The 72,089-nt window shown below is 41.0% G+C and overlaps 1 gene segment (V, D, J or C); it reads right to left on the reverse strand.

The window, feature by feature from the left end:
• Nucleotides 1–4,521: 4,521 nt before the first annotated feature.
• LOC132651439 (immunoglobulin kappa variable 4-1-like) lies at nt 4,522–5,375 on the reverse strand. The segment is given in 2 exon segments: nt 4,522–4,970; nt 5,348–5,375. Coding segments are annotated over 2 exon segments (474 nt in total).
• Nucleotides 5,376–72,089: the final 66,714 nt, after the last annotated feature.

Raw genomic sequence — 72,089 nt, forward strand, 5'->3', positions numbered from 1 at the left:
CTTTTTTTTCAATGTTGATATTACTCTATCTATCAAAATTCTGGCATGGTGTGAAAGAGGCCTTTACTGCCATCTTTCCCTGGGTATTTACACTGAAAGTCAATATGTGATTTAAGCTATAGTAGCATTTATTTTACAAAGTTGGGTGGCTTCGTGTTTGAGGCATATAATTTAAAAATTGGAATGATATTTTAGTGGGTTTGTACATTATTAAGTATGTAGTATAGTATACTTCCCATCTCTAATGATTAGACTTGGTTTGAAGTCTAATTTGTTAGATATTAAAAAATATCTACTATCTAGAAATACACACATGCGCACACACACACACACACATATTGTGTAGAGTCTGGGCTCATGTGAGAGTGTGTATATCCTGTATTTTCAAGGGTATAGTTAGTATCCACAGGTTGTAGTTTTCCATTACAAACATTCTGCAGGGTTAGATTTGTATGTAGATATTATTTAATTTGTCTTCATCATGGACTGTCTTATTTTCTCAATCTATGGTGATTAAAAGTTTTGCTGTGTATAGTGGTCTGGCCTGGCATCTCTTGTCTCTTAGATTCTGTAGCATATATGCCTAGTTTTTAATATCCTTTCCTCATTCCGTATGCTTAATGTGTTCATTATGACGTGCAGAGGGAACTTTTTTTCTTGGTCAAGTGAATTTGATGTTCTGTATGCTTCTTGTCCCTTCATAGCATCTCCATCTTCGGAATACAAAAATTTTCTTCTACGACATTGTTGAAAACATTTACTCCACCTTTGAGGTGAGTTTCTTCTCTTTCCTCTATAACTATTATTCTTAGGTTTGATCTTTTCAAAGTGACCTGGATTTCATAGATATTTCATGTTAGTAATCTTATATATTTAACATTTTTCTTTACCACTGTATCTATTTCTTCTCTCATATTTTCAACTCCTAAGATTCTGTCTTTGATCTCTTATATTTTGCTCATGAAGCAAAACAAGAGTGAGGAGTAGGAGAGGATGGCTTGTGGTCTCTATAGGAGTATTGGCAAGGGAAGAGGAGGCTCGAGCTGGTATTATATTTCAGCACTGGGAACATTATTTAGAAATAGTTTCCATATTTAATTCCTAAATTTTTCATTTCCAGCATTCCAGCTATTCGGGGTTTTGTTGATTCTATTTCTAATTTCAGGTCTGGAACTGTATTATTCATTTCCTTAAAAATGTTTGTGTCTTCCTCGATTTTTTGACAAATGTATCCTGATACTTCTTAAGGAATTTTATTATATGTATAAAAAGCTCATTTAAGGTTTTTATGTTATGTTTCAGCTATGATGGGATATTCAGGGCCTGCTCTGGCAGGATAGCTGAGCTATAGTGGAGACATAGTGCTCTGGCTGTCATGGATTATGTTTTTACACTGTCATCTTGGTGTCTGCAAGTGGGGTGATTAAAAGACTAGGTGCTGATTTCTGGACTTGTCTTTGTTGAAATGGTATTTTGTTGTTTGGTTTCTGTTTCATATCTGGATTTTCAAAGAGTATCTTGGCAGTGTGCTACCTGTGCTCCTGACCTGTTCCAATGGTATGTTCACAGGGAATGCCTATGGGTGTTGGAGGCTGTGTAACTTGGATTATTTGGAAGTTTGGAGAAAAGGGGTTTGCAATTCTTGGGGATCAGATCAAAGGGTCAACCATGTCCTCAGCTTCAGACTTGGGGGCGAAACTTCGGGGATGGAATGACAGGAGCAGTAGGAGAAGTGTGGGTCTGCCTTCATCCTACTTAATGATCTGGAAGGAGTAGCTCTTGGGTTAGCAGGGGTGGTGCCTAATAGAGTTGGGGTTTAACACTAAGCAATAGTGAGGATTGGGAAAGAATACTTTGTGGACCCTATAGGAGTAGTGACAGGGGAAGGGGAGGCTTTAGCTGGTATTATGTTGCAGTAATGGGAATAGTATTTGGAATATGGTATGGGTAAACAGAGAAGAGAAGGTCACCTGGCAGCCCACCCCAATTTCTAGCAGATCAGCTTTTATATATAAATCCTTTTGATTAAATAATTTTAATCTACTTCCCCTCTGCCCCAATCTGCCCCTCTTCTGTTTCCTTCAGTAAATTGCTGGCTTCCCAGGAATACCAACAAAATACTGCATAACAAATTACATAAGTCTACGCACAAACTGCTATATCAAGACTGGAGAAAGCAACCCAGTATAAGTTTCCTAAGAGCAGACAAAAGAATCACAGATATGGGGTCAAGAGCTCAATAGAGAATTCCCAAGAGAGGAATATCAAAATGGCAAGAAGCACTTAAAAATGTTCAATGTCCTTAGTCCTCAGGGAAATGCAAGTCAAAATGACTCTGAGTTTTTATATTATACCCACCAGAATGGCTAAGATCAAAAAACACAAGTGACAGCACATGCTTGTGAGGATATGGAGAAAGGGGAACACTCCACCATTGCTGGTGGGTGTTTAAAATTGTTCAACTACTTTGGAAATCAATCTGGAACTTTCTCAAAAAAACTGAGAATAGCTGTACTTCAAGACCCAATTGTGCCACTGGGCATATACTGAAATTATGCAAGGAGGGTCCTAAAGAAGATGCTTTAATCTCATTAAGAAGGAGAAATAGAATAGGTAGCAGACATGGCTGGCGAGAGGGAACAGGGTAAAAAAGGGAGCAAGGAGAGTAATGAGGGTTGGGATCAGATGTGGGGAGGGCAGAAGCAGGAGGAATAGAAGGCTTGCAGAGAGAACAGAAACCTTCAGCAGAGGCATCTCTGTGATAAGCTGGAGACCTATGACAGGTTAGGCTCCTGGGATGATATGAGGGTGACTCCTGCTAAAATTCCTAGTAATAGGGGTCATGGAGACTGAAGAAGCCACCTTCTAACTAGAGAAGACTCCTAGCTGTGAGTGGGAAAGACCAACCCAGTACAAAACTTCTACGAAAAATTGACCCTGCATACAAGATATGTAGGGGGAAAAAAAGCAGAGATGGCATTATGTTCAAACAACAACTGCCCCTATCTGAGATTTACCCCACAGGAGACAGCCAACCCCTGACACTATTAAAGAAATGCTGTTGACAGAAGCCTAGCATAGCTATCCTCTGAGTTGCTCCACCCAGCACCTGTAAACATTGGGTGGAGTGCAGGGAGTCTTGTGGAAGAGTGCATTAAGAAAAGAAGGACCAAAAGGGGAAAGGAACTCCACAAGAAGACAAAGAGATCCAACTAACCAGGTACCAAGATGGCCTCTGCAGAATGAAGCACCAACCAAGGGCCTTGCATGGTCTGGAATTTGGTCCCCTGAATAGATGAAGTCAAAAGAGGCTTAGTCCTCATATGGGTTCCCTAGTGAGGGAAATATGGGATGACTCGACATGGCCTCTGTTGCCATTTTCCCATGTCAGGGCTAGCTCTCTGGTACAAAAGTGAAGAGGATATGCTCAGTCCAGATGCAACTTGATATGCTGGGGCTAGTGGATAGGAGATGCTCCTCTTCTCTAAGGAGTAAGGGAAGGGAGATAGGGGAAAGAGGGAGGAAGGATGGGATAAGCTGGAGAGCAGGGAAGGGGCTTTGGCTGGGATGTAAACTGAATAAATAAAAATGAATTAAATTTAAAATTATAAGAGACCATGGCTGCAGAGGACATAAGGCCTAAGGCATAACCTACCATTGCTGTTTTTCGAATGGGCATGGCATCAAAATGCTCTGTAATCCTTATATGTATCTTCAAAGAAGGGTGCTATTATTAGCATTCATTCTAGAAGCATATTTAGTCTGTAGACATTGGGTAAAGCAGAGTTTCACAACTGGTCAAACTACTGAGAATAATAAATGTGGGATGCTCATACCTAAATGGGATGTTTCCCTCCCAACAAATCGAGGACTTCATAGAAGAAGAGGCAGAATGAACATAAGGACCAGAATTGTGAAGGAGTGCTGTGAGACGGGAATGACAAGACCCTTGCACTCATGAACAAATTGCCAGGGTGGATACTTGCACAAGACTTGAGCCATCAAGACCTTCTCATGCAAGGGGAAGCTGCAGATGTGAGCTTCATCCTTTACTGAGTTTCCTCACTCAGGATGATCTTGTCTAGTTCCATTCATTTGCCTGCAAAATTCATGATTTCCTTGTTTTTAATTGCTGAGTAGTATTCCAATATGTAAATGTACCATTTCTGTATCCATTCCTCAGTTGATGTACACCTCGGTCTTTTCTAGATTCTGGCTATTACAGATAAACCTGCTATGAACATAGTTGAGCAAATATCCTTGCTGTATTATTGAGCATATTTTGGATATATGCCCAGGAGTAGTATAGCTAGATCTTGAGGTAACACTATTCTTAATTTTCTGAGAAAGCACTAGACTGATTTACAGAGAGGTTTTACATGTTGCCATTCCTACCAGCAATGAAGGAAGGTTCCCCTTTCTCAGACTCTGTTCCAGCAGGTGTTGCATTTTCATATAAAGCTTTTTCATGCAAAAAAATATGAGGCATTGAACCCATATTTTTTTACTATGCTCTGCAAATTATTTTATTGCTTTTTTAAGGCTACCCACTTTCAGGCAGAAGGGGGAAGTATTCAGGGTCAGGTCAGTGTGTGTGCTGCAGACAGCTGAAGAGACCCTGAAGGAGGTTTTTATTGGAGGCTGAAGCACTGTGGGAGGGTAGCTGTAACCCTGCCGACAGTAATAAACTGCCAGGTCTTCAGCCTGCACACTGCTGATGGTTAGAGTGAAATCTGTCCCAGATCCACTGCCTGAGAAGCGATCTGGGACCTCAGTGTGCCTGGTGGATGCATAGTAGATCAGCAGGTTAGGGGATTGCCCTGGTTTCTGCTGGTACCAGGACAAGTAGTTCTTTTGGTTTCCAGTGTTTAAAAGACTCTGACTGGACTTGCAACTGATGGTGACCTTCTCTCCCACTGACACAGCCAGGGAGGATGGAGACTGGGTCATCATGATATCTCCACTGGTACCTGCAATAATGAGGAGATATTGAAAATGAATACAAACAATCACAGATTATGAAATGACAATTGAAATTTGTTATTTAATACAGAACTCAGGATTCAAAGTCAGGAAGTTGTCTGTGAGTTTGAGGCCAGCCTAGTCAACAAAGTGAATCAAGGACAGCCAGGGGTCAATTACAAGGAGAAACCCTGTGTAAAAAATAAAAAAAGAGAAAGAGAGAAAGAAAAATTAAAAAGAGAGAAATTTAAGAAATTTGTATTTAAATGTCCTTAGCATATTCTAAAGAAATTATTATGTAAGAAATGCTACACTCTGGTACCCATTCTAAATTTCTTTCATACAGATATGTGACTCTGAAATGATAATAAATTAAATTTCTCACCAGACACCCAGAACAGCAGCAACATGAGGACTCTGTGACTCCATCTTGCTCCCCCTGCCTATATGATGCTACTCAGTTCACATGGAAAAGGGCTGGTTTATAAATTCTGAGCAGCTGTGTTGTGCTGGAGAAGCCCATGCAAAGCAGTCAGAAAATACAAAAGCATATGTCTGGGCAGTGTGGGTGCATATGTGTGAAAGTGGGTGGAGAAAATCAAGAGCTAAAAATACTATCACAGAGAGCCTGAGCATCACAGAAAGTGAGCAGTTAGCAGCTCTCAAGCAGAAATGTACAAGGTGTTTGAAAAGCACCTTTGGGTTAAAATCCCAAACAGCAGTTGACTTTTGCAGAAACTTTAGGAGAGTTATCTCAGATTGACAGTCCTAGGGAGATGATGTGTTCAAGAAATCACCACCACAAATAAAGAAACATGCAATAAAAGAAAGTAAGGGCAGAGGAAAGAATTGCAAAAGAGGAAACTGGGGCTAAATTTGTTCATTGCCTCCCCTCCACAAAGCCACTCATACTGAGGACAATGAACACGTCACAGATATGTGGGATTCTGTTTCCAGGCTACACATGGGGCACAGATAAAGAGAAGCCCAGAAATTCTGTTGAAATTCTAAGAGATATCAATTTAATCCTGTCAACAGACAAGCTTTAATCTCACAACAAAAGTAAACCTAGCAAAAACTAAGTATTTCCCAAACAACTTTGTGGAATTAAAAAAAGAGCTCTAAAGTGAGAGAATGGAAGGAGAATTAAACAGTCCAGATTTCCTCATAAAAATCATCCCTGTAGACCAACCTTGGCTAGAGTGTTTAATCCCAGAAATTCATCTTCTAGGGTAACTTAGAAATTAGCAATATGTAAACCGGGTTGTGATGGTCTTGCCTGCACAGTAACTAGATTTAAAAGCACATCTCTCAGTTTGTTAATATGGTGGATAACATTGATGGACTTCTGTATATTGAACCACCCCTGCATACCTGGGATGAAGCCTACTTGGTCATAGTGGATGATATCTTTGATGTGCCCCTCAACTGTAAATGGATACAGAAATTGTGGTACATCTACACAATGGAATATTACTTAGCAATGAAAAATAAAGAAATGAAATTTGCAGGTTAATGGTGAGATCTGGAAAGGATCATCCTGAGTGAGCTGTCCCAGAAGCAGAAGGACACACACGGGATATACTCACTCATATAGACATATAATATAGGATAAACCTACTAAAATCTATACACCTAAAGAAACTAATAAAGAGGGAGGACTCTGACTAAAATGCTCAATCCCCATCCCAATAGGCAAAGAGGATGGGCATCAGAAGAAGAAGAAAACAGGAAACAAGTTAGGAACCTGCCACTGAAGGCCTCTGAAAGGCTCTGCCCTGCAGACTATCAAAGCAGATGCTGAGACTTATGGCCAACTGTTGGGCAGAGTGCATGGACTCTTATGAAAGAAGTGGGAAATAGTAAGATCTGGAGAGGACAGGAACTCCACAAGAAGGGCAACAGAACCAGAAAATTTGAACACAGGAGTCTTTCCAGAGACTCATACTATAACCAAATACCATGCATGGAGATAACCTAGAACCCCTGCACAGATGTAGCCCATGGCAGTTCAGTGTCCAACTGTCTTCCATAGTAATGGAAAGAGGGATTGCCTCTGACACCAACTGATTGGCCTGCTCTTTGATCACCTCCCCCTGAGGGTGGAGCAGCAAAACCAGACCACAGAAGATGACAATGCAGCCACTCCTGATGAGATTTGATAGACTAAGATCAGAAGGAAGGAGAGGGGGACCTCTCCTATCAGTGGACTTTGGGAGGAGAGTGGGTGAAGAAGGGGTAGGGAAGGTGGGATTAGGAGGGGAGGAGGGAGGAGTTTATGGGGGGATACAAAGTGAATAAAGTGTAACTAATAAAAGTTAAACACACACACACACACACACACACACACACACACACACACACGTCTCTCCAGAAGGGGTAGCACAGCATTTTTTTAATTATTATTTTAAAAGTTTTTTAAGATTTATTTATTTATTTTATGTATATGAACACTCTGTTTTCATGCACACCAGAAGAGGAAATCAGATCCCATTGCAGATGGTTGTGAGCCATCATGTGGTTGCTGGGAATTGAACTCAGGACCTCTGATAGAGCAGTCAGTGCTCTTAACCTCTGAGCCAGCCGCAAGTTTCATTTGTTTTATTTTGTTTTTACCTGGAGTTGGCTTACAGTTTCAGAGGTTTAATCCACTGTCATGATGGTAGGGAGCATGGGGCTATGCAGCAGACATGGTAAAGAGAAGTAGCTGGGAGTTCTACATCCTGATCCTCGGGCAGCAGGAAGACAGAAACACTAGGCTTAGCTGGGCTTTTAAAATCTCAAAGCCCACCCCCAATGACACACTTCTCCCAACAAGGCCACATTTTCTAATCCTTCTAAAGTAGGGCCACTCTCTGATGATCAAGCATTTAAATATGGGAGTCTATGGGGTCCATTCTTATTCAAACCACCACAGTTCCCATCCTGATCCCCTCTGAAAGGTTCTGCCATGCAGACTATCAAAGCAGAAGTTGAGACTCATGACCAAACTTTGGGCAGAATACAGGGAATCTTATGATAGAAGTGGGAAATAGTAAGATTTGGAGAGGACAGGAGGTCCACAAGGAGGGCAACAAAACCAAAATATTTGAACACAGGGGTCTTTCCTGAGGCTCATACTCCAACCAAGTACCATGCATGGAGATAACCTAGAACCCCTGCATAGATGTAGCCCATGGTAGTTCAGTTTCCAAGTGGGTTCTATAGTAATGGGAACAGGGACTGCTTCTGACATGAACTGATTGGCCTGCTCTTTGATCACCTCCCCCTGAGGGGTGAGCAGCCTTACCAGGCCATAGAGGAAGACAATGCAGCCACTCCTGATGAGACCTAACAGACTAGGATCAGAAGGAAGAAAAAGAAACTCTGCCCTACCAGTGGACATGGGGAGGGGCATGCATGGAGAAAAAGGGAGGAAGGGAGGGATTAGGAGGGGAGGAGGAAGGGAAGTAGAGGGGGGATACAAAGTAAAGAAAGTGTAATTAAAAATACAAATTAAAACAAAACAAAAAACAAACAATGCTTTGCAAGGAAAAAAAAAACCCACTAATCAAAGTGGACTTTGAGCTTAAATTGGATCTCTTCACCGAAAGACCAATTATGACTTATGTCTTATTTAGATACATGCCTGCAAGTATGCCGAACTCACTGAATTTGGAAACATTTTTTTCCTCATTAAATGTAAATTATTTGTGAGTAAAGACCAAGAGAATATGTCCTAAGCCTAAAACCATTATGTATCTCAGTACAGGGGTCAACACATGAACGAGCCATCTTCCTACTACATCCGAACACAAATGGTTTGCATGGGAGTGAGTGCAGAAGAACAGCCTAGTCCAGGGAGAAGAGGGACGGCATTTTTATTTTTTGCAGGATAATTATTGAGGCAGTGCTCTCGGGAGAACAAAGAAAGGGTAGGAATTTTATTCTGGGAAGCTATATGTACTCATGCAGGAAGGCATGTGGAACACAGCACTTTTAAAATGAAGAAATAATCATTAGATCTTTATAAAAATTTATTCACAATTTATTAATTACATATTCAGATTGAAGCCCCTTTGTAAACTCTGCCATTCCCACTGTCTTCCCTTAACACCCTTCCCTTAGTCCCCTGAAAGGGGGAGTTCTCCTCTGTTTCCTTCTGCCCATAGCGTGTCAAGTCTCATCAGGACTGCTTGGATACTCTTCCTCTGTAGCTTGGCAAGGCTGCATCATTAGAAGTAAGTGATCAGAGAGCAGACAACTGAATTTATGATAGAGGCATACCCTGCTCCCCTCACTCAGAGATCCACATGGACTTGTATGAAAAAAATGTCAAGTGTCTGAATAAGCAAATAGAAGATACCAGAAAACAGAAAAATATCCTATGCTCATGGCTTGGCAGGATTAACATAGTAAAATGACATCTTACCAAAATACCAACAAAGTTCTTCACAGACCTTGAAAAAAAATTCTCAGCTTCATATGGAAGAACAAGGAACCCAGAATAGCTAAAACAATCCTGTACAATAAAAGATCTCCTGAAGGTATCTACATACCTGATCTCAAGCTGTACTAAAAGCAACAGTAATAAAAATTACATGATACTGGCATAAAAACAGACTGGTGTATCAATGGAATCGAACAGAAGACCCATAAATAAACCCACACACCTATCTACACATGCTTTTTAACAAAGATGCCAAAACCATACAATGGAAAAAAGATAGCTTCTTCAGCAAATGGTGCTGGTCTAACTGGAAATCCACATGTAGACAAATGCAAATAGACCCATATATATTGCTCTGAACAAAATTAAAGTTCAAGTGGCTGAAAGATCTCAACATAAAACCAGGCACACTAAATCTTTTGGGGGAAAAACATTGAACTCATTGGCACTGGAGACAATTCCTGAAACAGAACAGCAAGGAATATTTTTAAATAATTTTTTAAAAAATTTTAATATTAATTACTATTTTAATATTAATTAATATTAATCTGTATCCCAGCTGTAGCCTCCTCCTTCATTCCCTCTCAATCCCACCTTCCATCCCTCATCTCCTTGCATTCCCCTCTTCAAGTCCACTGATAGGGAAGGTCCTCTTCTTCTTTCATCTGAACCTAGTATATCATGTCTCATCAGGACTGGCTGTATTCTGTTCCTCTATGACCTGGTAAGGCTGCTCTGCCCTCAGGATGAGGTGATTAAAGAACCAGCCACCAAATTCATGCCAGAGACATTCCCTGTTCCCCTTAACAGGGAACCAACTCAAACAATATTTTTTTAAAGACCAATAGACCATAGCATCAGAGAATGTTATGATCCAAAGAGAAAGTCCTTGAGCATGAATAAAAATGTAAACAAAAACAAAAATAAAGGACATTGAAAGTTTCATATTAGTGAATTATGAAAAAGATGTATAAGAAATAAATTCTAGACTCAGTATTATGTACAAAGTACAAGAAAAAGCAAATAAATAGAAATGTGATGGGCAAAGAGCAGTGTTTGTGTATTCTGGAAGTCTAAGGATAGAAAGGTTTCTATACATCTGGGATGCAGATGGCTGAAGCAGAAAAGAGAATGCTTTATTCTTGAAGAATTGTTTATGGATCGGAGGTCAGTGGCAGACCAGAAGTAACATGGTATAGGGAATATATCAGGAGTATGTAGTGACCTGCGATGGAGGGGGCTGGCTGAGAGTGCAGAGATGGGGAGTGGAGATGGGCAAGTTTCTCTTAAAGTGAGGTGTCTATGGATGGTATGAGAGAAAATAAGAGATGGGTGACTTGGGGAGAGGAGTGTTGTGCTTTGGAAGGTGAGAGCCTGTAACCTCTGGAAAAGAGAAAATTGAGGAGTGAGATCACACTGAATATTAGAGAGAGAAGGACTGTAAAGAATGAGGTTATCTATATACTGAAGCAGGTGGGAGGAAAAGGGAGAAGGAAGGCCAAGTCCACAGTAATGCTTGGCCAAAAGATTGGGGACTGTCTCTGAATCCCTGTGGAAGGATAGGTGAGGTATCTGATCACAGGGGTCTTTTTCTGATACTCCAACCAAGGACCATTTGTGGCTATAATCTAGAAGCCCTGCTCAGATGTAGCCAATGGCAGCTCAGTATCCAAGTGGGTTCCAGGTAAGGGAAACAAGAACTGTCTCTGACGTGAACTCAGTGGCTGGCTCTTTGACCACCTCCTCCTGAGTGGGTAACAGCCTTGCCAGGACACAGAGGAGGACAGTACAGCCAGTCCCAATGAGATCTCATAAGCTAGGGTTAGATAAAAGAGGAGAGGAACCTCTCCTATCAGTAGACTTGGAGAGAGGAATGGGAGGAGATGAGGGAAGAAAACTGTGATTGGTAGGGAATCAGGGAGAGGGCTATAGCTGGGAAACAAAGGGAATAAACTGTAATTAATAAAAAAGGAAAAAAAGGAAAAGAAGAAAAACTAAAAACAAATTAATACTGAAAAGTGAGTGGTGTGGTCAGCAGTGATAGAGGATAGCCTAAGGATGTAAAGAGACAGCAGTTAATGAAGCAAAGATCTTGGACTAGGTGTAAGGTTCTGTTAAGTTTTGTGTTTGATTTATTTTTTTTTTACTGTTAATATGTGAACATTGTAGGGTAAGGAGGTAGAACATAGAAAGTATGGGTTTGAGAACTACACGAGGGTAGTTAAGGGTAGGGAGTATTGAATTTGGAGATGTATGCAGAAGGGTGTGTGAGTATAATAGAGAAAGGTTTATGATGCTCAACAGGGGAAGGAGAGGTGGCATCCCATACAGTGGGATTGACTAAAGAAGTGTGCAGAGGATGAGAAGGGCTTGGAGGTTGAGAGACTGGAAGTGTACAGAGTCTGAGGAAGGAAGAGCAGGGACTCAGGAGTATCCTGGGAGCTGTTATCAGGGACAGAAAGGCAAATATATGTCAATTCCAGGGAAGACATCTTTTCCTAGTAAGGGAAAAGGACATTATGAAATGAGGAGAAAATATCCCTGAGAGGAGAAATTTAAGGAAGAATTCTGGAGGGACCTGGAGGACTGGTTGTATATTCTGACTATGAGTGAGGGAGAGGAGTGAGTGGAGCCCCAATAGTAGCATAGAAAGAAGGAACAAAATCTGAAACAACTCTTTTACACTTTAAGTTACTCTCCCAGATGTATGAATCACTTTCTCAGGCTTTCATATCTTCAGACCTTAACACATTTTCTTGTCCTAACTTCAGACCTATATGTCTTAGACCTGCATAACTTGTATTCTTTCTTTTTTCTTGACATATATAACTTACTTGCCTTTGTCGCATTACATTTAGAAACTCACATCTTTCTTAGTGAGAAGCTTGTCAGCAAGGTAAACTGTATTTATGAGGTAGACTGACCAAACAGCTGGATGTTTGCTGCTGTTAGAGGTACCATCAAGGTCATCTGAAATCTAAGGAGGATCAATTTGAGTAGAAAGTAAAATTTAAATGATTTTTGTCTCACTTAAAATGACAGAGATTTACTTAGACAGTCGGTTGAAGCATATCAAGTCTCATCAGGAGTCTTCCTGTCTGGCCTGACAAGGCCACATAATCAGGGGAACGTGATCAAAGAGCATGCAACCAAATTCATGACAGAGGCAGCCCCAGTTTTTCTTACTCAGGAAACCACATGGAGACTGAGCTGCATGTTGGCTACATCTGAGCAGGAGTGGACTCTGACAATAGAACAAAACAACAGTTTACAGACAGGGAAGTTCTTCACCAACCCAATATCTAACTGAAGGCTAATACCCAGAATGTATAAAGAACTCAATAATTTAAACACCAATAAACTATATAATCCAATTAAAAATGAGATACAGAGCTAAACAGAGAATTCCCAACAAATGGATATGGAATGGTGAGGAAACAAACAAACAAAAAATGTTCAGCGTTCTTATTCATCAGGAAAATGCAAATCTAAAAGACCAGGAGATTCTACCTCATGCCTAAAAATATGACTAAGATCAAAAGATCAAGTGTAAACACATGATGGGGAGCATGTAAAGAAAGGAGAACCCTCTGCCATTGCTTGTGAGATGCAAACTTGTACATCCACTTTGGAAATCAACCTGGTGCTTTTTTGGAAATTTGGGAATAGTGCTTCTTCAAGATCCAGCTATACACCTCCTGAGCATAAACCCACAAGATGCTCTACCATATGTTGGAAGCCGCGTGGTCGTCCTGCCAGCAGAAACGCACGCAAACACAAGGATCCTTCCGAAACAAGCCTTTATTACAGTTAAGCGATGAAAGGAGGAGAGGAGAGGGAGAGCCCCGATGTGGCGCTGTTTATATAAGCCCTGGTCACCCCTAAGTGACGTGTCAATACCCTGATTGGCTGCTCACTCTTTACCCCGTCTGATGACTCGGGCTTGGCGTGCTTAGCCTGCTTACACAATTTGCACATGCGTACTGGAGGTTGTTTACAGTTTTGAGGGCGGAATGTCAGTGCCATCTGGTGGCATCTGAGTCTCAGCTCTCCACATCCCCCTTTTGTTTTAATAAATGAAAACTGCCTTAAAGCCTTGTGAATGCGGCACAAGAGAGCCCTAAGCTCAATCAAGTGAACTCCTTCTTTGCGGAGTAAGCGATCAAGAGCTTTAGATTACTCCCTTACCCCACCAGGTGCAATGGAGACAGGTCCTCTGGGTGCAGGGGCTAAGGGAGAAGATTAAAGAAGGAGGTGACACCCATTCCCGTGCAATGGAATAAAATTCCAGGGAGTGCAAGGGCTGTCATTCTCCTATTTAGGTACCATAGCCGCTTAGGCAAAGGCAAACATTGAGACTTGGATCACTCATCGACTCAGTGCAATGGGTAAAACCCCTGAGGTACATCGACTGAGTGTCACAGTCTGTTTTAATTTTTTAACATGGATAACCAAATTTTTGGGAGATGATCCTTGTTCCAAGACCACAAGTGTTTGTGTGATCACGACCTAGTCACGTTTGTGTTGGGTATTGAGTTTGCAGAACAACCAGAGTAAAAACAGTAAGCCACAACATAGTGCTGCACCAAACATTCCAACCCCCACCCAATCTTAAAGTAAGAAAAGGCAGAAGAAACCCAGGATGATGAGCCATCTGTGAGCGATGAATCCACTCAAGTAGAATTAGTGGTCATCCTTGCCGCCCTTGACTCTTCAAGTAGTAGCAGGTGTATCTGTTGAAAGATCATCTTCAGCTGTCACGAGCTTTCGTGTGAGGCGCTCCGGTACCCAGAATGGATTGTTTTCTTCCTGTGGGAAAACACAGACAGCTCCCCTGGATCTTATTAAAATAGGATCCGGGCCTTTTCACTGACCAGTTAAGACATCCTTCCATTTGATCATTTCCTTGGGCCTATCAGGCCCTAAGCAGTGGCGATCAGCCACCGAATGGCCTTGACTGTCTAAATTTAAAAAATTGAGTGTGAAGAGTGCCAAGGAAATGGTCACTCGTGGCACTGAGGGCAGAGTCTCCTCGACTCCTCCCTTTTGTTTTATTAAGTAAGATTTTAGGGTGCGATGAGCACGTTCAATAATACCCTGACTTTGAGGGTTATATGGGAGACCCGTTAGATGGGTCACTTTCATTTGATGACAAAACTGTCCAATTTTTTGAGAAGTATAGGCCGGCCCATTGTCAGTTTTTAGAATTTTGGGCTTTCCCCAGGCACTCCATGCCTCTAGGCAATGTTGAATAACATGGGCTGCCTTTTCTCCAGTCAGGGGAGAAGCAAACATAACTCCAGAGCAAGTATCAACAGAAACATGCAAATATTGAAGTTTACCAAAAAATGAAATGTGGGTAACATCCATCTGCCACACTTGTAGTGGACAGATTCCTCTGGGATTAATCCCAACATGAGGCATAGGTAAGAACTAATAGCAATTTTGACATTGGGTAACAATATCTCTAGCTTTTTTTTTTAGTAATGTCTAATCGATGATGCAATGTCTCAGCTGTAACATGAAAATTTTTATGAAACTCCTTAGCCAATTCTAAATTTGAAAGGAGGGCAAATGCAATCATCTTTGTGGCTCGATCTGCCAGGTCATTTCCATGGGACATGGGCCCCAGTAGACCAGAATGAGCCCTAATATGTGTAATAAAAACAGGGGATCTTCTGGTAATTAAGGCAAACTGAATCCTTTGAAAAATTTTTGCAAGCTTGCTAGACGCTTTAATTAATCCAGCAGCCTCTAAGATTTTGGTTGTATTTACCACATAACTAGAATCAGAAACAATATTTAAAGGACCTGGAAATTTTTTCAAAACTTCTAGCACTACTAAACATTCCACAATTTGAGGCGAGGTCTCATGATATTGCTTAGAAATAACTTTATTATTAACCACATAAGCTCCTACTCCTGTTTTTGACCCATCTGTATAAACTACCAATCCATCCCGAAGTGGTTTTTGGGACGTTACATGCGTGAAGACTACCTCCTGAGTTAAAGCAAATTGCAAAATAGGATGTCTTGGGTAATGATTATCAATTGAACCACTAAAGGAGGTAACTAGCACCACCCAAGTATCAGAGGTAGCAGTTAATATCTGAACTTGGTGAGCCGTATAAGGCACTATTAAAGACTTTGGCTCCTTCCCAAAGTATGTAATGGCTGTTTTTAACCCACGAAGTGCGTTAAAAACTCATGGGGGGTACAGCCTTTCCAATCTCCAGAGCAAGATGATGCAGCCAGCCTTGATAATGGTCAGATAGAAGGGGAAGATTTCCTCCCCTATCAGGGCGAGAAAAGGGAGGTTGGGTGGGACTGGGAGGATGCAAGGGAGAGGACTGCAGAGGAGATACAAAGTGAAAAAAATGTATTATATAAGTATATAAAATAAAATTATATTCTTTAAAAAAAAAAAGAACTTAAAGAGAATCGGGTCACTGAGAGTTTGTCCATGCTTCAGTGAATATATAGAAAACATAAATTGAACTTGATATTAATTTCTTTTTCTTTTTTAATTTTAATTTTTAAGTTTGGGAGAAATAGGTTGCAATGATTGGAGACAGGAAGGACTGGAAAAATAAGTGTGGTGGGAAACATAACATGGAATTGCCATAGATTCAATAGAAATATAATGTTGAAAATTTGTAGCATTTAATCATTGCCATTTTAACAGCTTCTCAGAGTGCAGCTCATGGCTGCTGTCCTATATTCCAAATAGGAATGTAGTCTACTGGGATGCTTACAGTAAATATGTGACTACAATGTGTGTTTTTCATTTTAGGTTCCACTGGTGGCATTTTGCTGAGCCAGTCTTTAGCCACATTGGCTTCTTTCTCTAGGGCAGAGATACACTTTCACTGCAGTGCCACTGAACGTGTGAATTCATTTAACTGCAGTTTTATGCAGCGCTATCAACAGAAACCAGGAAATCCCTCGAACCTCTTCATGTATGCAGCATCTAACCTCGCATCTGAGATCCCCGCCAGGTTCAGTGGCAGTGAGTCTTGGACAGACTTCAGCCTCACCAACTATCCTGTGGAGGCTGATGATGCTGCAACCTATTACTATCAACAGAGTAGAGAGTTTCCTTCCACAATGCTCCAGGACTAAAGAGAAACCTCCTTAGGCTGTTACTCACTGAAGCTCAGTCCTTGAACTTTCTCTTACATCTTTACTGTGGAAAGTTAGGAGTTGTGTTTTCAAAGAGGGTGAAGGTATGGGACAGATATTTCTTAAAATATCATGTACTTTTCTCATTATGTATGCTTTATAATTTTTCAATTTTCCTACTTAATAAAGATCTCCATGATACAATTTTCTTTTTTTTTTCAATGCAGTTTATTCAGGAACCTTGAACAATCCTCGGACCCTGGGGAAAGCCAGCCCACAGCTTAAATAGCCTCTGGGTAGCCAACCCCAGTATGCCACGTGGGCAATGCAGATAGGTCCACATACATGGAAGAAAGCCAGACCCTCAGCCTTAGGCAAATGTGGAGTTGTTCGTGACAGAGAGCACTCACCATTGGGAAGGTGACTGAGACTTTTATGCACTCATAAGAACACATATTCCACAACTCCACACACAGGTCTGGATGCTTCTCTCCCCACCCTCTATTCAACACACACCAGTGAGTCAAGATTTGACACACGTTTTCCCACTGCTCTCTCAAACACCATTGGCAGCAAAAGGCCCTGCTTGAATTCCCCTCCCTTGACCACCTGCTCAAATGCAAATGCACATGCTCATGTTAGAACTGGCTGAACACATCCCCACAAAGCACCATTTACCTTCCTCTATGTCAGGCTTTGCTGTTTACCAACCATGCAACTCTACATATATTGGGCACCAGCTGTTTTTAGAGCAACTTGGCAACTCCACATACTGAGCCTCTAGTCAGGCCCTACTGGACACGAAGGCCCTCTTATTCCCACCCAAACCACACTGCTAAGCTAAGGACCATACTAGACAATCCCCTGCCACAGTCTTGCAGTGCATGTTGGGTGGAAGCAGAGCAAATGTAATGAACTATTTGATGCCAAGCAGTGTCTATGGATGGAAGTTGAGGTCGAGGATAGAAGAAAGAGAAAATTTTCAGGAGAAAATGGCCTGAGAAACACCCATTGTAAGTGTCAGTGCATGTGTGGATGTGGCAGCCAGGACAGGGACATTAAGCAGGCCGATGACTACTCGTGTATATTGGTGTTATCAAGGGTGTGTGCATCAGGGCCTGATATCAGAAGTTTAGAAGGGGCAAAAGCCAGGGATGTGTTCAGCATATTCTGGAAATTACTGTGTATTTTGGGGGGATGTGGAGGAGTTGGGCCATGTAACAGAGAATTACAGCAGGTACAACACTTGAGTTGAAACTGAGGAGCATAGAATGGCTGGTGCATAATATGTGTGTGGTTTTAAGTGTCCCACAGGGCCAGGTACGTAGCAGTGCATGTAGCAGCAGAAACAGGAGGAGGAGGAACATTCTTGGCCTGATATGTAGAAGTGTGAGTTTATATGTTGTGGGTGGTGTGTTGGGGAGATGTTTTGCAGGGCCTGATGACTTCCATTTTATCTGCAGCATCAAGTGGTCTAACTGGGCATGATGAAGAGCAGTGTATATTGTGTGGCTGTGGGGTGGGAGGCTGTTGGTTTGATGTATGGTGTGATGAGCATGATATCTACCACATTATATGGATTGGAGAGAGGATGTTCACTTGCATCTGATGATAACACTATAACGTCTTGGACAGTGGGGTGGGGTGAGCAGCATAGCCTGATCCCTACAAACTTCCATGTGATAGACATAACCCTCCCCGTTAATACCTTCCATACATTAAAATCTAAAGCTAGGAAGATCACCCCTTCCCCACACAATAGAACTCTCTGGAGATCAGGCCAGGAACAACACCTATTTAACACCTCTTCTGCAATCCCACCACCAAGGTAAGGTTCCAGACTCTGCTAGACATCCCTCCAACCACAATATCAACTGAGATACAATGGTCGGCATCAGACCCTGTTGGACACTCTACTTCCTGTCAATGACACACATTTTCTGTTTGGTTCAAACACTCCTGGAATCCTCCTGCTCTGACATACAACACTAGGTATAATCCAGTGCTGGACACCACACCCATATCACCTTACTTCCATTGGCAGCTCTTGTGGTCTGCTGAACAACACACATGCACTCATACACGTGTGTGGGAACACAGGCTCACACATGTACTCACAAAATTACACAAACACACACCTCAAATTCATATCTAAGTGTCGTACCAATCTTGTCTCCCCTTCAAAACACACATGGACTCCTAGGTATCAGGCCTTACTGTACAAACCCTCACACATTCCTCATATTTATCTCAAGCTATTGGATCATGAATATCCCCCACCTAACCCCAAATCAACTACTATTTAGCAGCTTATGCAAGATAGTCTCTTACAACTGAACCCAAAATACATGCCTAGCTATTGGGCCCTGCTTGACTTTCACACTACTGAAGATGCACACACACTGCTGGTTGTAGGTTGCAGCACAATGTTCTACTGTGTGAGTATCAGGGCCTGCTGGATACCGCATCAAATCAACAAATATAAACTTGAGGATGTCAGACATGCTGGGCATTCTGACACTCAACAACCATTTCTACAGTGCCAGGTGGAGGCTCTGAGGCAACCATGGCACCCTGTAGCTTCCTCTCTTACACAGCTGAGTCTCAGGCTCTGGTGACATCCCCAATGCTTACACCCTCTGAAGTCTCAGGCAATCCTGGACATCACAACCCCCTCTTACCAGACCTTGAAGGACACCAATTCATCCATAAGCTGATATAATCCTAGCAGGTATTGGGTGCAGCTGGACATCCTCTTCTTCCCTATTCCTCTCTGACATACAGTGTTATTCAACAATGCCGTTGAACACACCACCACACCTGTGATCACAAATCCATTTCTAGGTATGTGGTTCTATTTGATCTCCAACCCCTCATAAATCACTAGCTATCAGACCATGCTGGGAGCTTCTCCTCCTGCCATGCATCTCAAAATTTTAAGAGTATTGCTGGATCTGCTTCTACTGATGACACACCTACACTGCTCAGCACCAGGTCCTGCTGGAATTCTCTCCTAATGCCACCTAATATGCTGTGTATCAGGCCCCACTGCTATTTACCAGGCCACACTGAACACTATGCCATTCCTAAACTGCAGTGACATGTAAATGCTGTGTATCAGGTTCACTTGAACACCACTCTTCCAGCCCACACGACATGGTAAGGTATTGTACAAGCTTGACAACCACTTGCCCCAATATACACTACTGGCCAACAACACTGCAATATTTAAGGCTCTGCTAGATACCCCTGTCCCTGACACATGCAAACTCCTAGGCATCAGGCACTCACTGCCCCTCTGTGCACATTGCACTCATGCACACAATACTAGGCTTCAAGCCTTAACACCCACCATTCTGCTGCCATAGAAAATAGCAGGGGGTGTTAGTGTGGCTGAAAATTAGCATCCCTTCCGGACAGGTATAGGAAGAGAAGCTTGTTAGACAAGGCCTGTTGTCAGGAATTGTGTACAGTTTAGAACTGGGATTCCTGAAGGAGCTGATACATAGTAGTGCATAAGGGCTCAGGATTTGTCCAGCAAGGCCAGAAACCAAACAGTGCATTTCAGGCTCTGGTGGCAGGGGAAGGAGTGTCCAAGGGACCTCATGACTGGCATTGCAGGGGAGTGTTGGCAGCATGGTGGGGTATCTAGTAAGGCCTCTAGGGGCGCAGGTCTTCACACTGAGATGACTCTGTCTGGGGGCAGCTGGGAAATGCCCTGGAATATCATGAACACAGCAGGTTATGATAGGTGGCAGAGGTCAGGAGATTTCTAGGTCAAGAAGACTCAACACCCATCAAGTTTCTGTAGGGTACCAGGTGTCCAGCCCTTCATGTGAAGCAGTGGTGTTGCTGTTTTAAAGAGCTCTATGTGTTTGTGTGTGTGCACATGTGTATGTTTATGTATGTGTGTGTGCACGTGTGTATGTAGTGAAGGCTTAGAGAGTGTGCTTCACTGCTGTTACCTAGCAATGAATGTGAGGATGAGGTGAGGTGCACTTGGATATAAATGAAGTTTGAAAGCAGCAGTCAATGTGGGGTAGTTGGTTAAGGTGTCTTTAGGGTCTGACATCAGCAGTAAATCTAGGTTTCAGATCCAGGGAAGGGAATGCATCAAGGCTTGATATAGAGCAGAGTGTTGCGAAAATATGGGCCCGCAGGGCATACCATGAGGTTCATGAGTGCTGTCTGCTCCTTCAAAAGCCCCACGGAGAACTCTAGGTGTGTCCCAGGTGATTGCAGCTCCTACCCTGCAATGCCACATACACTAATAAGTCCCTGTTGTACACCACTCTGCTACCCATCACACAGTGCTCAGTCCAAGTGCACAGTTCTCACTCCTGGCACCCATGTGCACACACTGCTGGCTCTGTTGGACACACAGCCTAAACATCACTGCAGCTCCACATACAATGGTTTATATTAAGACTCTGGTGTATCTCCCATTTAGTGCTGGGTGAAAGAAAGGGGGACAATACTGGTTGGAACAGTAGGCCCCTTCCAAGATCTCTTGATGACAGTTCCTGCTAGTGTGCCCTCACTTACAGCCACAGCCCCACAATCACATATACAGTGAGGTGTCAGGTGCCCCACCACACATCCAAAGACTCAGCACACAGGTATCAGGTACTGTTAGGTTTCCAGCCCGTTTTCAGCCAAAGTTTCAAGTCAGGTCCTCCTAGGTATAACCCTACAGCTAATGCCCCATATACACAGCCAAGTGTCAGGTCCTTTCCCTACCTACAGTCAAACACACACACACACACACACACACACACACACACATACAGTCAGGGCCTGCTAGTTATAACACCCCAATAAAATTCCCATGAAAACACATGGATGTACACACACACACAAACACACACACACATACTACCACAACCACCACCACCAACAACATACTAACATATTCATGAACAGGATTATATGTCCCCTATCAAAAACCATGAAAACACATACAGTTGTGCACTCATGCACAGGACTATATTTCAGGTCCTGACATCTTCCCCTCACAGGAAAAGCCTCAACTCATGTATGGCTAGGAACCAGGTTCTCTAAATACCTACATCCCTACATTAAATTCCACAAGCAGCTGGATGTCAGGTCCTGCAAGTTTCTTCCTCCCAGGTAGGCAAATACAACACACAGAGCAATGTGTCAGGGCCTTCTGAGTTCCTGATTCTGAATAGCAAAATTGCATAACATAAAAAAGGAGTGTGGTTGATGGGAGTAGAAAGAGAGTACCTTCAGGTAGAGTAGGTATCATAACCATAGTTAAGGCTGTCATCTACACACACACACACACACACAGAGGCATACACACGCTACTAGGTATCAAGTCCTGAATATTATCCCCTCACAGACAAAGCTAATGTTCACATATGTGTGGAGGTTACAAGTCCTTCTAGATATCCATAACCTACACTTAATGACACACATATGGCTAGGTATCCATTCCTGATAAGTTCACTCAAATACACAGCCAAATCCAGGAAATATAACCCTGAATATGCACACAGTGATAGGGGTTAGGGCCTCCTTGATTCTCTCTTCCCTATAGCAAAGCCCTAAACATAGAAACTCTCATAAACTCTCTTTCTCTCAATCCCTCTCTGCCTCTCTCTCTGTCTTTCCATCTATTCCTCTCTCTTCCTCCTCTCTACCCCTCACACACAAAACACTAGATATCATCACCATAACCTAAACACACACAGACAGATACATACACACACTACTAGACATCAGGTACTGTGTGTTCTCCCTCACAGTCAAAGCTTACATACACATATAGAGGTAGGTGGCAAGTCCTTCTCTATATCACAAATCTACAATGAAAGCCATGCATATGGCCATGTATCAGATCCTGGTATGTTTCCTCAAATACACAGCCAAATCTAGGGTATATAGACTGAATACTTTCATGGGGTTCGATGTCAGGGGCTCCTTGATTCTCCCTTCCCTTCAGCAAATCCCAATATATATGCATTAACTAACTCTCTGTCTCTGTCTCTCTGTCTCTCTCTGTCTCTCTCTGGCCATCCCTTCCTCCCTCCATGTTTCTACCCCTCAACCCTCTTCTCTCCCTTTTCTCCCCCTCACACAGAGCACTTCTCACCTGCAAGGAACTGCCTCTCCTCCAGACAGAGCCCCCAACCTTAATTAGATATCAAGACCAGCTAGGTAATGCCTGAAAGTTTTACACAGGAACAGCTATACAGGCTTGAATTTGCTTGGTTCCCTTTCTCCTGAAGGAAAAACCAAACTTATACATACAAGTCTACCTGTCATGTCCTGGTACACAATCCTTCTCCATCTAGCTAAGCCATATATATAAGTATCCAGCTAGGAGTTCCATCCTGCTACTTCTCCCCTCCATTACAACAGAACCCGCATATTCATACAAGACACTTATCAGGTTCTGCTTTTTATCTCTTCTGTTTCAGCCATGATCCATAGATACACACATTACTAGGTGACAGGTCTTACTAGAAAAGTTTTTTCCATACTGCCATAGCCTAACATATGATAGGCTGGGTATCATCTCCTGCTGTGCATCTTCTAGCCTTCAGCCACAAGTCACCACACACAGTTATGTTTCAGGTCCTGCTGATTACAAACATTCTTAAAGGAAGAAGCCCATACAGACATAAACATAAACAAACACGCACACACACACACACACACACACACACATACACACACACACACAGAGAGAGAAAGAGAAAGAGAGAGAGAGACCTAGGTACCAGGTTATATTACGTATCCCCTCTTCTAAAGCTGAAGCCCCATAGGAAGGCCTAACTTTTAAACCCTGTGAGGCATCCTAATTCTTTGGAACAGTCCATACACAGAGGACTAGGTTTCAGATCCTGCTAGTGTATATGCAGATATCCTGGCTAATGGGATCAGAGGATGTGTACCTTTCTGAACCTGCCCACAGTGTAAATCCTGGAGTATGGTTTCTGAGATCAGAATGGATATCCCTCACATTCTTTAGCATCACCTCATTTATCCCACCTAAAAATAAGCACCATTTTTCTCTGCAAAACTGAGATGTAGGCACCACACACCAAAGAAGATCTAAGAACATCCAAGCAAGAATCACAAAGCACAAACCAAAGCACTCAATACAATTGTGTCAGAAAGAATTAACAAATTAAATCCGGATGAGCAAGCCCAATACAAAATCAGAAGTAATAACAAAAATACAGGAGAACCCAGCCCCTCCACTACATGATTAATTCCTAAGTAATGCCCAACTGCAAGTGTCACTTAAAAACTTCAAGACAAAGTATTGAATGACTTTATCATGTCATTCTTTTTTTTCTAGAGAAGTCAAAGCTGATTGTTCTTTATAGAATTAATAACACAAAGTGTTAAGTGAAACATATGAAAGGCGAATGTAACAAAAAGACATAAGTACTAGAGGAAAGCAATGCTGGAAATAAAAACTATCCCAGAAAGACATGCATGGTGTGTGCTCACTTTCAAGTGGACATTAGCCATACAGTACAGATAAGCATGCTACAATCCACAGATACAAAGAAGCTTATAGTTAACAAAGAGGACAAATGGAGGCTGTTTGAATCTCACACAGAAGAGGAAATAAAACAGATATCTGAAGTACATGGAGGAAGAGAGAGAATGAGGATGGAGATCAGATGTGTTTTCTGCAGACTGGGAGAGAGAAAGGAAATAGGTGAGGGGGAATCTCTTGGGTGGGGGGCCTCCCAGCAGTGCACAGTTGGAGTATTCTATGATGCCTCATGTCTTCTCCTGAAGGCTGAATTCCAGAGCAGGCTGGACTTAGAATGAACAGTCATCAGTCACAAAGGCAGTGGGTCCCATGTGGGGAAGGAGAATAGGCTTTTATATAGCTGCCATTTCTATGCTTCTATTGAAGTGGCAGTGGATAGAAAGAAAAGCTGAGTAAGTGGTACCTCTGAAGAACTCAGAGTGTGATGGGTATTCTTGGCTGTCAATATACTGTATTGGAATTAAGTGCTATCAAATCAACTAGGCATACTTGTGAGGGATTTTTTTTCATATGTAATGGAAAGACCCACTCTAATCCTGATCTTTGAAGAGGGCAGATATGCCTCTATTCCAGATCTTTTGAGGTCAGAAATGAGACATTTAATCTGGTCATTGGCATGAGAAACATGGAAGAAGGAATGTTGCTTATTCTGCCTGTTTGCTCTCACTCAAGCTGTGTTATTTCCTTGCTGAACCCTGCTGTTCGAAAACAGTAAGGACTTATTGGGGAAAATGAGGTATGTGGGACCATGGATTTTCCTGATGCTACAAGCCTGTCAATTACAGGAGCAAGATTCCACTGAGAGTTTTCCAGCCACTTTGCCACGCCTTTCCCCAAAGACGTTCAGCAGGATGTCCTCAGTCAGAGGTGACTAAATGATTCACCTCTCTTTAAACACTTGGACCACAAACAATCATATATACTTATTTGGATATTCGTCTTGTTTCTATTGATCAATATGAGACTTTGTAATTAACAAAGTAAGCCATCTATGGTCCCAAGTTTAACTGTCTGTGTAGTTAAGCTTTCATAAATTGTTGTAGAATTTCTCTTCCAAAATGAAACTGTATAAATATTTACAAACTGAGGTGGAAGAATCTCCTGTAGAGTTTCTGAAATGTGTGCTGTTCTTTGCAAGGGTTTCTTTCTTCTTAGAGTAATAAATTAACTCATAAATTTTTCTTTAATCTGTGGATATTTTTTTACCATTCAGACACTGACTTCATCAGGAATTCATCTTCATGGACTGCTGCAGAAATGGTGTGGCTCCATTTTATTTAAATATTAGCCATTTGTGAAGTGCCATGCATTTCAGTCTTGATGTAAAGAAATGCTTTGATTTGCTACTTGCTTGTACACAACAAATATGTAAGGAAGGGTGCATGTTTGTTTATGTTTATACAGACTTGTCAGCTTATGTGTACCTGTGGCTGCAAGAGATATAAGCCTTGAGTGTGCCAGCCTCTTGACTATTATGTAATTAAAATCACACACACACACACACACACACATATACACACACACAAACACACATAGCAGAATATATGTTTTCTGCTCTATGCCTGTGGGGGTCATAAAATAATTAGTGAGAGTCAGTTCCCAGTTTCAACCTTGTGAGTTCCTGGGGATTTAACTAAGACCAACTGGCTGGAGTCCAGACTCCTTTACCTGTTAAGCCATATCACTTGCCATGTTTAGCCTGGGATTGTTTTATGTAGAACAGGATGATCTAATTCCCACAGAGATTCACCTGCCTCTGCCTTCTGAGTGCTGGGTTATAGGTGTGCAATAAATTACCTGGCTTCAGGTAACATATAGGATCACTGGTAAATCCTTCTAAAAATTTAGAAAAGAAATTACCTCAGTCCTCCAACCCCTTTCCCTTTGCAGTTTTGGGGACTGACATCCACCAGTGTGCTACAGCTCCTGCTCTCCAGGTCCTATCTAGAAAAAGGTGATGGTATATTTTCTATCCCATTCTTTGTAGCTAGCTTTTCATAAATACCCAAACCCAGAAAAGAGCAGAACCAACAACGTTTATTTGTTATGACCACAAATGAAAAGCACAGAACAATCAGTTCATTGTCCAGGTGTGGCTCAGGCAAGTCTGTCATGCCAGGATTTAAGGGGCAGAGGAAGAAGGATCAAGAGCTGAAGAACTTTTAATAGCAGCCTTTAGGATCTCTCAAACAAACAAACAAAAAACAACCACTAAAGCACACAATCAAAATGAACCACACACCTGTGACTCCATGTTTGCACAAGAATTAAGCTATAGCCATGTTTCCCTGCCCTTCTCCTCTCTCTACCAGGCACAAGGATGCCATTGGGCTTCTGATGCCTGGATGGGCATGCCATGAGAAGACGAGGTTGGAACATGAAAGAGGAGAGATTATACTGTCCTGATAAAGAATCTGGTGTTGCCAGGTAGATTGAGGGAAGAGATCAACTGGACTTTCATCTGCATGAACTCAATAACTTGGGGGATATACTCACATATAGAAAATTAAATATATATATGCATTCTAATTGACAAGTGTATGCCTCACTTGGAAACTGTCTCAAAAATCATTTTGGCACAATATTAAAGTAACATAAAGAGGGCATATTTCACCATGAAATTTCGGCATTTTACTAATTCTTGCATATGTTAGGTGCTGCCTATACCATGCATATTTATCTAAAGGTTACAATTCCATAGCAGATAATAATAATCCTAAAATGATATTGCTATAAACATAGTTAAACAACACTGTTGTTTTAAAAAGACTAACCATTCTACAACACACTTAGCATTGGTCCATCAGTCTGGCCCTGTGATCATCCCCAGGTCACTGCCCTCAGTGTCCCTGTCAACTCTCCTTGCATGTTCGGGCTTCTGGGATGCATAACAGGCATGGGGACAGGTGGAAGTAGAGACTTTGTCTTCCTAGGCTTTACTGCATCTGAAACCCACTGTGAGAAGGGCCCATGACTCAGGCACACTGGTCCATGACATCAGGAGGGGCCAGAGTCCTGGAAAGTCAGCTTCATTTCACCTTAGCCTCCAGCTGCAGGTTAGAGTAGTCCTTCAGAGTTGTTCTGGAGTACAGCTTGATATCAGGGATGGGGATACCTTCAGATAATCTGTTATTGTACAGAGTTGTTTTAGCAATTCTGGGTGTTTTTGTTTTACATATGAAATTGAAAATTGTTCTTTCAAATTCTGTGAAGAATTGTGTTGGTATGTTGATGATGATCGCACTGAATCTGTAGATTGCTTTTGGCAAGATGGCCATTGTTACTGATCCATGAGCATAGGAGATCTTTCCATCTTCTGATATCTTCTTTAGTTTCTGTCTTCAGAGACTTAAAGATTTTCAAACAGGTCTTTCACTTGCTTCGTTAGAGTCACTCCAAGGTAGTTTATGTTATTAGTGGCTATTGTGCAGGGTGTTGTTTCACTAATTTCTTTCTCAACCCTTCTGCCTTTCATGTACGGCAGGGTTTCTGATTTTATTTATTTATTTATTTATTTTTAGTTAATTTTGCATCCATCCACTTGGCTGAAGGTGTTTATCAGCTGAAAGAGTTCTCTGGTTAAACTTTTGTGGTCACTCATGTATCCTTGAAGCTTTATATTTTTTCCTTTCTGATTTATATCCCCTTTATCCCTTTTAGTTATCTCATTGCTCTAGCTAGGACTTCAAGTTCTATGTTGAACTGATACAGAGAAAGTGGGCAACCATGGCTTATCCCTGATTTCAGTGAGATTGATTTAAATTTCTCTTCGTTTATTCTAATGTTGGCTACAGGCTTGCTGTATATTACCTTTACTATGTTTAGATATGTGCTGTATCCCTAATCTCTCTAAGACCTCAAACATGAATGGGTGTTGGAGTTTTCAAATGCTTTTTTTTTGACATCTAAAGAGATGATCATGTGTTCTTTCTCCTTCAGTTTGTTTATATAGTGGATTAAATTGATGTATTTCTGTATACTGAACCATCTCTGCATGCCTTGGATGAAGCCTAATTGGTCTTGGTGGATCAAAGCAGTGTCTGAAACTCATAGCCAAAACTTGGTCAGGGTGCAGAGAATCATATGAAAAAAGGGGGAGTTAGTATGATCTGGAGAGGACAGGAGCTCCACAAGGACCAAATATATCTGGGCACAGTGGACTTTTCTGAGACTGTTTCTCCAACCAAGGACCATGCATGTATACAACTTATAACCCCTGCTTGGATGTAGCCCCTTATCGAAGTGGGTTCCCTAATTATTGGATTAGGGACTATCTCTAACATGAACTCAACAGCTGGTCTTTGACTGCCCCACCTCTGAGGGAGGAGCAGTCTTGCTAGGCCACAATGGAGGACATTGCAGCCAGTCCTGAAGAGACCTGATAAGCTAGGATCAGATGGAAGGGGAAGAGGACATCCCCCATCAGTAAACTTAGTGAGGGCCAGGAAGGAGTAGAGCAAGGGAGAGTGTTTGGGGGAGGTAATGAGGGAGGAGGCTACACCTGGGATACAAAGTGAATAAACTGTAACATAATGTAAAAAATACATATTTAATTAAAAGATGCAGGTGCTCTTCTGTTTGAGGCATACATGTTCAGCATTGTAATGTCCACCTGGTGGATTTTTTTTCTTTGATGAGAATGAAGTGATCTTCTGCATCCTTTTTTATTAATTTTGGTTGAAAAACTAAAATTGATTAAATTAGCTGTTAGGATAGTTACCCCAGCTTGTTTTCTGGGTCTGTTTGCTTGAAAAACATTTTTCCAGCCCTTTACTCTGAGGTAGTTTTTAATCTTTGTTGCAAAGCTGTGTTTCATGGATGAAACAGAAATTTGTATCCTATTTCCACAGCCATTCTGTTAGTCTTTGTCTTCTTATTGGAGAGTTAAGTCTGTTGATGTTGATAGAAAATAATGACCAATGAATGTTAGTTCCTTTTATTGTGGAGTTGATGTTTTTATTGTGTTTTTGTGCTTGTTTTCTTTTAATTTTTTTGTTGTGAAGTTATCCATATTTTGTGTTTTCTTGGGCATAGTTGATTTTGTTAGATTGGAGTTTTCCTTCTAATATCTTCTGTAGGGCTGGGTTGCTGGGTAGATATTGTTTAAGTTTAGTTTGTCATGGAATATTGTGCTTTCTCCATCTATGTTGATTGAGAGCTTTGCTGAGTTTAGTAGTCTGGGTTGGTATCTGTGGTCTTATAGAGTCTGCATGGCATCTACCCAGGCCCTCCTGGCTTCCACGGTTTCTGTTGAGAAGTCTAGTGTGATTCTGAGGTCTACCTTTAAATGTTACTTGGACATTTTCCCTTGCTTTTTTAATATTTTTTCTTCTTTCTATAGATTTAGCATTTTTTTACTATTCTGTTATATGAAGAATGTCTCTTGAGGTCTAGTTTATTTGGTGTTCTGTAGGCCTTTTGTATGTTTATGGAAATATCTTTCTTTAAGTTAGGGAAATTTTTTTCTATGATTTTCTTGAAAATATATTCTGGGATTTCACGTGGAATCTTCTTTTTCATCTATTCCTATCATTTTTAGATTTTATTTTTTCATGGTGTCCTTGATTTCTTGGGTTTGGGTCTTTTCTGATTTTGCTTTTTCTTTGAGAGATGTAGCAATTTCTGTAACTTTATCTTCAGCACCTGAGATTCTCTCTTCCATCCTTGTATTTTGTTGGTGATGATTACCTTTGTGGTACCTTGTCTATTCTCTAAGATCTCTATCTACAGGATTTCCTCTGTTTTATTTTTTTTTGTTTTTTTTTTTCTTCTTTATTGATTCTAACTCTCTTTTCCTGTCTTAGGCCATTAGCTTCATCCTTTTGATTGTGGATTCCTTAGTGTCCATCATGACCTCTATTTCTTTGTTCATTTCCTCTGTATATGCATCTACTTATGCCTCTATTTGTATGGCTGTATTTGCCTGTATTTCTTAGAAAACTTTCTTTGTTTCCTCTCTATATGTCTCTACTTGTGCTTCTGTTTGTTTAGCTGTATTTGCCTTTATTTATTTGAGAGCTTTGTTGGTTTCCTCTTTATATACCTCTAATAACTGGATAAGCATATATTTGAGATCATTTTATTGAATTTCTGATTAATTAGAATATGCATTGAGTTTGGGGGTTGCTGGTGATGTCATGATGTCCTGATTTTTGCTGGATCTGTTTTTAAGCTAACATCTAGTCATCTGCTTATAAGTAACCTTCCCTCGCTTATTCTAGGACCTGTGCTTCTGAATGGGTCCATCTGTCTCTGTAGTCTGGAGTATTCTTCAGTAAGATGAGAGAGGTCCACTGGTTCAAGAGTGCATGTTAGTGTTTCAGCTGTAGATAAGGGAGGAAGGTCGAAAATGCATGTGCACAAGCGCAGGTGTGTGCATTGAAGTAAGACTTGAAGGACAGGGTTTTAAAGCATGTAAATGCCTGGATGGGTGGAGCCTAAGAACTGGAAGTGGTGCTATGTGCATGTGCAGATGCACATGTATACCTCAGGGCATATAGACCTGTCATGCTGTCCTTCTGCTTACAAATCTGTCTGGGATCTAGGAACTGTTTGCATGGATTTCAGTAGGAGACCCATAGAACAGGGTCTTCCATATTCAGAACGCTGTCCCAAGGATCCTATTTTGCCAACAGTAGGGCTGTGTGTGGGAGGGATCTGATGTCTATCTACTAGTGTAGAGGCACCCTGGATCTGGGGCTCTGCATGCACTCATTTGAAGGCACACTCATGCAAGCCCAGGCCTAATCAGAAAGCACGAGTTTTCCCCCTGTTCTCTACTCTCCAGTTTAGGCCTACAGGGGCAAATGAGAGTGTAGATCTATCAGCTCAGTGGTATCCAGTGTTTGGCCATCGGGCAGGGAGACCCATACTTGGGGCAGCTGCTTCTGCTATCTCAGTTACTGAGCATGGAGGTACCTGCTTGGGATAGCTGCTGTCCTGCTGCAGCACAAACCTGGAAGCAGCTTACAGCACCCTGCCTCAGCCACAGTCCTGGGATACTCTCACTGCTGCCATCTCTGCTCTCTAGGTCACTGACCAGCCATGCTTGTGCTTGGGACAACCACTGCAGCCTCTGCTGAGCAGGGAAGCTCGTGCTTGGAGTGAGGTGAACTGCAGGGTGTGTGTGTGTGAATATTTGCAGTCTCAGTCCCCAGAGAAGTCCTGGGTAACCTGGATCAGAAGTGTCCCAGCTCACTGGTTGTCATCTCTCACCAAGGAAGCCTCAATGTTGATGTTCTGGCTTCAGCTGTCCCTCCACTCACCAATTTGGATAATTTCTCCCTCACATAGGGTGTGAGCTAGTCTCCATATCTTGGACTCCTTGCATTGTTGTTCTTTACATAGGATGGAGGTTAGTCCTAGGAAATGTGGTTGGCTTGGAAGTGGAATCCCCTGGGAATAGCACCCCAATGGGTGCTATTGAGAACTATTGAGAACACTCCCTCTATTTTCTCTGTCTTGTCTGTCCATGAAACAAAGCTCTCAGTCATGACTCTCATCATACTCAGACGTTGTGGACAACATTCTTGAAAATGTTCAGAATATATACCCCAGGACCCTAAAATCATGATTTGAAAGGAGCTCAATTTTCTTCTATAAACATCAGTATTTTGTGGTGTTCTTGCAGATGGCCCAAATCCAGATGAGAACATTCCATGTCGGACAGCTCACCCCTGCCTCATAAGGTCAGCATGGGTTAAATAGTGACCATACATCTCAGAAAATCAACACATAACAAGTACATTCTAGAATTCCTCATGAAAGACAAAAGACACAAACCACCGATGGACAGTCCATATGTATAATTTGAACTCTGACCTTTCTTGCAGCCAGTCAACCTCACCATTCCTCAGTCTTTGGGCAACTCTCTCAAACAGATGAGACAGTCATTGTCCATTATTGTCAGCCTTGGCTCTCCAAGATTTAGAATGTCAAGGTGTACTTTATCAGTGCACCCCTGTAAGGGATCATGATCATAGGGTGTGCTCTCTTTCTCTAAGTTGTTTGATCTTGGAAGATTTTCATCCATAAATGAAAGCTCCTCACAGCTTGGATCTTGAGTCTGTGGAACACTAGCTTGGGATGAATTAGACCAAGAAGGAAAGATACTGAATCATATATTGGCCCGTCTTTCTGAAGACTAGAGCTGCATAACCTCAGGCAGTAAGATCAGATTCAGTTCCTGGAAACATACCCATTGGAGCCTCTAAAGACAGAATAGGTATGCTTTCCAAATGTGAAACACGACTTAGCTCTATGGACCATTTGCTCAGGACAGGGCATGATATTTCCCTGCTCCCTTCAACCTGCAAATTCTTTATTTAGATCTTGGCACAAGTCAAAATAGAAATACTTTTGCAATCTCTCATTTCCAAGACTTCTAGCCATAACTTATGTGTTGGTATAATGTTTTTTTAAAATGTATAAGCCTTTCCCTTGTTAATTCAAATGCTGATTTCCCCACCCCCAAGTCTCTGGTTTCAATCTGGATATTGCATTGTGATACTCACTATAAGCATCCTGTCTCAACTCTTGTGTAAACAGGACACAAATAAAGCAACTAGATACAATGTTGTGCAATGGGAGGAGCCAGAGGACAGGAAAGAGGGGAGGAGCTAGAGAACAGGAAGGGGCGGGAAGGAGGAGGAGCTCAAGGAGAGGAGCACGAGGAGAGCAGAGTGAGAGGAGAGAGCTTGGAGGACTTGGAGCATGAACCAGACCTAAGATTTCACAAGAAAAGCAAGTATAATGTGGGAAATCTAAATGTTAGGAAACTGAGGACTTGGAGGCTTAGGAGGGAGTAAATATTGCCCAGCATTGTGTTCTAGGTTAACTAAAAACCCAGTCTCTGTGTGGTGATTTGGTTTCACAGCTGTTTAATATTAGCAGCAAGCTTTACAAGAAGCTAAAACAATAGTAAATATTAATAACCACCTACAACAAATGGCGCCCAACTAATCTAAGAATCCACACCTTTAAAATCATACTTAAATGTAATTTGGAGGGGGGAATAATCTCCCAGTGATAAAACCTAAACTTAAAATCTAAAAACTCCCAGATCAGTTACTGTCTCTTTAAGAGAGGCTGTTTAAAGGGCCCAGGAGCAAAAGACAGCCTCCTGTGGGCAGACCTGAGACTGGCTGCTGCTGCAGTCTAACTGAGGGGTAAACAAGCATGACTCTTTTATACTGTGGCTGGCTCAACTGGCTCAGCTCCACAGCCATGGCAGGAAAGAAAGGAACTGGAGGCATTCAAACCTCTAGACAGAGTTTGGCCTAAACTGCATGTAAAATAAAGACTTGCCATGGCAGACAGTGTTTTAATATCTTTTGGCTTCATTTTGGCTGTCATATTCATGGATCTGGTTGCAATATGTTTAATGGTGTTAGGTCTTCTCCATGCCTTTTCCAAGAAAGTTCAAGGAGAAAATGGAGAAAAAGCCAAGGATTGGAGTACTAAGTTACAGACTATAGTACTCACCCAAATAATTGGGTTAACAACGGCTAAAATTCAAAGCTCTCTGGCTGCAAGGTATTTGTCAGCTCTTTCTGGTAAGGGTCCGCCAATTTATTGAATCCTCAACTAAAATAACCAACTGGGCTTTGTTTGTTACAGTGTAAATTGGCACAACTGACCCCAAACTTAAAATTTTCTTTTCTGTTTTTTTCATTTAATGGCTGATTTTCATTTAAAGGCTTTGAGTTAAAAATATACTGATTTGAAACTATATATATCTGAACTAGTTGGCGAAGGCACATGCCTTTCATCCCAACACAAAGTAAAAAGAAACAGGCAGATCTCTGAGTTCTGGATCAAGCTTATTTACATAATAGCTAGGATGTTAATTCCTGCTGTTTAGCCATTTGCAGAGATACTCTAAGATTCAAAATGACAAAATTTTCCTAAAGGTTACCATATAAACTTTTTTTCTTAATAATGTTATATCCTTATTGGTCTAAAGGTTGGATTCACATCATTTTTACGTTTATATAAAGAGAGGTAATGTCACACTGCTCTCAAATCTACCTTACCTTTTAAACGTGAGACATTTTCATGGGGGAAAAATGTTGGTCATGCTTAATGTAAAAAAGACACAAGAGGCTTAAGGATGGCAAAGTACATGGCAACCTAGTTTATTCCTGAAAACTCAAAAATTATATTCATATGTTTAAAAAACAAAACTGTCCATCCATATTAAAAGGAGGGAAAGCCAAAGAATAGCCACTATCATTGTAAAGTCCAGGTATAAGATGCCTAGGATATACTTAACGCTAAGGGTAAGAGAGTTTATATACTAATGCTAAGAGAGTTTATATAAAGTTCGGCTATAAAGGCATAACTGTCCAGTCTGTATAAATAAGGGGCAAGCCAAAAAATAGCCACTTTCAATGTAAAGCCCAGGTACAAGATGCTTAGGGTATGCTTAAATGCTAGAGGTAAGAGGAAGTTTAAATAAAGTTTGGCTATAAAGGCATAACTGCCCATCTTGCATAAATAAGGGACAAGCCAACAAATGGCCACAAACAATGTAAATCCCAGGTACAGGATGCCTAGGGTATGCTTATTAATGTAAAGCCCAGGTACAAGATGCCTAGGGTATGCTTAAATGCTAAAGGTAAGAGGGAGTTTAAATAAAGTTTGGCTATAAAGGCATAACTGCCCATTCTACATAAACAAGGGGATAGGACAATTAGCTACAACATATATAAAAATCTAGGGCTAAACCTCAAAACAGGTACAAGATACCTACGGTACGCTTATATTCTAAATTAAAAAGGAGTTTACGTAAAGTTTACTTAAAACATGCATTTTCTATTGCTCAAGGCAACCAGCTTGTCTCTCTAATGGGAGGCTTCTCTAGGGAAATAGGTAGCAATGTGGCCTAATACAACAGGCACGCAAGAGCCCGAAAAGATATTTTAATCTATCTAACCTTGTTTTGATGATAATGATTGTATGTTCAATAATAATGGTAACTTATATTACTAATCCCTTTACGTGGGAACAACTCTAAAACTGAGACATAAAAATGTGTCTCCAGCCAAAAACTTCAACAATACGTGGCCAATAAATCCTTCGCTATAATATCCTCAAAATGCATTATGCTAAACTTTTAATTGATATAGATAAAAAATGGCTTACAATTTAGTTTCATCCTGCACCTCTCATACATTTATAATTTTAGAACTGTATACTGCTTGTGAGAAATTATATGTTTGCAGAACAAAAGAACTAGACGACAGAGATGCTAGAGCAAACCTAACAGAATCATTCTTCAGCATGCTGAGAAATTGACACATCTGTTCCAGCATCTTGCATGTTCCAGCATTCTGTTTGTACCTGCCTCAACTTCTTCAATTGCTATTTTCTCATCAAAGCCTGCTCCCAAAAGAACTTTGAAGAAAGCTACTAATTTTAACTGGTCCAGCATTTTAGACTGTTCTAAAAAGGACTTTTATTAAGCCTGAAATTTCTCAACATTCAAATGTTCTTGGACCACAAATGTTATTGCTTGCTTAATTAACCATTTTTATTTGGGTCCCCGACAGGATTTCTACATGTCCACAATGTCAGCTAGAAGAAACTCATGAGAACGGCATCCAATTTCCTTTAAAGGGGGTTGGGTATGTTTTTGGTTGTTTGCTTATGGCTACAAAATTTTATTGTCATTGGGAGATGGTTATTATAAATGGTCTTATTCAAAGTGAAACAAGGAATATACAGGGATATTTTATAGAAATAGAAAAAGGGTAGATTATTGAATCTACTCAACTTAAGGTTTTATTTGTTATTCACAAATAAGGTTAATTTTAACTCTGGTATAGGATTTTGCATATTGATGCAAAAATAAGTATTTTTAATACATTGGTATAAGCTTTACTATATTGATGGAAAGTCAAGGTTACTTCCAATACTTTTAAACTACTATTAAAAGGTGATTAGGACATTAGGTATACAAGTTAATAGTTAGTTATTCAACTCAAAGTCATGTCAGACACTAGTTTAATTTATCACAGGAGTATATCTCATAGGTTTGACAGATAAATATGATTTTGTATACAAAGCGATTACATAAAGATAGGTAGTCTTCAAAAACTTCGGAGACCTACAGAATATGGCATTTAAAATGTTCTTATTATTTTAAAGATTCTTTGACAATGAGACAAGTCATTTCCTGGCAGCACCCCACCTACCTGAAAGAAGATAATGAGCATCGAAGAACCTCCATATGGAGATGGCTTCAAATGTGGCAAACAAGCCACTCGGGTAAAGAAAATACCCTTGCTTCACAACAGACAAATTCTGCCTAAAATGGGCAAGCTTAAATGCAGGACAAGTCGACTGCTGAACTCTGCCAAGACAGGGTAAGCAAGTCCTAATAAGTTCCTGTTTCACGTATATGTCTGTCAAAATATTCTGAGCCAGAAGGCTGAAGATGATGCTCCAACATTATAGAGAGTTATGGGTGACTAACTGTTCAGCAACAAACTGTCTCTGTCAATTTTTTTTTATTTTTTGGAAGCTGCTAACATGCACTTCCTATTTACTCTCATAACTAATTTTATTCCTTCTCAAGTCTCTGATGGGGTTGAAGACCAAAATATTACAGTACCACATTTAAGCTTAAGTTGTTTAGAAATTAAGGAATCTTTTTATATAGGTAATATCAATAAGGATAAAAGTTAATTTAGGTTTAGAACTTTAAACTTGTCAAGATAGATAGGATAATCAGACACTTTCTCCTAAGTTACCCTCTCCATGTGCTAAATACACATGGACTAGACATCGCATGTGTAGATCTTACGTAACAGTTTTCATAATTTCATAATTATTGTTGTATTGAAAGAAAAGGAGCCTTTTATTGGACTTAAAGGGGGAAATGTTGGTATAATGTTTTTTTTTTTTAAATGCATACGCCTTACCCTTGTTAATTCAAATGCTGATTTCCCCACCCCCAACTTTCTGGTTTCAATCTGGATATTGCATTGTGATACTCACTATAAGCATCCTGTCTCAACTCTTGTGTAAACAGGACACAAATAAAGCAACTAGATACAATGTTGTGCAATGGGAGGAGCCAGAGGACAGGAAAGAGGGGAGGAGCTAGAGAACAGGAAGGGGCGGGAAGGAGGAGGAGCTCAAGGAGAGGAGCACGAGGAGAGAGAGTGAGAGGAGAGAGCTTGGAGGACTTGGAGCATGAACCAGACCTAAGATTTCACAAAAAAAGCAAGTATAATGTGGGAAATCTAAATGTTAGGAAACTGAGGACTTGGAGGCTTAGGAGGGAGTAAATATTGCCCAGCATTGTGTTCTAGGTTAACTAAAAACCCAGTCTCTGTGTGGTGATTTGGTTTCACAGCTGTTTAAGATTAGCAGCAAGCTTTACAAGAGGATAAAACAATAGTAAATATTAATAACCACCTACAACACTTATGTCTGTGTTTCTGTATGCCTATGTATATATAGGCTGTATATGCGCATATGTTTTGCATTATTTGTATTGGTTGAAGGTTCTGGAGGGGCCTACAAACATCCTAGCAAATCAAAAACAATCTGACATCAGCTGTTAATCCTTCCTGTACAGAAATACAGCAGGAGGTTGATCACTTAGGAGCAATTGATCATTTGCTTTGAGTACTAGAATAGGCTCCTGGAATATGTGATTAAATGAGACTCTAACCATGAAACCAGCTATAATACCTAACTCCAATCTTATGGCAAAAAAGGAAATCCCAAGCAAAATGTTTGTCATACACCTGGATCTCGACATAAAAAGGCACACACATACACCAAACACACATGGCCATACATAAACACATGTACACATTAATGGGAAGTAAGAAATAGGGAGAAAAAAAACCTCACTCGCTAATATTACATCCTTCAGAATGATTCACCTCACAATATGTGAGGAATCTAGGTTGTAACCTTCAAGAACCATGATTTCTCCTGTCACATTCTACTAAAACGTTCCTGAAACAGTGATTTATTTTGACTCTCATCACTTTAGTGGTATGTGCAAAAGAGCAAGAAGTGGGGCTTGAGACCCCTAAGAACAATACCACTAGCACATGTGTAATTACACAGAATGCAGAAATTCCTTCAGTCTCTGGAAAGGAGTTAGCATGTCTTTGAATCTAATTGAGAGGACCAATGCATGCAGGAGTGGAGTTTATGGCGATCAGAGAGAAAAGTCCAGTGTTTTTAATGCTTCCCTCTCAGTCTCAAATGTAAACAGCTTCATCAGGTACTCCAACAACACATGCAACATAGACACAGGAAACAACACCTCATAATAGTCTACTATTGCTGACTTGGCTTGTTTTTCTGTTTTATTTTTTATTGTTGTTGTTGCTGGTGTTGGTGATGATGCTGTTCTTACTATATCTCTAAGAAACAGATTTCTATTTGTATAAATTAGAAATAATTAAGTGCATTTAAGTTAAAATAAAGTAGTACACATATGAATTTCTTTCTGTTTTTTATGATTCATGTATATATTTGGATTCTCAGACTAACTGTGAAAGACTAATGTGAAAAATAAAACCTACATGAATAGTCAATTTGCTCCAGTCCTGGCCTGTCTCACTCTCTCAATGGTCACTGAACTATTTCAAAACATGTTGAATTGTAGAAAACTCAAACAGCCTAAATTTCCATCTATATATGAAAATAATAGATCCCTGGGCAGACATGGTTCTCCTCTAAATTTTCACTTTAAACTTTCTTTAAACAAGTGGGTTTGGAACATGCCTTTATTCCCAGGACTCTGGATGAAGAGTCAGGCAAATCTCTTGAGTTCAAGGTCAGCCTGGTCTACAGAGTGACCTCTAGAACTCTAGGGCTACAAGAGACACACTGTCTCAGAGAAAAAGCTTTTTATATGTGCACCCATGTTAGGCAGAGCATGTATGTATGTTTCTCCAAGTACATGCATGTGTGTATGAAAGTCTATGGATACAGGCATGTGTGTTTTTGTAGGAATGGGAATTCAAATGTGTATTATGATTTTGAAAACTAGCATGTGAAGGCACAGACAGAAGGCTCGGTTGTTCTCATCTGTTACAGTGGGCCAGTGGTTCCTGCTGGTTCAGGCAACACTCTATGCAGGGGACTTCCATGATTATAAGACACAGTTGGTGTCTGTGGGGGCACTAAGCAGCAAGTCGATGCCCACAGATTTTTCTTTGTGCTGTTACCAAAGAACACTGTCCTCATCCTGGGCAGTAAGCTGACTCCTGGAAGAAATTCTAAACAGCACCCCAACATGGGAAATGAAGATACTATCTGGGCCTGATCGTGCCCTGAAACAGGAGCAAGAGATGGTGACAGAGGTTGACTAATGGTCAATATACAAAATGGTGACAGTATATCAGTGAACCCCAACAACAGCATGCAAATATTGTAGTGGTATGAGAAGGAGGCCCTGCCTGGGTACCATGTGAAGAATATTGATATAATATCCTTCAAAAGGTGAGTCAATTTTGGGGTGCTTAAACCCCTAGGTTTATTCTTGTCTATGAACCTGCGTAGACAAGTTCATGGTAAAACAGGATTTCAGGAGAAGCATGGTCCTGGCATGGATGTGCCCATGCTGCAGGAGTCACAGGGATTGGCCAGTATGGACAAGAGACAAAGGAACCCATCCTTTGGTGACTAATTCTTTTGTAAATAGTGTGTTCCACAGTTCTTGTTTGCTCTCATTAGTGAATTCTTTTTTTTCAATGTTTTTTTTTAATTTTTCATCAATTACACTTTATTCATTCTGCATCCCCCCATAAGCCCCTCCCTCCTCCCCTCCCAATCTCACCCTCCCTCCTCCCTCTGCTTGCATGCCACTCCCCAAGTCCACTGATAGGGGAGGTTCTCCTCTCCTTTCTGATTTTAGTCTATCAGTTCACATCAAAAGTGGCTGCATTGTCCTCTACTATGGCCTGGTGAATTCTTAAACTAAAATGCTCCACCCAACCTTAAAATTTAGAAGAAGACTCAAGCTGCTGCTGGGTGGGGAACAAAGGAAACAGATCCCTCCACAAAACCATGTGCACTGTCTCACAGCCTCCAAGGTCCATCCTTCTCCCTTTATTCTTTGAGCTCAGAGGCAGGTCAGGTTCTCTTCATTTGCTACTCCCCTACACTTACATGTCAGATTGAAATTGCACCTCTCCTGGAAGAACTGGCAGTCCCCTTGGCAAGAGCTTTTGTAAGAGAAGATTGAATATATGTATGCTATTGGGACATCCTGGGTCCTATGTATCCTGGAGTTAGGTACCCATCTCTCTGTTTTCCCCCTAGAAACTGCCAGTGATAATGTGAATGAGGAGCCCCATTCTGCTGTAGGTTTGATGTCTAACTACAAAGTAAGCCTGGACACTGGCAGGCAACAGGAGTCGTTGAGGGCATTGGGACAACTAACACAAAAAACCAAATCAACTCACCCCAGAAAGGGAGGCAATGCTAGGAAATAAATTGAAAACACCCATGTTTAATTTCGATGACCACTGTCATTACTTCACTTTCCAGAGATCATGGAAGAGGAGTTACAAAAACCAAGGATAAATCAACAACAACTGGGTCACTAGAAAACCCACACCACCATGAGTGAAACATCAAGAACATTGTAAATCTAACAGTCTGTTAACAGCTGGCTTGCAGCTCTACACTCAGTATCTTTCTTTCTGATGGTTGGTTGGTCATTCTCTTCTTGCAAGTGTTTGCTTTTTTTCTCTCTTCTATTTATTTACTCAGTTTACATACCAATCCCAGTCCCCTTCTTCCTCTCCTCTCAGTCCCACACTCTGATTTCTTCCCCTCCTTTCCCTTTTCTCAGAAAAGGGAACCCCCACCCCAACCTCTGCCAACCTGCCCAGGTACTACATGTCACATCAGGACTAATCCTGTACTCTTCCACTGAGGCCATACAAGGTTGCCCAGCTAGAGAAAAGTGATCCACAAGCAGGCAACAACATTCATGTCGGTGACAACACCCACTCCAGTTGCTAAGGGACCTCTTAGGAACTGGAAGAATGGAAGAATGGAGCTCTCCATCACCTATACAACTGTAGGGGACCTACGTCCAGTCCATGCATGCAATTAAGTTGGAGGTTTATTCTGTGTGAGTCCACATTGATCTAGGATAGTTATCTCTGTTGACATTCTTGTGGAGTTCAGTAAGGTCTATCCTTCTCTCAGCTCTCCCATAAGATTTCCAGATCTCCATCTGATGTTTGACTGTGGGTCTCAGCATTTGTTTTTTTCAGCAGCTAGGTAGAGTCTCTCAGAGTACAGTTATCTTGGCTCATGTCTGCAAGCATATCAGAGTATCATTAATAGTGACAGGGGTTGGCTCTCTTTGATGGAGTGGGTCTTGCATTGGGCCAGTCATTGCTTGGCCATTTTCTCAAACTCTGCTGTATATCTATTGCTGCCCATCTTGTAGGCAGTGTAAATTTTGGTTGAAAAGTTTGGTGAGTGGGTTGTTTTACCCCTCCCTCCACTGGAAGTCCTCCCTGGTTATAGGGGTGACTACTTCAGTCTCCATATTCCCTGCTGCTAGGAGTCTCAGCTAGCTTCACCCCATATCTTCCCAGAAGTTCTCCTGTCCCAGGTCTCCAACTTGTCCCAGAGATCCAAACCCATCTCTATGCCAGTGCTACCACCTCCCATCCCTGCTTTCCCACATGACATACCCACATATGTTTTCATTCCTACACTCCCAGCCAGTTCCCTCTTTTTGCTACTTCTGAAATCGATTTTATTTCTCCTTTGAGTTGGATTCAGGATTCCTCCTCTGGACCCTTCTTGGTACTCATTTTCTTTGTGTCTGTGGATTGTGCTATGGATATCCTGTACTATATAGTTAATATCCACTTATAGGTGAGAACATAGTATGTGAGTCTTCCTCAGTCTGGGTTACCTTACTCAGGAGAGTATAATCTAGTTCCCTCCATTAGACTGCAAATTTTTGAGTTTCTTTGATTTTAATGGCTAAGTGGTATTCCATTGTGTAAATGTACCATGTTTTTCAACCATTTTTCAGTTGAGGGTCATATGTGCTATTTCCAATTTCTGGCTATTATGAATAAAGTTGCTGTGATCATAGATGAGCAAATGTCCTTATTGTATGGTGGCACATCTTTTGTGTATATACCCAGGAGTTGGATAGCTGGATCTTGAGGCAAAAATATTTCCAATTTTCTGAGAAAGCACCACCAAGGTGGGACTTCAGAGGAGCTCGAAATGATAGTGAAGGAGGTCAGTCTGCTGGGCTCTACTGGACTAGGTGGCAGGCTAGTGAAGCAGGCTGTTGGGGTTGCCTGGCTGCAGGAGAGCCCTTCAAAGGCTATAACACCCTGAATGCACCAGATAGCTTCTGATGGCTAAAGCTAATGCTAGGTGATGTATATTTACTGCCTCCCCTCTATTGCTTTGGGAACCAGCCAGTGACCCAAGTCAGAGCCAGGCCAGGTCCTTCACCCAAGCAGCCCACAAAAATAGGTCTGCTTCCAATAGCATTGGAAATTGACCCTGAGTCACAGCCATCAGGCAGGAAACACCAGAATGAAGCTGTCTTGATTTGAAGGAAGCCTAGGCTGTCCTGGAAGTCCAGATCCAGGGTCACCACCATACCTGGTACTCACATTCCCCAGGCAGGCTGGTGAATCTTCCTGCCCCAGCCCTAAGGAGAAGTGTATGAGGAACCCAGTTCTCTCACCTGTATCTAAGGGCCTATAGTGTAGTGGGTATGAATGTGTGTATATGTGGGCCTGCCTATGGGTGTGTGTGTGTGTGTGTGTGTGTGTGTGTGTGTGTGTGTGTTTCATGGTGTGGATATGCATGGGCCAGGTCACCTACAACTTACCAGGCATAGATATTCAGAATTCTGATGTCCTACTGGTGAAGTTATTCTTTGATGAGAATGAAGTCCCCTCATGAGCTTTTTTGATTAATTTTGGTTTAAAGACTATTTTATGAGATATTAGGATATTTACCTCAGCTTGTTTTCTGCGTCCATTTGATAGAAAAACATTTTTCTAGATCTTTACTCTTAGAAAATGTTTATCTTTGTTGCAGAGGTGTGTTTCTTGGATGCAGCAGAATGTTGGATCCTGTTTCTGCACCCATTCTGTTAGTCTGTGTCTTTTTATAGGAGAGTTGAGTTCATTGAGGTTGATAGTTAATAGTCTACAATGAATGGTAGTTCCTTTTATTGTGGAGTTGGTTTGGTTTTGTCATGGAATATTTTGCTTTCTCAATCTATGTTGATTGAAAGCTTTGTAGGGTATAGTATTCTGGGTTGAAAAATGTGATCCCTGCCTGACATCTGCCCAGGAACTTCTGGCTTTCACTGTTTCTCTTGAAAAGTTTTTTGGGATTCAAATAGGTCTACCTTTATATGTTACTTGGCCTTTTTCCCTTGCTGCTTTTCTTTGTTCTGTAGATTTACTGTTTTGACTATGATGTGACATGAGTTTCTTTTCTGGTCTAGTCTATTTGGTGTTTTACGGGACTCTTGTATGTTTATGAACATCTCTTTCTTTAAGTTGGAAAATTTTCTTCTGTGATTTTCTTGAAAATATTTTCTGGACATTGGATCCTGGACTCTTCTAATTCATCTATTCCTATTATTTTTAGATTTCATCTTTTCATGGTGTCCTTGATCCCTTGGAAGTTTTGTGTTTGGAACTTTTCTGATTTTAGTTTTTCTTTGAGAGAAGTATCAATTTCTGCAACTGTATCTTCAGCACATGAGATTCTCTCTTCCATCTATTTCTTCATCTGTTTGAATATGGATTCCTGTCTGTCTATGATAGTCTCTATTATTTTTGTGTTTCCTTTTTATACGCCACTAATTGTACCTCTACTTGTGCCTCAATTTGTTTGGCTGTATTTGTCTGTATTTTTTTGAGAGCTTTTTTAATTTCCTCTTTATGTGACTCTAATAAATGGATAGGCAAAACTTTAATATGATTTTCCTGTGTTGCCAATGCATTGGAGTATCCATTACTTTTAGGAGTTGCTGGTGAAGCCATGATGTCTTGATTTTGGTTGTTGTGTTCTTATGTTGGCCTTCAACCATCTGCTTACCTGTAACCTTCACTGTTTCTTCCTGGATTCTGTAGATGAGACTGGGTCTATCTTTCTCTGGTGTCTGGAGTATTCTTCAGGAAGATGAGAGAGATCCACATCTCTCTTGAGAGTGTGTGTTTGTGTTTCAGCTGTACCTAACGGAAGAAGTTCTGCAGGCACAGACACAGATGCACAAGTGCGGGTGACCAAGCATATGCATGTACATGGAGGTGTGCCTTGAAGGACAGGGTGCTAGAGAGTATTGATGCCTGGAATGTGGGGCATTAGGTGGTGCAGGCACAGGAGAGGTTGTGGGCACTGGTGGTGTTGATGGGCCTGATGTGCACGCACAGATTCCCTGAATACCTCAATAGGCCACAGGCCACTAAGGTATTCAGTTGTGTCTGGGATCCGGGAGTTGTTTGCCTGGACTCCACTGGTATGCCTGCAGAACAGGGCCTTCAATGTTGAGAATGCTGTTCCTTGGATCCCTATGTTGCCCAAAGTTGGGGTGTAGGTAAGAGAGATCTGATGTCTGGCTGCTAGTGCTGGATGTGGGGATCCACACTCACTTGAAGGCTCACTCACTGTCTAGAAGGTCTAATTGGAGAGTACAGGGGGTCTTCCTTATTCTTTACTCTCAGATTTGGGCCTGCTCAGGCAAATTTGGGTGTAGGAGACCCATCAGCTCAGTGGTGCTGCAGCTTCAGATCGTGGTATAGCAGTATACTGGGAATCCAGCCACAGCAACAGAACTGAAGGCTGGTACAGATGCCTGGTGGAAAGCACTGGAGAGCCCCTATTGCTTGGTCTAAGGACCTAGGTGGCCTCTATAGCCTGAGGCTCACCACTGAGGGACAGAGGGGAATGCACAGTCACTGGTTGGTAGACTCTGTGTTGCCCCGTACAGCTGCTAGTGGACCTGGTCTCAGAAGGTTCATACAGATGGCAGCTGCCACTGAGGAAGTAAGAGGCTAGCCTCTGCTGTCTCAGTCACCAACAGGGAGTTTTGTGCTATGAGCCATGGGCACAGTGGGCTGCCTCTGCAGAGGAGGAGGGAGGCCAGGCAAGGGGAAGTGCAGGGGGCTGAAATGTTAACCACTCACCATCCCTAGAGAAGTCCACAGGTGATCTGGATCTAAATGGTCTCAGCTCACATGTTTCCCCTCTCACTCAGGCAGCCTCAATGTCAATGGTCTGGCTTAAGCAGCCCCTCCACTCACCAATTTTGGAGTTTCAGATCCTCTGACTCTCAGATGTGCTGCAAGCTGTTCACCACCATCCTGGATACCCAGTCCCCTCACTCTTGTGACTCAGCTTATCCCATGGACCCCTCTGATAATTTTGATCTCCTAAATGAGTTACATGCATGAATATGTGTGGTTCTGTACATACTGGAGATCACAGGAAAGAGACTGATAGGTAGAGAGGAAGCAAGAGCACACCATGATTGGTTAGCATAGAGAAGGAACCACATTGGCTGAGAGGAAGGGCTCCAGGGATAGCATGGATGGAGAAAACACCAAGATGGAAAATATAAGCAAGTAACTTGGGAGTATGGGTGGAAGTTAGACAAGAGGAGGCAGATGCCATTGGATGGAGCCTGGAAGGTTATTGAGATAGAACATCTGGGCAGCCCAAAGTAATAAGGAAATTATAAAATCTAACAGGTTCCTTGTGTTATTATTTATGATAACAGGTCAAACAATACCACCACAGTAAACATTTTTTAGTGCAAAGGTCCTTTAGTATTTACTACAACACTCCTCCATGCCCTCTGGCTCCTCTACTCTTCTGCAGTGATCCCTGAGCCATGAGGGGAGGGATTTGATGTTTGCCTCCCATTCATAGGCAGCTTCTTCACTCACACAATTATTTCATTTGCTCCACAGAAGTTTTAAAATTTCATCGTGTTGCATTTACCAACATTCAGTTTTATTGCTTTGTGCTGCAAAGGTCTTATTCAGAAAGTCCTTTCCTGTGCTGGTAAGTTCAAGTTTATCCACTATTGTCTCCTCTATTGGGCCCTTGTTCTTAACCCATTTGAAATTTAGCTTTGTGTAGGGTGAGAGATAAGAATCACATTTCATTCCTCTGCATGTAGACAAACATTTTAACAAGCACCTTTGGTTGAAGATGCTGTTTTCCAACAATGTGTATTATTATCCTTTTGTCTAAAATAATGTGAATATAAGGGGGTGGATTTATATGTAGTTAACCAGTTCTGTTGCACTGATCAGTGAGTTCCTGCCCACCATGCTGTTTTTATTACTATTGCTCTGTAGTATAATTGACAATCTGGGATGGTGATACCTGTAACAGTTTACTTTTTTTTTTTTTAATGTTTGGGATACTCTGGCCACCCTGGGTCTCTTGTGTTTTCATATGAATTTTGGGAGTTTTCTTCAGTTTCTGTTAAGAATGGCCTTGAAATTTTAATGCGGATTGATTTGAATCTATAAATTGATTTTGGTAAAATATCCATTTTCAGGGACAGGACCATAGTATGAAAGTGTAAGCAAAATAAACCTTTTCTTCTCTCCTTGCTTTTGGTCAAGACTAGAAAAACTAACTAGAACAGAAAGCTACTGCTTTTCATGTGTGAATTTTGGTTTCTTGTACTTTGCTGACGGTGTATTATCATCTCCAATTAATGAAATATTTATTCTTCTCTTTGTACCATTTCTGTTGGACTGACTTGTTTTATTACTCTAGTGAATACTTTTGAGTACTGTATTTAACAGGAAAAGAGAATGGACGTACATGCTTTTTTATCATGTTTGTTTTTATTCTGTTGTTCAAAAAGAAAACAAAACAAAAAACACAAACACTTGATGCTATTGTAGGAAAGGAAGTAAAACTCTAGCACAGAGTGAAATGAGCAGTATATACCTGAAGCCATATGATAGTGTACTCTACATTCTCTTTTTTAAATTCAAAATAGATTTTTTCTGATATAATACATCCTGACCACTGATTTTCACGCTCTGTTTTCTCTTCTTCTGATCTACCCCCCCCCGTTTCCCTTCAAAAAAGAAATAAGGCCTCCAAGAAATAACAACCAAACCCAACAAAAAAAGGATACAATAAGACAAGGCAAAAGGCCTCATATTGGGACCGGACAAGACAATGCAATATGAGGAAGAAAACACCAGGAGCAGGAAAAAATTGAGAGGCACACTGGCTTCCACCATTAGGAGTCCCATAAAAATGCCAAGCTAAGGAGTATATTGTATAGGTAAGGTACCTGGGGCACGCTCATGCAGGCTTGCTGCTTCCGTTTCTGTGAGCCCATACAAGCCCTGCTTAGGTGATTCAGCAGGCTGCGTTCTCTGTGTGTCCTTCATCTCCGCTGAATCCTATGGGATTCACCAGCTCCAAGGGGCAGGACCTGATGGAGACCTTGCATTTAGACTGTCTCTCTGCAAATCATTTGCATGTGGGTCCTGTGCCTGCTGCTGGAGAAAGCCCCTGATGAGGAGTGGACAAGACACTGATCAATAACAAAAGCGGAATATTATTATATCATTAGTAATTACTTCAGTGGTTTTTATTTGTGTATTTATTTGCTTATTTTGACCAGTTCTGTTTGGTTCTACCCTAGGTCTCTGGGCTATCCACTTTCCCCTTACCTGCACATCCAGGCAGTCCTCTTGTGGCAAAGGCCTGTAGCTGAACCGAACACTGGTTGGCCATTCTCCCAAGTTCTTTCTGCTCCACCATTGCTGAAGCAATTCTTGTAGTGAGGACAGTTAGTAGGTTGAGAGTTTTGTGGCTGGATTGGTGTCCAGGTTTCTCTTTCCATATCCTTCAGAGTACCTTCTCACACCTAGGAGAACAGAGCATCAGCATGAAGGCTCGCTGCAGTCACCAGCTAGCCCTTTCCACATACAATGAGCTGTGTGGTTGTTGTCCTCGACAATGGTGCCTCACTGGAAGTTATCAGATAGTGACCCTCTGTCCTACCATCAGCCTGAGTTGTTTAGGGATTTCCATGAGACCCTCGGTCTACAACTCAACCAAATGCAACCATATCCCAACACCAGAAACCTTCCCTGGCTTCAAGATTTGGTCACTTCAGACCCCCTAACCTCCTTTACTTTCGTCTTCACTAAGGTCACTGGAATAGGTCAGTGCAGTAGGTTTCCACACCAGTCTGCACAGGTCCCCCAATTCCAGCTGTATGCACCTACATTCTTTCCCTTCTTCTCGTCCCTCATCTTGATCCCTCCCACTCCTGTTTCCACCTGCCCCCAGTCCACCACAAAAATCTATTTTATTTTCCCATCCCAGGAAGAGCCATGCATTCCCCCCTAGTCCCTCTCCCTTAACCAAGCTCACTGGGTCTGTGGATTATAGCTTGATTATTGCATACCATAGTTATACCACATGGAAACTGAACAAATTGCTTCTAAATGACAGCTGGGTCAGAGAAGAAATAAAGAAAGAAATTAAAGACTTCCTAGAATTCAATGAAAATGAAGGCACAACATACCCTAATTTATGGGACACAATGAAATCAGTGCTACGAGGAAAGTTCATAGCACTAAGTGCCTTCAAAAAGAAATTCGAAACCTCTCATGCAAGCAACTTAATGGCTCACTTAAAAACCCTAGAAAAAAAAAGAAGCAGACAAAGCCAAGAGGAATAGAAGGCTGGAAATAATCAAACACAGGGCTGAAATCAATAAATTAGAAACAAATAAAACAATTGAAAGAATCAATGAAACCAAGAGCTGGTTCTTTGAGAAAATCAACAAGATAGACAAACCCTTAGCCAAACTAACTAAAAGGCAGAGAGAAACTATGCAAATCAACAAAATCCAAAAGGAAAAGGGGGGCATAACCACAGACACTGTAGAAATCCAAACAATAATTAAGTCTTACTTTCAAAGTCTATATGCCACAAAATTTGAAAATCTAAATGAAATGGACAATTTTCTTGACCAGTTCTACATGCTAAAACTGATTCAAGACCAGGTAATCCAATTAAATAGTCCTATATACCCTAAGGAAATAGAAGCTGTCATCAAACCTCTACCATGCAAAAAAAGCCCAAGGCCAGGTGGCTTCAGAGCCGAATTCTTCCAGACCTTCAAAGAAGAGCTAAAACCAATACTCTTCAAAATATTCCACAAGATAGAAATAGAAGGAACACTACCAAACTCATTCTGTGAAGCCACAGTCACTTTGATACCTAAACCTCACAAATACCCAACAAAGAAAGAGAATTTCAGGCCAATCTCCTTCATGAACATTGATGCAAAAATACTCAACAAAATACTTGCAAACAGAAACCAAGAACACATCAAACACATCATCCACTAAAACCAAGTAGGCTTCATCCCAGGCATGCAGGAGTGGTGCAATATACGGAAACCCATCAATATGATCCACCACATAAACAAACTGAAGGAGAAAAACCACATGATTATATCCTTAGATGCTGAAAAGGCATTTGACAATATCTGACATCCATTCATGTCTAAAGTCTTGGAGAGATCAGGGATACAAGGCACATACCTGAACATAGTAAAGGCGACATACAGCAAGCCTATAGCCAATATCAAACTCAAAGGAGAGAAACTGAAATCGTTCCCACTGAAGTCAGAGACAAGGCAAGGCTGTCCACTCTATCCATATCTCTTCAACGTTGTTCTTGAAGTTCCAGCCAGAGCAATAAAACAATTGAAGGAGATCAAGGGGATACAAATTGGAAAGGAAGAAGTCAAAATATCACTGTTTGCAGATGATATGATAGTATACCTGAGTGACCCCAAAACTCTACCAGGGAACTCCTACAGATGAAAAACACCCTCAGCTTAGTGGCTGGATACAAAATTAACTCAAAAAAAATCAGTATCCTTCCTGTATACAAAAGACAAAAGGGCTGAGAAACAAATTAGGGAAACAAGACCATTCACAATAGCCACAAATGACATAAAGTACCCTTTTGTGAACCTAACCAAGCAAGTCAAAGACTTGTATGAAAAAAATTTCCAGTCTCTGAAGAAATAAATAGAAGAAGATATCAGAAGATGGAAAGATCTCCTATGCTGATGGCTTCGCAGAATTAATATAGTAAAAATTGCCATCTTACCTAAAGCATTCTACAGATTCAATGCAATTCCCATCAAGTTACCAACACAATCCTTTACACAACTTAAAAGAAAAATTCTCACCTTCATATGGAACGACAAGTAACCCAGAATTGCTAAAACAATTCTCTACAGTAAAAGATCTTCAGGAGGTATCTCCATCCCTGATCTCAAGCTGTACTCTAGAGCAACAATACTAAAAACAGCATGTTACTGGCATAGAAACAGACTGGTGGATCAATGGAATCGAATAGAAGACACTGACATAAATCCACACGCTTATGGACAACTGATTTTTGACAAAGATGCCAAATACATTCAATGGAAAGAAAGCATCTTCAACAAATGGTGCTGGTATAACTGGAAGTCTACATGCAGAAAAATGCAAATAGATTGATATTTATCACCCTGCACAAAAGTAAAGTCCAAGTGGATCAAAGACCTCCATATAAAACAAGATACACTAAACTGCTTAGAAGAAAAAGTGGAGAATACCTTTGAAATCATTGGCAGAGGAAAAAACTTCCTGAACAAAACAACAACAGCACAGGCTCTAAGAGCAAAAATCAATTAATGAGACTTCATGAAACTGAAAAGCTTATTTAAAGTAAAGGACACAGTCCTCACAAAAAACAACAGCCTACAGATTGGGAAAAGATCTTCACAAACCCTGTATCTGAGAGAGGGCTAATATCCAGTATATATAAAGAACTAAAGAAGTTAAACACCAAAAAAACAAGTAATCCAATTAAAAAATGGGTACAGAGCTAAACAGAGAATTCTCTGCAGAGGAATATCAAATGGCAGAGAAACACTTAAAGAAATGCTCAACCTCATTAGCCATCAGGGAAATACAAGTCAAAACGACCCTAAGATTTCACCTTACACCCATCATAATGGCTAAGATCAAAACCCAAAGAGACAACACATGCTGGAGAGGGTGTGGAGAAAGGGGAACCCTTGTCCACTGCTGGTGGGAATGTAAACTTGTACACCACTCTGGAAATCAATCTTGCGCTTTCTCAGACAACTAGGAATAGCGCTTCCTCAAGATCCAGCTACATCCCAGGTATGCAGGGGTGGTTCAATATATGGAAATCCATCAATCTACCCACCATATAAACAAACTGAAGGAGAAAAACCACATGATCATCTCCATAGATGCCTAAAAATCATTTGACAAACTCCAACACCCATTCATGTTTAAAGTCTTGGAGAGATCAGGGATACAAGGCACATACATAAACTTAGTAAAGATAATATACATCAAGGCTATAGCCAACATCATACTAAATTGAGAGAAATTTAATCAATCCCACTGAAATCAGAGACAAGGCAAGGCTGCCCACACTCTCTGTGTCTCTTCGACCTAGTATTTGGAGTCCTAGCTAGAGCAAGAAAACAACTGAAAGAGATATAGGGGATACAAATTGGAAAGGAATAAGTCAAACTATCACTGTTTGCAAATGATATGATAGTATACATGAGCAACCACAAAAATTTAAACAGAGAACTCCTTCAGCTGATAAACACCTTCAGTGAAGTTAATGGATGCAATACTAATTTAAAAAAAAGTACCCCTGTATGCCAAAGGCAAAAGGGACAAGATAGAAATTAGGGAAACATCACCCTTCACAATAGCCACAAATAATATAAAGTAACTTGGTGTGACTATCCAAGCAAGGGAAAGACTTGTTCCAAAACAAAATTTCAAGTCTCTGAAGAAAGAAATTGAAGAAGATATCAAAAGATGGAATGAAGATATTAAGATGTGAAGGGGAGAGGAGCAACACAAGGATAGTAACAGAACCATATCTGGGCACAGGTGTCTCTTCTGATACTGATACTCCAAACAAGGACCATTCATAGATATAACCTAGAATGCTTGCTCAGATCTAGCCCATGGTATCTCAGTATACACATAGGTTCACTAGTAAGGGGAACAGGGACTTTGTCTGACATGAACTCAGTGGCAGCTCTTTGACCACCTCCCCCTAATGAGGGAGCAGCCTTCTGAGGCCACAGAGGAGGACAGTGCACCCAGTTCTGATGAGACTGAATATGCTAGTGTCAGAAAGAAGAGGAAGAGGAAATCCCCTATTCATGGATATGGAGAGGGGTACAGGAGGAGATGTAGGAGGGAGGGTGGGCTTGGGAGGTAGGAGAGAAGGGGCTAAACCTGGGATACAAATTGATTAAACTGTAATTAATATAAAAATATAATTTTAATTAAAAAAAAGAAGTTGGAAATATCAACCATGCTTATGGATTGTTAGAATTAATATAATGAAATTTGACATACTGCCAAATGCAATCTATAGATTCAATGCTATTCCCATCAAAATGCCAACACATTTCTTTGAATACCTTTAAAGAACAATTCCCAACATCATATAGAAAAACAAACAAACAAACAAACAAACAAAAAAACCAGAATTGTCAAAATGATCCTGTACAACAGAAGATCATCTGGAGGTACATCCAAACCTGATTTCAAACTGAACTACAGAGCCACAGTAAAAAAACTGCAAGGGATTGGCAAAGAAAAAGAACGGTGGATCAATGGAACCCAATAGAAGACTCAGAAATAAATCCACACACCTACAGATACTTGATTTTTGACAAAGAGGCCAAAACCACACAATGGGAAAAAGATAGCATCTTCAACAAATGGTGCAGGTCTAACTGGATGTCTACATGCAGAAAAATGCAAATAGATCCATATTTATCACCCTGCACAAACGTAAAGTAGAAGGGGATCAAAGACCTCAAATAAAACCAGACACACTAAACCTGTTAAAAGAAAAAGTGGGAGAAAACCTTGAACTCATTGGCAGAGACAACTTCCTTAACAGAACACCAACAACACAGGCTCTAAGGTAAACAATCAATAAATGGGACCTCATGAAACTGAAAAGCTTCTATACAGCAAAGGACATTGTTTTGTCAAAATAAAACAAATGCTTACAGTGTGGGAAAGGATCTTCAACAACCTTATATCTGACAGAGGGCTAATACCCTCAAGAAGTTAAACAGCAACAAATCAAGTCATCCAATCCAAAATGGGGTACAGAGGTAATCAGAGAATACTCAATAGAGGAATATCAGAAGGCCAAAAAACACTTAAAGAAATAAACAATGTCAGTGATAAACAATGAACAGTGTTTTTAGTCATCAGGGAAATGCAAATCAAAAGGAATCTTGGATTTCACCTCACATCCATCAGAATGGCTGGCTAAGATCAAAAACTCAAGTGATAACACATACTGGAGAGGTTGTGAAGGAAGGGGAACCCTACTCCACTTCTGGTGGTGCCACGGATCAGTCCCATTGTGTTCCCTGCGTCCCCGGGAGAATCAGACCTTTAGATATCAGGAAGGCACAGTTTCAGGCAAATAACAGTCAGAGACTACACTGAAGAGTGATTCTGCTGTGATTTTACTGAAGTCAGGCTACTCATTTTATAGGAATTACATAGGGAAACACCTTAAAGTTGGCATACTTCCCAGAACACTTAGATTTTTACCAAGAATACAAAGTTCACATTTTAACTCAAAAATGTAGCCAAACATAAAGCAGTTCCCACAAGAAATCTTGGCCTGAGAACTTTTTGATCAAAGCAAACAAAGGAAAAAAGAACCCACAAACTGCAGTTTCATTATTGCTAACCAGTGAAGAGGAAAGTCAGGAGTTAAGTCAGATACCTGCCAAAATCTTTCTCTCCATCAAAGTCTAAATACACCTTGGTTAACCGTCCTCCCATATGCCTTGCTAAAGATTGATAATCTTCCTTAGAAACCGGACGCCAAAGGGAGGCATGCTCGAGCCATCTGTACTTTCTCATGCTCTCTTTTCTTAGAAGAAGCCCTTTTTTTTCAGTATTCTTATAATGCTTTTAATACTAAATCTAATTCATTACTTCTCTTAAAATTATTTTTCTTCTGTTCTATTCTTTTTAAAGCTTTTAGTAATCTATCAAAAATATGTTTCCCGGAATAGTTAATTGTGCTATTCAAAAAAATCAGGGGTAGGTTATCAATGAGCCAGCCACTGAATTCATGTCAGAGACAACCCATGTTCCTTTTACTAGAGAACCCACTTGGAGACTGAGTTGCTATGGACTTACATCTGTCCTAGGATTCTAGGTTAACTCCATGCATGGTCAGTGGTTGGAGTATCAGTCTCAGACAAGAACCTTGAGCCCAGAATTTTTGGTTCTGTTGCTCTCCTTGTCCCCTCCAGGTCTTTCTATCTCCCTGTTCTTTCATAAGATTCCCTGCACTCTGCCCAAACTTTGGCTATGAATCTCAGCATATGCTTCAAAACCCTGCTGGGTAGAGTCCTTAAGAGGACCTCTGTGGTGGACCCCTTTCCTATTCCTGTTTACTTCCTCTTAAGAAGTCTATCTTTTTTGCTTTTCTGAGTGAGTATTGAATATCTTCCGTGGGGTCCTCCATGCTTCTTTAGTATGCTTATTCTATATTATATGTCTAATAACCACTTATGAGTGACTATATGCCATGTGTGTCTTTGTGCTTCAAGGGTTACCTCACTCATAATGATCTTTTCTTGTTCCCACCATTTGCATGCAAATTTCATGGTTTCCTTCTTTTTACTTGGGGAGTAGTATTCCATTGTTTAAATGTATCACAGTTTCTGTTCCATTACTCAGTTGAGGGACATCAGGGTTGTTTCCAGATTCTGACTATTAAAAATAAAGTTGCTATGAACATAGTTGAGCAAACATTTTTGTATACTTGAGCATCTTTTGGATATATGGCTAAGAGAGTTATAGCTGTATCTTGAGGTAGCACTATTCCTAATTGTCTGAGAAAGGACCAGATTGCTTTCCAAAGTTGTACAAGTTTACATTCCCACCAGCAATGGAGTAGGGTTCCCCTTCCTCCACACACTCTCTAGCATGTGTTGTCACTTGAGTTTTGGATCTTAGCCATTCTGATGGGTGTGAGGTGAAATCTGAGAGTTGTTTTGATTGCATTTAACTGAGGACTATGGATGTTGAGCAGTTCTTTAAATGTTTTATTGAAATTCTTCTGTTGAGAATTCCCTGTTTAGCTCTGTAACTCATTTGTTAATTTGATTACTTGATGTGTTGCTGTTTATCTTCTTGAGTTCTTTATATGATCTGGATATTAACCCACCCTCAAATGGTGGGCTGGTGAAGAACCTTTCCCAGTGTATAGGCTGTCATTTTTTTCCTGATGGCAGTCTCCTTTGCTTCACAGAAGCTTTTCAGTTTCATGTGGTCCCATTTATTGATTGTTGATCTTAGAGCCTGTGCTGTTGGTCTTCTGTTCTGAAAGTTGTCTCCTGTGCCAATTAGTTCAAGGCTTTTCCCCACTTTTTCTTCTAACAGGTTTAGTGTGTCTAGTTTTATGTTGAAGTCTTTGATCCACTTGGACTTTACTTTTGTGCAGGGTGATAAATATGCTTCTGTATGCATTTTACTACATGTAGACATCCAGTTAGACCAGCACCATTTTTTGATTAAGTATATTTTTTACATTTTATGGTTTTCGCTTTTTTGTCAAAAATCAAGTATCTGGAGGTGTGCAGGTTTATATCTGAGTCTTCTAATCCATTCCATTGATTCTGCACCCTGTTTCTCTGACAGTTCCATGAAGATTTGTTACTGTTGTTCTGTAGTACAGCTTGAGTAAGGGATGGAGTTACCTCCAGACAATCTGTTGGTGTACAGGATTGTTTTAGCAATTCTTCTGATATCTTGTTCAGTTTCTTTCTCCGGAGACTTGTAGTTTTTTTTTTTGTTTTGTTTTGTTTTGTTTTTTTCCAAACAGGTCTTTCCCCGCATGGATAGAGTCACATCAAGGTACTTTCTGCTATTTGTGGCTATTGTGAAGGGTGTTGTTTCCCTAATTTCTTTCTCAGCCCTTTTGACTTTCCTATACTGGAGGGCTACTAATATTTTTTTTAGTTAATTTTGTAGCCAGACACTGTGCTGAATGTGTTTATCAGCCTAAAGAGTTCTCTGGTTGAATTTTTAGGGTCACTACTGTATACTGTCATACCATCTGGGAATAGTGATACTTTGACTTATTCCTTTCTCATTTATGTACCCTTGATCTCCTTTAGTTGTCTTATTCCTGTAGCTATGACTTCAAGTACTATGTTGAAGAGATACAGAGTGGTCAGCCTTGCCTTGTCCCTGATTTCAATGGGGTTGATTTAAGTTTCCCTCTGTTTACATTAGTTTGATGTTGGCTATTGGCTTGTGTATATTGTCTTTACTAGGTTTGAGTGTGTGCCTTGTATCTCTAATCTCTGTAAGACTTAAAACAACAATGGGTGTTGGATTTTTTCAAATGCTTATTTCAGCAGCTAAGAAAATGACCATGTGGTTTTTCTCCTTCAGTTTGTTTATATGGTGGATTAGATTGATGGATTTCCATATATCAAACCACCCCTGCATGCCTGTGATTAAGGCTACTTTTCATCATGGAATTTCTTTTATGTGTTCTTGGATTCATTTTGCGAATGTTTTAATGGGTATCTTTGCATCAATGATTGTAAGAGACATAAGTCTGAAAAAATGTCTTTTTTGGTGGTGTCCTATGTGGTTTAGCTATCAAAGTAACTGTGGCCTCATAGAATGAGTTTGCTAATGTTTCTTCTTTTTCTTTTCTGTGGAATAGTTTGAAAAGTATTGGAGTTAGCTCTTCCTTTAAGGTCTGGTAGAACTGGACTCTGAAACCATCTGTCCCTGGGCTCTTTTTGGAAGGGAGACATACGATGATTGCTTCTATTTCTTGGGGGATGTAGAGCTATTTAATCTATTTAACTGATCTTGATTTAATATTGGTAAATGAAATCTATCAAAAAATTGTCCATTTCTTCTGTTTTTCAAATTTTGTGGAGTATACACGTTTGTAGTAAGACCTAAAGATTGTTTGGATTTTCTCAGGGTCTGTTGTTATGTCCCCCTTTTTGTGTCTGATTTTGCTGATTTGGATAGTTTCTCTATGCCTTTTAATTAATTTGGCTAAGAGTTTGTCTATCTTGTTGATATTCTCACAGAACCAGCTCTTGGTTTCATTGATTCTTTGAATTGTTTTCTTTGTTTCTGATACATATATTTCAGCTCATGGTTTTATTATTTCCAATCTTCTACTCCTCTTGGGTGTGTCTGCCTCTTTCTTCTAGGGATTTTAGGTTGCTTGTATGAGATGTCTCAAACGTTTTTTCTGAATGCACTTAGTGCTAAGAAATTTCCTCTTAGCACTGCTTTCAATGTATCACATGAGGTTGGGTAATTTGTGCCTTCATTTTCATTGAATTTTAAGGAGTGTATAATTTCTTTTTTATTTCTTCCCTGACCCAGCTGCCATTGCGTAGACTTTTGTTTAGTTTCCATGTGCATGTATGATCTTGTTATTTCTGTTGTTGTTGAAGTCTAGTTTTAGGTCATGGTGGTTTGATAGGATACACTGGATTATTTCAATATTCTTATATCTGTTGAGGTCTGCTTTGTGCCAATTATACGGTCAATTTTGGACAAGGTTCTGCGAGGTGGATGTTCTGTGGATGTTTTGTGTCAGACCTTTTCTGATTTTATGTCATTTTTGATAGATTGTATTGATTTCTTCAATTGCATCTTCAGTGCCTGAGATTCTCTCCTTCCCATCTTGAACTGTGTTGGTGATGCTTACCTCTGTGGTTTGTGATCCCTTTGCTAAGTAATCCATTTCTAGGAGATTTTCTAGCTATGTTTTCTTTATTGATTTTAATTCTGTGTTCATATCCTGTACCATTTTGTTTATCTGTTTCTATGTGGGTTTCTGTCTGTCCATGATGGCCTTTATTGTTTTTGTTTGTTTTCTCTCACTATGCCTCTCTATGTGCCTCTACATCTGACTCTACTTTTTGGCTATATTTGTCCATTTTTCTTTGAGAGTTCATTCATTTTCTCATTCTGTGCTTCTAAAAACCGGATAAGCATAGATTTGAGATCACTTTCTGTTGTTTTCAAATAATTAAAATATCCGTTGATTTGGGGGTTGCTGGTGAAGCCATGATGTCCTGATGTTTGTTAGATTTGTTCATCTAGCTATGTGCTTATCTGTAACCTTGGCTCTTTGTTCTAGGAGCCTATACTGCAGTCTGAGTCCAACTGTCTCTGATGTCTGGAGTATTCTTCAGGAAGGTGAGAAAGGTGCACTGGTTTGAGAGTATATGTTAGTGTTTCAGCTGTCACTAAGGGACGAAGATCCCAGGTGCATGTGTGGAAGCATAGGAATAATCATGGAAGTGTGCCTTAAAAGAAAGGGTGCTAGAGCATGTAGATGCCTGGAAGGTTTGAGCTTAAGCACAGGTGGGGATGCTGTCACAGTTCATGGAAGCAATGTACAAGTACAGTTGCTCTGAATGTCTCAATAGCCCAAAGGCCTGTAGTACTGTCCTCCAGGAATTCAGTTCTATCTGGGTTGCAACATCTTGGCTCCAAGAATTGTTTGCCTGGACTCCACTGGGAGATCCACATAACGGAGGTGTCAATGTTAAGAACGCTGTCCCGAGGACTCCTGTTTTCCACAATGGGTGTTTGAGAGTGAGGGATCTGATGTCTGGCTAGTAGTTTGGAGGGACCCTGGATCTGGGGCTCTAAATGCACTCTCTTAAGGCACAGTCACTCTCTCTCAGGCCTAATCAGGAAGCATGGGGGTTTTGCTTGTTCTCTGCTCTCAGATTTGGACTATTATGGTCAAATGAAAGTGTAGGAGATGAGTCAGTGGTGTCTTCCTGACCTGGGATTATTGGCCTCTGCATTCTCAGTCACTGAGCAGGGAGGCCTTTGCTTGGGCCAGGGAATGTGCAGGGTGTCAAACATTTGTCACTGGCAGACCCCAGAGATGTACAAGGGTGACCTGGAACCAAATTGCCCAGACTCACTGGTTGTCCCCGCTCTCCCAGGAGGCCTCCAAGTCAGTGTTCTGACTTCAGCTTCCCCTCCACTCCCCAGTTTCAGGGTTTCAGATCCCCTGGCCCTTAGATGTGGTAGGAGTTGATTATGGCCATCTTGGACTCCTCTAGGTACTTCTTTGGGGGTTTCACTTATTCCTATGTTTCTGTGCATCTGGAGGTCTTTGTAAGTTGTATATTATCTCTCCATTTCTTCACATAGAAATTGAAAGAGATAAACATTCTACCTAGACCTACTTTTAATTGTTTTTAATCTATTTTTGTCAGCTGGTGTTGGCCTGGCAAGGGTCATGCCACTTAAAAGCAGCAGGAGAGGAGGAAACAATGCAGCTGCACCTGGAGGCCAGCACCTCTGAAGAGGAGAAGCTTACAGAGTATTACAAAATACTCAGGACCCTTGGCAAAGGGAGCTTTGCTGAAGTCAAGCTGGCCTGCCATTTCCACACAGAGGTGCAGGTAGCTGTCAAGATCCTAAAAAAAGGCAGCAAAGAACCTAACAGTGAGACTAAAATTGACATCATCATGGTGCTAGAGCATCTAAACACCATTAAGCTGTTCCACATCAATACCAGAGAACACACCTATATGGTGATGGAACATGCTGCCCATGGAGACCTGGTGAGCCATATTGAGAATGTGGGATGTCTGCAGGAGAAGCAGGACCAGCACATCCAGATGTCCTCAACTGAGAATAGGTAGAGAAATTGTGATACATTTATACAATGGAATACTACTGAGCAATTAAATTTATGAAATTTGAATGCAAATGATGGGAACTAGGGAAGATCATCCTGAGTGAGGTTTCCCAGAAGCAGAACGACCTAAATGGCATATACTCACTTATACTTGTATATTAGAAAAATATTATGGGATAAACATAAAAAAAAATCTCTACACCTTAAAGAATCTAAGCAAGAAGGAGGACCCTGGGTAAGAAGATCAATCCTTACTCAGAAATGCAGATCAGAAGGACATCAGAAGACGGAGAAATCAGGGAACCCAAGTGGAGCCTACCACAGATGGTCTTTGAAAGACTCTACTTAGCAGATTTTCAAAGCAGAAGCTGAGACACAAAGCGAAACTTTGGGCAGATGCAGACAATCTAATGAAAGAAGGGGCAGATAGAAAGAGCTGGAGGGGACAGGTGCTCTACAAGAAGAGCAACAGAGCCAAAAATTCTGGACCTAGGGGTCTTTTCTGAGACTGATACTCCAAACAAGGACCATGCATGGAGATAACCTAGAAGCCCTGCACAGATTTAGGCCTTGGCAACTCAGTCTCCAAGTTGGTGTGCTAGTAAGGGGAACAGGGACTGTCTCTGACATAAACTCCTTGGCTGGTTCTTTGAACACCTCCCCCTGAGAGGGGAGCAGCCTTGCCAGGCCACAGAGGAGGACAATGCAGACAGTCCTAATAAGACCTGATAAACTATGGTCAGAGGGAATGGGAGGTGGAACTCTTCTATCAGTGAACTTGGGAAGGGGCATTGGAGGAGATGAAGGAGCAAGGGTAGGATTCAGAGTGGATGATGGAGGAGGCTATAAGTAGGATACAAAGTATTGAAACTCTAATTAATAAAATAAATAAATTAAAAAAAGAACAACAATGCGTTTTCTCTGGTTGTAAGACACCACCAAGAGGCAGATATAAAGCATATCTACTTTTGCATTGCCCTCCCCTGGGTAAAGTCTCCATGAGTGGTCTCCATCAGCAGGGATGGGCTCTGATGTTCCCCTGGTAACTGATGATAACAACTGGTTTCCCATCAACATATCTGCCCTGGGACCTCTGATCTCCCAGCCCCTACATCACTTAAACTTGTTTCACTCAGGCTGCCTGAAGAGAGGTTCAATGCAGAATACATCAATGAGAACCAGCAAAACTGAGAAGAGAATTAAATCCATGGGAGAGCTTTTGAGTTGACCTGTGATTTTCAAATTCTAACATTTAGTTTCACAATGCATCACAGATATAGGCTGTCTTAGAATGTAAACAGTGCCATGAGCACACTTATTCTTTTTCCTCAAAAGAGCTGCTAAGTACCCCTGATGTGCCACATTCCTGGTGTAGGCTATGATCTGGCAAAAAAGATCCACCAGAAGTGTGGCTTTTTTTGAGAGTGACGCACAAGACCATTCCATGAAGTTGGGCAGAAGCCTTCATGGGCCATGCTTCCTTGACAGTTGGAGGTAGGGTCTGGGAGCCTGTGGTAGGGTCCTTTCAGAGGTGTGGCTGTATGCTGGAGGCATGGGTGGCCAAGGAGGCAGTTTATGGTTCTTGAGAGGTTCTTTATGGTCCTGTGAAGAGGATGAGGTGGCAGGCCTGAGAGTGTCTCACCTCAGCTGGAGGAAAAGGTGAAATGAAGCTTAGTTTCCAGGCCTCTGTCCTCTCCTGACCTCATGGACCAGTGTGCCGGTGTCATGGACCCTTTTCACAGTTGGTTTTCAGATGCAGTAGAGCCTAGGAAAGCAAAGACACTGTTTCCACCTGTCCCCATTCCTGCTATGCATCCCAGCAAGTCTGAAATTGCAAGGGGAATTGACAGGGACACTGAGAGCAGAGACCTGGGGATGATTCATAGGACCAGACTGATGGACCAATGCTAAGTGTTTTGTAGAATGATTAGTCTTTTTAAAACAACAGCATTGTTTAACTATGTTTTTTTTTTATTTATTTTTATTTTTTTATTTTTTTTTTATCAGTTACATTTTATTAACTCTGTATCCCAGCCGTGTCCCGATCCCTCATTCCCTCCCAGTCCCTCCCTCCCTCCCTCCCTCATCTCCACCGTGCCCCTTTCCAAGTCCACTGATGGGGGGACCTCCTCCCCATTCATCTGATCCTGATTTATCAGGTATCTTCAGGACTGGCTGCAAAGCCCTCCTCTGTGGCCTAACAGGACTGCTCCTCCCTTCGGGGGTGGGGAGACCAAAGAGCTAGTCATTGAGTTCCTGTTAGAAATAGTCCCTGTTCCCCTCACTTTGGGAAACCAATTGGTTACTGAGCTACCACAGGCTACATCTGAGTGGAGGTTCTAGGTTATATCCATACATGGTCCTTGGTTGAATGTCAGTCTCAGAAAAGACCCTGTGCCCAGATATATTTGGTCCTTGTGGAGCTCCTATCCTTTCCCCATCAGACTAACTCCCCTTCTTTCTTATGATTCCCTGTACTCTGCCAAAGGTTTGGTCATGAGTCTTTGCTTTGAAAACACTGCTAGTTAGAGTCTTTCAGATGCGCTCAGTAGACTCCTGTCATACGTTCAATGCACATCCCATCTGTCTTTCTAAATGAGGATTGATCATCTTACCCCATGTCCGCTTCATTGATTATCTTTTTTAGGTGTATAGATTTCATTATGTTTATCATATCTTATAGGTCTATATAAGTGAGTATATCCCATGTTTGTCTTTCTCCTTCTGGGATATTTCACTCAGAATGATCTTTTCTAGATCCCACCATTTGCCTGCAAATTTCATGATTTCCTCCTTTTTGATTGCTGAGTAGTATTCCATTGTATAAAAATACCACAATTTCTGTACCCATTCCACCGTTGATGGACATCTGGATTGTTTCCAGGTTCTGGCTATTACAAATAGAGCTGCTATAAACATGGTTGAGCAAGTGTCCTTTTTGTGTACTTGAACAAACTTTGGGTATATACCTAGCAGTGGTATAGCTGGGTCTGGAGGAAGCACTATTCCTATTTGTCTTAGAAAGCGCCAGATAGCTTTCCAGAGTGGTTGTACCAGTTTACATTCCCACCAGCAGTGGTGCAGGGTTCCCCTTTCTCCACAACCTCTCCAGCATGTGTTATCGCTTGAGTTTTTCATCTTGGCCATTCTGATGGGTGTAAGGTGATATCTCAGGGTCGTTTTGATTTGCACTTCCCTGATGGCTAATGAGGATGAGCATTTCTTTAAGTGTTTTTCTATCATTCGATATTCCTCTGTCGAGAATTCTCTGTTTAGCTCTGTTCCCCATTTTTTAATTGGATTACTTGGGTTGCTGCTTTTCAGCTTCTTTAGTTCTTTGTATATACTGGATATTAGTCCTCTGTCAGATAAAGGGTTAGTGAAGATTCTTTCCCAATCTGTAGGCAGTCGTTTTGTTTTGATGACGGTATCCTTTGCTTTACAGAAACTTTTCAGTTTCATGAGGTCCCATTTATTGATTGTTGCTCTTAGAGCCTGTGCTGTTGGTGTTCTGTTCAGGAAGTTGTCTCCTGTGCCAATGAGTTCTAGGCTGTTCCCCACTTTTTTTTCCAATTGATTTAGGGTATCTGGTTTTATGTTGAGGTCCTTGATCCACTTTGACTTTAGTTTTGTGCAGGGTGATAAATATGGATCTATTTTCATTTTTCTGCATGTAGACATCCAGTTGGTCCAGCACCATTTGTTGAAGATGCTGTCTTTTTTCCATTGAATGGAATTGGCTTCTTTGTCGATTATCGAGTATTCATAGGTGTGTGGATTTATTTCTGGGTCTTCTATGCAGTTCCATTGATCCTTCTTTCTGTTTCTATGCCAGTACCATGCAGTTTTTATTACTGTTGCCCTGTAGTACAGCTTGAGATCAGGAATGGAGATACCTCCAGATGATCTGTTGTTGTACAGGATCGTTTTGGAGATTCTGGGTTTTTTGTTTCTCCATATGAAGCTGAGAATCTTTTTTTCAAGGTCTGTAAAGAATTGAGTTGGTATTTTGATGGGAATTGCATTGAATCTGTAGATTGCTTTTGGCAGTATGGCCATTTTCACAATGTTAATCCTACCAATCCATGAGCACGGGATATCTTTCCATCTTCTGATATCTTCTTCAATTTCTTTCTTCAGAGACTTGAAGTTTTTCTCAAACAGGTCTTTCACTTGCTTGGTTAGGGTCACACCAAGGTACTTTATTTTATTAGTGGCTATTGTGAAGGGTGTTGTTTCCCTAATTTCTTTCTCAGCCATTTTGTCTTTGGTATATAGGAGGGCTTCTGATTTTTTTGAGTTGATTTTGTATCCTGCCACTTTGCTGAAGGTGTTTATCAGCTGAAGGAGTTCTCTGGTTGAATTTTTGGGGTCGCTCATGTATACTATCATATCATCTGCAAATAGTGACACTTTGACCTCTTCCTTTCTGATTTGTATCCCCTTGATCTCCTTTAGTTGTCTTATTGCTCTGGCTAGGACTTCAAGTACTATGTTGAAGAGATATGGGGACAATGGACAGCCTTGTCTTGTCCCTGATTTCAGTGGGATTGATTTAAGTTTCTCTCCATTGAGTTTGATGTTAGCTATAGGCTTGCTATATATTGCCTTTACTATGTTTAGGTATGTGCCTTGTATCCCTGATCTCTCCAAGACTTTAAACATGAATGGGTGTTGGACTTTGTCAAATGCTTTTTCGGCATCTAAGGAGATGATCATGTGGTTTTTCTCCTTCAGTTTGTTTATGTAGTGGATTACATTGATGGATTTCCGTATGTTGAACCACCCTTGCATGCCTGGGATGAAGCCTACTTGGTCATGGTGGATGATATCTTTGATGTGTTCTTGGATTCGGTTTGCAAGTATTTTATTGAGTATTTTTGCATCAATGTTCATAAGAGAGATAGGCCTAAAGTTCTCTTTTTTTGTTGGGTCTTTGTGTGGTTTAGGTATTAAGGTGACTGTGGCTTCATAGCATGAGTTTGGTAGTGTTCCTTCTGTTTCTATTTTGTGGAATAGCTTGAGGAGAATTGGAGTTAGCACTTCCTTGAAGGTCTTGTAGAATTCTGCGCTGAAGCCCTCTGGTCCAGGGCTTTTTTTGGAGGGGAGACTGTTAATGACTGCTTCGATTTCCTTGGGAGATATAGGGCTATTCAGTCTTTCTACCTGATCTTGACTTAGTTTTGGTAGATGGAATCTTTCAAGAAAATTATCCATTTCATTTAGATTCTCAAATTTTGTGGCATATAGGCTTTTGTAGTATGACCTAATAATTGTTTGGATTTCCTCAATGTCTGTGGTTATGTCCCCATTTTCATTTCTGATTTTGCTGATCTGGATAGTTTCTCTCTGCTTTTTAGTTAGTTTGGCTAAGGGTTTGTCTATCTTGTTGATTTTCTCAAAGAACCAGCTTTTTGTTTCATTGATTCTTTGGATAGTTTTATTTGTTTCTAGTTGATTGATTTCAGCCCTTAGTTTGATTATTTCCAGCCGTCTGCTCCTTTTGGGTGTCTCTGCTTCTTTTTGTTCTAGGGTTTTCAGTTGGGCCATTAAGTTGTATGTATGTGATGTTACGAATTTCTTCTTGCAGGCACTTAGTGCTATAAATTTTCCTCTGAGCACTGCTTTCAGTGTGTCCCATAAATTTGGGTATGTTGTGCCTTCCTTTTCATTGAATTCTAGGAAGTCTTTAATTTCTTTCTTTATTTCTTCCTTAACCCAGCTGTCATTGAGTAGTAAGTTGTTTAGTTTCCATGTGCGTGTCGGATTTTTGTTGTTTCTGTTGTTGTTGAGGTCGAGCTTTAGTCCATGGTGGTCAGATAGTATACAAGGGATTATTTCAATCCTTTTGTATCTGTTGAGGCTTGCTTTGTGGCCCACTATATGGTCTATTTTGGAAAAGGTTCCATGGGGTGCTGAAAAGAAGGTGTACTCTTTTGAGTTTGGGTGAAATGATCTGTAGACGTCTATTAGGTCCATTTGATTTAGGGATTCTGTGAGTGCTTTTATTTCCCTATTTGGTGTCTGTCTAGTTGATCTGTCCCTTGGTGAGAGTGGAGTGTTGAAGTCTCCCACTATTAAGGTATTAGGATCAATGTATGATTTAAGCTTTAATAATGTTTCATTTACGAATGTCGGTGCTCTTGTATTGGGGGCATAGATATTCAAGATTGTGATGTCCTCTTGGTGGATTTTTCCTTTGATGAGAATATAGTGGCCCTCCTTATCTTTTTTGATTAACTTGGGTTGAAAGTCTATTTTATTAGATATTAGGATGGCTACTCCAGCTTGTTTTCTGGAACCATTTGCTTGAAAAACAGTTTTCCAGCCCTTTACTCTGAGGTAGTGTTTGTCTTTGTTGCATAGGTGTGTTTCTTGGATGCAACAGAATGTTGGATCCTGTTTCCTTAACCATTCTGTTAGCCTGTGTCTTTTTATTGGTGAGTTGAGTCCATTGATATTGATAGATAATAGTGACCAATGCATGTTAGTTCCTTTTGTAATGGAGTCGATGATCTAACCCTGATTCATTGCTTGTTTTCTTTTCATTTTTGTTGGGACATTATCTGTATGCCCTGTTTTCTTGGGTGAATTTGTTTTCATTGGATTGGAGTTTTCCTTCTAGTATCTTCTGTAGGGATGGTTTGCTGTGAAGATATTGTATAAATTTAGTTTTGTCATGGAATATTTTGTTTTCTCCATCTATGTTGATTGAAAGCTTTGCAGGGTATAGTAGTCTGGGTTGACATTTGTGATCTCTTAGAGTCTCCATGATACTTGCCCAGGCCCTTCTGGCTTTCATAGTTTCTGATGAGAAGTCCGGCGTGATTCTGATAGGTCTACCTTCATATGTTACTTGGCCTTTTTCCCTTGCTGCTTTTAATATCTTTTCTTTGTTCTGTAGATTTAGTGTTTTGACTATGATGTGACGTGATGTGTTTCTTTTCTGGTCTAGTCTATTTGGAGTTCTGTAGGCCTCTTGTATATTTATGGACATCTCTTTCTTTAAGTTGGGAAAATTTTCTTCTATGATTTTCTTGAAAATATTTTCTGGACCTTGGAGTCTGGAGTCTTCTTTTTCATGAATTCCTATTATTCTTAGATTTTGTCTTTTCATAGCATCCTTGATTTCTTGGATATTTTGTGATTGGAACTTTTCTGATTTTACTTTTTCTTTGAGAGAAGTATCCATTTCTGCAAGTGTGTCTTCAGCTCCAGAGATTCTCTCTTCCATCTCTTGTATTCTGTTGGTGATGCTTACTTTTGTGGTTCCTGATCTTTTCTCCAAGTTCTCCAGCTCAAGGGTTTTCTCATTTTGTGTTTTCTTTATTGATTCTAATTCTGTTTTCATGCCTTGCACCATTTCTTTCATGTGTTTGAATTTGGATTCCTGTCTCTCTACGATGGCCTTATTTCTTTTTTCATTTCCTTCTTATATGCCACTAATTTTTCCTCTACTTGTGTATCTATATTTGTTTGGCTATGTTTGCCTGTGTTTCTTTAAGGATATTGTCTATTTCTTCTTTCTTTGCCTCCAATTGACTGGCCATCTCTTTGAAAGACTTGTTCATTTCCTCCTTATGAGCCTCAAATAATTGGGCAAGCATGGCTTTAAAATCATTTTCCTGTGCTTCTGCTGAATTGGTGTATCCACCGATTTTGGGGTTTGCTGGTGAAGTCATGATGTCCTGATTTATGTTGGAAGTGTTCTTTCGCCTACCTCTGGCCATTGGCTTATCTGAAACCTTCCCTGTTTGTTTTTGGATTCTGCAGATCAGACTGGTGCTGTCTCTCTCTGGTGTCTGGAGAGTTCTTCAGGAAGCTGAGCACTCTCAGCGTGTGCTGAGGACTGGCTGTACCTGTGGGAGGAAAGTACGCAGGCGCAAACGGGGCAAATGCAAGTGTGTGTGTGTGCGCGCGCGCGTGTGTGTCTGTGTGTGTAAGTGTGCGTGGATGAGTTTCTCGAGGGACAGAGTGATGGCTAATGTTGAACCCTTGAGTGTGTGGGAGGGGCTCTGTACTGTATATGTCGCAGGCGCTAATGATGATCGCAGCGCAATTTCTGGTATTAACTGTCTTAGCTCCTCAATCAGGCCCACAGGGCAGGAACTTCAATGTCCCTATTGCCCCTCTGTTTCCCAAAGTGGGTATGTGGGTGGGAGGGGGGTTCAATGCCTGGCTTCTGATTTAGAAGGACCCAGGATCTGGGGAACTGCAGATTCTCAAGGGTGCACTCACTTACAGGCAGGTCTCTTGGCCGAGATCGTGGTATCCGGGGCTCTCTGCTCTCTGGTTTGGCCCTGCTTCTTTGATGTGTTCCACCAGTTCTGTGCTGCTGTCACTGCCAGGTTCTGAGGTCTTGCTGCATCTCCTGCGATGTTCTCTGGTGTTCAGAAAGCCTCGCTGTGGTTTTCCTGGGTTGGGGGTCCTTCCATTCTCCAACTCAGAAGATCAGGTATCCCACTGCTCAGAAACTGTGTGTGCTAGTCGCCATCTTGGCTCCGCCCCTGTTTAACTATGTTTATAGTAATACATTTTAGGATTATTATTAACTGCTATGGAATTGTAACCTCTAGATAAATATGCATGGTTTAGGCAGCACCTAACATATGCCAGAATTAAAAAACTACTGAAATTTCATGGTGAAATGTGCACTCTTTATGTTACTTAGATATTGTACAGAACTCTGAATTTTGAGACAGTTTCCAAGTGTGGAATACACTTGTCAATTAGAATGCATATATATATTTAATTTTTTATATGTGAGTATATCCCCCAAAGTATTGTGTTGATGTGGATGAAAGTCCACTTGATCCCTTCCATCAATCTACCTGGCAACACCAGATTCTTTACCAGGACAGTGTAATCTCTCATCTTTCATGCTCCTACCTTGTCTTCTCATGGCATGCCTGTCCGGGCATCAGAACACCGATGACATCCTTGTGCCAGCACAGAGAGAGGAGAAGGTCAGGGAAACCTGGCTATAGCTTAATTCTTGTGCAAACATGGCGTCACAGGTGTATGGTTCCTTTTTATATTCGCACTTGGTGTGCTTTAGGGGTTGCTTTTTTCTTTGTTTGTTTGAGAGTACCTTAAGGCTGCTATTAAAATGTCTTCAGCTCTTGATCCTTCTCCTCATGCCACAAGTCCTGGCATGACAGACTTGCCTGAGCCACACCTGGACAATGAACTGATTGTTCTGTGCTTTTCTTTTGTGGTCATAACAAAAAAACATTGTTGTTTCTGCTCTTTTCTGGGTTTGGGTATATAAGAAAGGCTAGCTAGAAAGAATGGGATAGAAAGGATACCATCACCTTCTCTCCCAGACAGGACCTGGAGAGCAGGAGCTGTAGCACACTGGTGGATGTCAGTCCCAGATACTGCAAACAGAAAGGGGTTGGAGGTTTGGGGTAATTTCTTTTCTAAATGTTTAGAAGGATTTACCAGTGATCCTATGTATTTCCTGAAGCCAGGTATTATATTGCACACCCAGAACCCAGCACTCAGAAGGCAGAGGCAGGTGAATCTCTCAGGGAATTAGATCATCTTGTTCTCCATAAAATAATACCAGGCTAAACATGGCTAGTGACATGGCTTAGCAGGTAAAGGATTCTGGACTCCAGCCTGTTGGTCTTAGTTCAATCCCCAGGAACTCACATGGTTGAAACAGAGAGCTGACTCTCACTAATTATCTTATGACCTCCACAGACATGTAGTAGTACACATATACTCTGCTATGTGTTTGTGTGTGTATGTGTATGTGATTTTCATTAAAAAAGGGGGGGGGGAAGAGGCTTGCACACTCAAGGCTTGTATCTCTTGCAGCCACAGGTACCCATATGCAGAAAAGTCTGTATAAACAAAAACAAACATGCACCCTTCCCCACACATTTGTTGTGTACAAGAAAGTAGCATATCAAAGCATTTCTTTACATCAAGACTGAACTGCATGGCACTTCACAAATGGATAATATTTAAATAAAATGGAGCCACACCATTTCTGTAGTAGTCCATGAAGATGAATTCCTGATGAAATAAGTGACTGAACGGTAATGAAAAACATCCACAGATTAAAGAAAAAATGATGAGTTAATTTATTTCTCTAAGAAGAAAGCAACCCCTGCAAAGAGCAGCACATATTTCAGAAACTATACAGGAGATTCTGCCACCTCAGTTTGTAAATATTCATACAGTTTGATTTTGGAAGAGAAATTCTGCAGCAATTTATGAAAGCTAAACTACACAGACCATTATACTCGGGAGCATACATGGCTTACTTTGTGAATTACAAAGTCTCACTTTAATAGACAGAAAAAAAGACGAATAGCCAAATAAGTATATATGATTGTTTGTGGTCCAAGTGTTTAAAGAGAGGTGAATCATTTAGTCACCTCTAACTGAGGACATCCCTCTGAAAGTCTTTGGGGAAAGGCGTGGCAAAGTGGCTGGAAAACTCTCAGTGGAATCTTGCTCCTGTAATTGACAGGCTTGTAGCATCAGGAAAATCCATAGTCCCACATACCTCATTTTCCCCAATAAGTCCTTACTGTTTTCGAACAGCAGGGTTCAGCATGGAAATAACACAGCTTGAGTGAGAGCAATCAGGCAGAATAAGCAACATTTCTTCTTCCATGTTTCTCATGCCAATGACCAGATTAAATGTCTCATTTCTGACCTCAAAAGATCTGGAAGGGACACATATCTGCCCTCTTCAAAGATCAGGATTAGAGTGGGTCTTTCCATTACATATGAAAAAAAAATCCCTCACAAGTATGCCTATTTGATTTGATAGCACTTAATTCCAATACAGTATATTGACAGCCAAGAATACCCATCACACTCTGAGTTCATCAGAGGTATCACTTCCTCAGCTTTTCTTTCTGACCACTGCCACTTCAATGGAAGCATAGAAATGGCAGCTGTATAAAGCCTCATCCACCTTCCCAACTTGGAATCCACTGCCCTTGTGACTGGTGATTGTTCATTCTAAGTCCATTCTGCTCTGAACTTCAGCCTTGAGATTCTACATGAGAAGACATGGGGCACCACAAGAATACTCCAACTGTGCACTGCTGGGAGGCCCCCTACCTAAGAGATTCCCCCTCACCAATTTCCTTTCTCTCTCCCAGTCTGAAGAAAACACATCTGCTCTCCATCCTCAGTCTCCTACCCATTTCCTACCAAGTTGCCTTCCTCCACATACTTCAGATATCTGTTTTATTTCCTCTTCTGTGTGAGATTCAAACAGCCTCCCTTTGTCCTCTTTGTTACTAACCTTCTTTGTGTTTGTGGATTGTAGCATGCTTGTCTGTACTGTATGGCTAATGTCCCCTTGAAAGTGAGCACATACCATGCATGTCTTTCTGGGATACTTTTTATTTCCAGAATTGCTTTCCTCTAGTACTTATGCCTTTTTGTTACATTCGCCTTTCATATGTTTCACTTAACACTTTGTGTTATTAATTTCATAAGGAACAATCAGCTTTGACTTCTCTAGAAAAAAAGAAGTTCTTTAAAAAAGAATGACATGAGAAAGTCATTCAATACTTTGTCTTGAAGTTTTTAAGTTACATTTGCAGTTGGTCATTACTTTGGAACTAATCATGTAGGGGAGGGGCCAGGTTCTCTTGTATTTTTCGTATTATTTCAGATTTTGTATTGGGCTTGGTCATCCGGATTTAGATGTTAATTCTTTCTGACTTAATTGCGTTGAGTGCTCTGGTTGGTGATTGGTGATTCTTGCTTGGGTGTTCTTAGATGTTCTTTGGTGTGTGGTACCTGCATCTCAATATTGCAGGGAAAAATTGTGCTTTTTTGTAGGTGGGATAGATGAGGTGATGCTAAATGATGTAGGAGTGATATCCATTCTGATCTCACAAACCATACTCCAGGGATTACACTGTGCACAGATTCAGAAGGGTATACATCCTCTGATCTCATGAGCCAGGGTATCTGCATATTCTCTCTCTCTCTCTCTCTTTCTCTCTCTCTCTCTCTCTCACACACACACACACATATGTATGCCTCCTGAAGTAGCTAATGAAGCATATATATTCTGACTCAATGAAGCATCTCACTCCAAATGTAGACGGCGTATTCACCTTGGGATTGAAATTTGATGTGGAACAAGCCAGAGTATTTCCACATTTCTACAAGTGACCTAAACTTATGTCACTCTAATAAATGTTGCAACTCACATGTTTGCCCCATGTCTGA

The sequence above is a fragment of the Meriones unguiculatus genome, assembly GCF_030254825.1.
Source record: "Meriones unguiculatus strain TT.TT164.6M chromosome 16 unlocalized genomic scaffold, Bangor_MerUng_6.1 Chr16_unordered_Scaffold_43, whole genome shotgun sequence".
Classification (NCBI taxonomy): domain Eukaryota; kingdom Metazoa; phylum Chordata; class Mammalia; order Rodentia; family Muridae; genus Meriones; species Meriones unguiculatus.